The sequence below is a fragment of the Triticum urartu genome, chromosome 1A, assembly GCF_056163025.1.
Source record: "Triticum urartu cultivar PI428250 chromosome 1A, HENAU_Tu73, whole genome shotgun sequence".
NCBI lineage: Eukaryota > Viridiplantae > Streptophyta > Magnoliopsida > Poales > Poaceae > Triticum > Triticum urartu.
Genome location: NC_141873.1, coordinates 323,532,568 through 323,604,656, shown reverse-complemented (window position 1 = coordinate 323,604,656; position 72,089 = coordinate 323,532,568).

Here is a 72,089-nt window from a genome sequence, read left to right as displayed (position 1 = left end):
GCACCATCTGCGTCAAGCACACACATTGTAAGATACTGGCATAAAGCTCCTCTTACCAGATGACGCCCGAAGAATTGCATACCATGAGCCTCATCAAGCCGCTCGTTGACGAGCGCGATGTCGGCATCTGCCACGTCAAGTTGCCGCTTTAGTTCGGCAAAATCATCAGTTTGGCTCGATTCCGGACACTTCGCCACCTGTATACAAAGGCGACATTTTAGACCTGGGATTATGATCCTCTACACGCCGTCAATTTGACAACGCACAGAGTCTCAGGGGCTACTATCTACACAGGGCGCATCTTGTTTATGCGTAACTCACAAAGAAGTACATTATCAAACGTACCTCAAAACCCGTCAGCAAACTTCTGACGGCCTCATGCAATCCGCTTTCCGCGGATGAAATCCTTCCAATCACCGTACCCAGCAATGCACGGTGCTCCTCTGAGATAGAAGCTCGCCCCAGCAGAATCATCAGCTCCTCCGACCGCGCATCGGACGGTGCCGGACTCGTCCTATGACCTCCAACGAAGGCCGGACGCAGAGAACCTTGGGGGGACATATGGCTACCTTCCACTCCTGCCGGATTCGGAGAAGCCCTCCGCGACAAGACCTCAGGGTCACCCGCCTCACCAGGCGGTACGGCAGGGGGAGGCGTTCCACTCTCCATCATCTCCGAAAGAAGATCCCCCGAAGACGAGCTCTGCTGAGAAGGGCTGAGGTCCGAGCTACAAAGTAAAATTTCGGTTAATCTTCTCAGATAAAAAGCAAGGATTTCTCTCATCCCGCTAAAGGAAAATCTTTCTCTACTTACGGTTCGCTGGAGGACTGATCCCTTTGAGGGCGTAGTTCGGCCAAGGATCTCCCCGGCGTCGGACCCTCTGACGAGGACTTTTCCCCCCGCTTTCAGGTCGTGGTCTCCGGGTCGTCAGAGGCGGCCCTCTTCTTCCCCTTAGGAGAGGAATTGTCGGTTCTTCCCTTCAGAGCAGCCTCCTTCGAGGAGGCCATAGTTTCCTTGTCCTCCCCTCACTTCCGTCCAAAGGCACGATCTTCAACATCCTGACTAGCACGAGATCCGGCTTGGTCTCAGGAAGGGGAGCCGGACACCTGATCAGCTTTGCCTTCGCTATCCACTCCTGTTCAAAAGGACAGCTCTTTTAGGGGCGAATTTATGACAATTTTAGGGATAGCAAGTTCGGGCACAAGGTTACTTACTTGAGTATCCGGGCGATTGCAGCTTAAACCTGCATCCTCGGTCAAATCCGGACACATTGCTTGTGATCCGAAGAACATTTTATACATCTCCACGGGCGTTGCGCCCATAAAATGCTGGAGACCTCGTGGTCCCTCCGGATTAAACTCCCACAGACGAAGGGAGCGATGTTTGGGGGGCAGTGTTCGGCAAATCAGCATGACCTGCGTCACCTTGACCAGGTTGAGGTCTCTTTCTAAGAGATCCCTAATGCGGCCCTTCAACAAGGGCACGTCTTTGGATAACCCCCAATCTAATCCTTTGTTGACCCATGAAGCTAGCCGTGGTGGGGGACCCGAGCGAAAGGCAGGAGGCGCCACCCACTTGGCGCTCCTGGGAGCGGTGATATAGAACCACTCTCGTTGCCACAAGCCGAGCTCCTCTTGAAGACAATCTACGCGCCGGACTCGTCAGCATTGAAGCCTGGTTCTGGGGCTACTGAGGGAGTCCTGGATTAGGGGGTGTTCGGGTGGCCGGACTATACCTTCAGCCGGACTCCAGGACTATGAAGATACAAGATTGAAGACTTTGTCCCGTGTCCGGATGGGACTTTCCTTGGCATGGAAGGCAAGCTTGGCGATGCGGATATTCAAGATCTCCTACCATTGTAACCGACTTTGTGTAACCCTAACCCTCTCCGGTGTCTATATAAACCGGAGGGTTTTAGTCCGTAGGACAACTTCATCATACAACAATCATACCATAGGCTAGCTTTTAGGTTTTAGCCTCCTTGATCTCGTGGTAGATCTACTCTTGTACAACCCATATCATCAATATTAATCAAGCGGGACGTAGGGTTTTACCTCCATCAAGAGGGCCCGAACCTGGGTAAAACATCGTGTTCCTTGCCTCCTGTTACCATCCGGCCTAGATGCACAGTTCGGGACCCCCTACCCGAGATCCGCCGGTTTTGACACCGACACCACCCCACCCTCCTCCGTCCGCCGCCGTCCGCCACCCCATCCACCGCCGTCCTCCTCCACCATGCCGAAGCTGATACCCTGACGCCGCCGTCCATTACAAGAGATCGACCTCTGTCATCCACGACTTCGGACCGGGATCCTTGCATCCGGTCCTCTCGCTTCATCCCCGCCGTCATCCACCTTGCCGGCGCCGCTCCTACAACTGTCTCGTCCACCGCGCCTCACCGCCACCGTCTACCCTTCCAGATCTACTTCCACGCCGCCGATAGCCATCGCTACCGCAGCATCATCAAATTCTCAGCAGATGCGTACACGGCGCCGCACCAGAGGCGGTATTCTTTCATATCTGCTCATCTTATTTATCACAGCAAGAAAATAGATCACCACTGCTTTACTCTGATTTCTTGTCTTGGTTGCGAAGTTGCCTTTGTCCGGTTTGCACCTTCAGATCTTCCATGGCACGCTCAACACTATACTCCCAATGCTTATGGTTTTCCCCTTTTATATTCCACACTAGTTAACTCACAGTAGACTAAATTTCAAAATTGGGTCAATCGATTTTTCAGAGCTCGCCGGAGTTCGCCGGTGCGATCGAAGGGGCTTGGGTGCTTGTGGGGCCTCGCCGAACAAAGAAAACTCGACGCGGGTGGGGCTTGGGGCGGGGGTGCGGGGTGGGGGTGGCGGAGGAACACAGGCGATGGGGGCTGGTGGTCTGGCCGGTGGCCCGTGCAGTGTTCTGCATGGGAAGAATCAGAGACGAGGAAGAAGAAGCTTTAGGAGACGTAGGATCTTCATCCAACCGCCTGAAATGGTCGAGAGACAGCTGGGAGTTGCATTCTTAATGTGCTCTAGTTCATCATGTGTGGGCACTGCGCAACCAACATTTTATTATCCAAAATCTGCTTGCTCTTCTTTACCATGTTCCACTTCCGTTCTTATTTAATATGTACTCTCTCCGTTCCTAAATACAAGTCTTTGTATAGATTCCACCATGGACTACATATGGAGCAAAATGAGTGAATCTACACTCTAAAATGTATCTGGATACATCTGTATGTGATCCATAGTGGAAATCTCTACCAATACTTATATTTTGCAACGGAAGGAGTATGATAGTAGTACACTATGTTCCTTGTACTAAAGATGAGCAGGGACATTTGCAGTGTAGAGGTCTATACGGTCGGTTGTGATGGACACTTTGAGCCTCTTTGATTCGTAGGTGTTGGAAATATGCCCTAGAGGCAATAATAAAATGATTATTATTATATTTCCTTGTTCATGATAATTGTCTATAATTCATGCTATAATTGTTTTATCCGGAAATCATAATACATGTGTGAATACATAGACCATAACATGTCCCTAGTGAGCCTCTAGTTAACTAGCTCATTGATCAACAGACAGTCATGGTTTCCTGACTATGGACATTGGATGTCATTGATAACGGGATCACATCATTAGGAGAATGATGTGATGGACAAGACCCAATCCTAAGCATAGCACAAGATCATGTAGTTCGTTTGCTAGAGCTTTTCCAATGTCAAGTATTATTTCCTTAGACCATGAGATCGTGTAACTCCCGGATACCGTAGGAGTGCTTTGGGTGTACCAAACGTCACAACGTAACTGGGTGACTATAAAGGTATACTACAGGTATCCCCGAAAGTATCTGTTGGGTTGACACGGATCGAGACTAGAATTTGTCACTCCGTATGACGGAGAGGTATCTCTGGGCCCACTCGGTAATGCATCATCATAATGAGCTCAATGTGACCAAGTGTTTGGTCACGGGATCATGCATTACGGTACGAGTAAAGTGACTTGCCGGCAACGAGATTGAATGAGGTATTGGGACACCGACGATCGAATCTTGGGCAAGTAACGTACCGATTGACAAATGGAATTGAATACGGGATTGATTGAATCCTCGACATCGTGGTTCATCCGATGAGATCATCATGGAACATGTGGGAGCCAACATGGGTATCCAGATCCCGATGTTGGTTATTGACCGGAGAGTCATCTCGGTCATGTCTGCGTGTCTCCCGAACCCATAGGGTCTACACACTTAAGGTTCGGTGACGCTAGGGTTGTAGAGATATTAGTACGCCGTAACCCCGAAAGTTGTTCGGAGTCCCGGATGAGATCCCGTATGTCACGAGGAGTTCTGGAATGGTCCAAAGGTGAAGATTTATATATAGGAAGTCCAGTTTCGGCCATCGGGAAAGTTTCGGGGGTAATCGGTATTGTACCGGGACCACCGGAAGGGTCCCGGGGGTCCACTGGGTGGGGCCACCTATCCTGGAGGGCCCCATGGGCTGAACTGGGAGGGGAACCAGCCCCTGGTGGTCTGGTGCACCCCCCATGGGCGTCCCCCTGCGCCTAGGGTTGGAAACCCTAGGGGTGGGGGCGCCCCACCTGACTTGGGGGGCAAGTCCCCCTTGGCCGCCGCCCCCCTTGGAGATTGAATCTCCTAGGGCCGGTGCCCCCCTAGGGGCCCTATATATAGTGGGGGGGGGAGGGAGGGCATCCGCACCGTAGTCCCTGGCGCCTCCCTCTCCCTTCGTAACACCTCTTTCTCTCTCTCTCGTTGGAGCTTGGCAAAGCCCTGCCGAGATCACCGCTGCTTCCACCACCACGCCATCGTGCTGCTGGATCTCCATCAACCTCTCCTTCCCCTTGCTGTATCAAGAAGGAGGAGACGTCTTCCCAACCGTACGTGTGTTGAACGAGGAGGTACCGTCCGTTCGGCGCTCGGTCATCGGCGATTTGGATCACGACGAGTACGAGTCCATCAACCCCGTTCTCTTGATTGCTTCCGCTCGCGATCTACTAGTGTATGTAGATGCACTCCCCTCTCCCTCAGTGCTAGATGACTCCATAGATTGATCTTGGTGATGCGTAGAAAATTTTAAAATTCTGCTACGTTCACCAACAGTGGCATCATGAGCTAGGTCTATGCGTAGTTTCTATGCACGAGTAGAACACAAGTTGTTGTGGGCGTCGATTTTGTCAATTTGCTTGCCGTTACTAGTCTTATCTTGATTCGGCGGCATCGTGGGATGAAGCGTCCTGGACCGACCTTACACGTACGCTTATGTGAGACTGGTTCCATCGACTGACATGCACTAGTTGCATAAGGTGGCTAGCGGGTGTCTGTCTCTCCCACTTTAGTCGGATCGGATTCGATGAAAAGGGTCCTTATGAAGGGTAAATAGAAATTGGCATATCACATTGTGGTTTTGGCGTAGGTAAGAAACATTCTTGCTAGAAACCTATAGCAGCCACGTAAAAACTTGCAACAACAATTAGAGGACGTCTAACTTGTTTTTGCAGCATATGCCATGTGATGTGATATGGCCAAAAGGATGTGAAGAACGATATATGTGATGTATGAGATTGATCATGTTCTTGTAATAGGAATCACGACTTGCATGTCGATGAGTATGACAACTGGCAGGAGCCATAGGAGTTGTCTTAATTTATTTATGACCTGCGTGTGAACTTATACGTCATGTAATTACTTTACTTTATCGCTAACCGTTAGCCATAGTAGTAGAAGTAATAGCTGACGAGACAACTTCATGAAGACACGATGATGGAGATCATGGTGTCATGCCGGTGACGGCAATGATCATGGCGCCCCGAAGAAGGAGATCAAAAGGAGCAAAATGATATTGGCCATATCATGTCACTATTTGATTGCATGTGATGTTTATCATGTTTTACATCTTATTTTCTTAGAACGACGGTAGCTTAAATAAGATGATCCCTCACAATAATTTCAAGAAAGTGTTCCCCCTAAATGTGCACCATTGCGAAGGTTCGTTGTTTCGAAGCACCGCGTGATGATCGGGTGTGATAGATTCTAACGTTCGAATACAACGGGTGTAAGCCAGATTTACACACGCAATACACTTAGGTTGCCATGACAAGCCTAGCATGTACAGACATGGCCTCGGAACACGGAAGACCGAAAGGTCGAAGATGAGTCGTATAGAAGATACGATCAACATGAAGATGTGCACCGATGATTACTAGTCCGTCTCACGTAATGATCGGACACGGCCTAGTTGACTCGGATCATGTATCACTTAGATGACAAGAGGGATGTCTGTCTGAGTGGGAGTTCATTAAATAATTTGATTAGATGAACTTAATTATCATGAACTTAGTCTAAAAACCTTTGCAAAATGTCTTGTAGACAAAATGGCCAACGCTCATGTCAACCTCAACTTCAATGCGTTCCTAGAGAAAACCAAGCTGAAAGATGATGGCAGCAACTATACGGACTGGGTCCAGAACCTGAGGATCATCCTCATAGCTACCAGGAAAGCATATGTCCTAGAAGCACCGCTAGGTCATGCTCCCATCCCAGAGAACCAAGATGTTATGAACGCTTGGCAGTCATGTGCTGATGATTACTCCATCGTTTAGTGCGTCATGCTTTACAGCTTAGAACCGGGCTCCAAAAGTTTTTTGAGCAACACGGAGCATATGAGATGTTCGAAGAGCTGAAAATGGTTTTCCAAGCTGATGCCCGGGTCGAGAGATATGAAATCTCCGACAAGTTCTATAGTTGTAAGATGGAGGAAAATAGTTCTGTTAGTGAGCACATACTTAAAATGTATGGGTTGCACAACCGTTTGTCCTAGCTGGACATTAACCTCCCGGACGAGGCGGTCATTCAGTCGCTCCCACCTAGCTACAAGAGCTTTGTGATGAACTACAATATGCAGGGGATGGTGAAAACTATTCCTGAAGTATTTTGAATGCTGAAATCAGCGGAGGTGGAAATCAAAAAGGAACATCAAGTGTTGATGGTCAATAAAACCACTAGTTTCAAGAAAGGCAAGGGTAAGAAGAACTTCAAGAAGGACGGCAAGGGAGTTGCCGCGCCCGGTAAATCAGTTGCCTGTAAGAAGCCAAAGAATGGACCCAAACCTGAGACTAAGTGCTTTTATTGCAAGGGAAAGGGACACTGGAAGCGGAACTGCCCCAAATACTTAGCGGACAAGAAGGCCGACAACACTAAAGGTATATGTGATATACATGTAATTGATGTGTACCTTACCAGTGCTTGTAGTAGCTCCTGCGTATTTGATACCGGTGCGGTTGCTCCTATTTGTAACTCAAAATAGGAGCTGCGGAATAAGCGGAGACTGGCGAAGGACGAGGTGACGATGCGCGTCGGGAATGGTTCCTAGGTCGATGTGATCGTTGTCGGCACGCTGCCTCTACATTTATCTACGGGATTAGTTTTAAACCTCAATAATTGTTATTTAGTGCCAGCTTTGAGCATGAACATTGTATCTGGATCTCGTTTAATACGAGATGGCTACTCATTTAAATCCGAGAATAATGGTTGTTCTATTTATATGAGAGATATGTTTTATGGTCATGCCCCGCTGGTCAATGGTTTATTCTTAATGAATGTCGAACGTGATGTTACACATATTCATAGTGTGAATACCAAAGGATGTAAGATTGATAATGATAGTCCCACATATCCGTGGCACTGCCGCCTTGGTCACATCGGTGTCAAACGCATGAAGAAGCTCCATACAGATGGACTTTTGGAGTCTCTTGATTTCGAATCATTTGACACATGTGAACCATGCCTCATGGGTAAAATGACCAAGACTCCATTCTCCGGAACAACGGAGCGAGCAACCAACTTGTTGGAAATTATACATACTGATGTGTGCAGTCCAATGAGCGTTGAGGCTCGCGGTGGCTATCGTTATGTTCTCACTCTCACTAATGACTTAAGTAGATATGGGTATGTCTATTTGATGAAACACAAGTATGAGACCTTTGAAAAGTTCAAGGAATTTCAGAATGAGGTAGTGAATCAACATGACCGAAAGATAAAATTCTTATGATCAGATCGTGGGGGAGAATATTTAAGTCACGAATTTGGTACGCACTTAAGGAAATGTGGAATTGTTTCACAACTTATGCCGCCTGGAACACCTCAGCGTAACGGTGTGTCTGAACGTCGTATTCGCACTCCATTGGATATGGTGCGATCTATGATGTCACTCACTGATTTACCACTATCATTTTGGGGATACGCTATAGAGACAGCTACATTCACTTTAAATAGGGCACCGTCTAAATCCGTTGAGACGACACCGTATGAATTATGGTTTGGGAAGAAACCTAAGCTGTCGTTTCTAAAAGTTTGGCGATGCGATGCTTATGTCAAGAAACTTCAACCTGAAAAGCTCGAACCCAAGTCGTAAAAATGTGTCTTCATAGGATACCCTAAGGAAACCATTGGGTATACCTTCTACCTCAGATCCGAAGGCAAGATCTTTTTGCCAAGAACGGGTCCTTTCTGGAGAAAGAGTTTCTCTCGAGAGAACTAAGTGGGAGGAAAGTAGAACTCAATGAAGTACTGCCTCTTGAATCGGAAAGTAGCGCAGCTCAGGAAGATGTTCCTGTGGTGCCTGCACCGACTAGAGAGGAAGTTAATGATAATGATCAAGGTACTTCGGATCAAGTTGCTACTGAACTTTGAAGGTCCACAAGGACACGTTTCACACCAGAATGGTATGGCAACCCTGTCCTGGAAATAATGTTGTTAGACAACGGTGAACCTTCGAACTACGAAGAAGCAATGGCAGGCCCAGATTCCAACAAATGGCTTGAAGCCATGCAATCCGAGATAGGATCCATGTATGAAAACAAAGTATGAACTTTGACAGACTTGCCCGATGATCGGCGAGCGATAGAGAATAAATGGATCTTTAAGAAGAAGACGAACGCGGATGGTAATGTTACCATCTATAAGGCTCGACTTGTCGCTAAGGGTTATCGACAAGTTCAAGGGGTTGACTACGATGAGACCTTCTCACCCGTAGCGAAGCTGAAGTCTGTCCAAATCATGTTAGCAATTTCCGCATACTATGATTATGAGATATGGCAAATGGACGTCAAAACGGCATTCCTTAACGGTTTTCTTAAGGAAGAATTGTATATGATGCAGCCGGAAGGTTTTGTCGATCCTAAGAATGCTAACAAGGTATGCAAGCTCTAGCGCTCCATTTATGGGCTGGTGCAAGCATCTCGGAGTTGGAACATTCGCTTTAATGAAATGATCAAAGCTTTTGTGTTTATGCAGACTTATGGAGAAGCCTGCGTTTACAAGAAAGTGAGTGGGAGCTCTGTAGCATTTCTCATATTATATGTGGATGACATACTTTTGATGGGAAATGATATAGAACTTTTGGACGGTATTAAGGCCTACTTGAATAATTGTTTTTCAATGAAGGACCTTGGAGAAGCTGCTTGCATATTAGGCATCAAGATATATAGAGATAGATCGAGACGCCTCATAGGTCTTTCACAAAGCACATACCTTGATAAGATATTGAAGAAGTTCAATATGGATCAGTCCAAGAAGGGGTTCTTGCTTGTGTTGCAAGGTGTGAAATTGAGCTCAGCTCAATGTCCGACCACGCAAGAAGATAGAGAAAAGATGAGTGTCGTCCCCTATGCCTCAGCCATAGTGTCTATCATGTATGCCATTTTGTGTACCAGACCCGATGTAAACCTTGCCGTAAGTTTGGTAGGAAGGTACCAAAGAAATCCCGGCATGGAACACTGGACAACAGTCAAGAACATCCTGAAGTACCTGAAAAGGACTAAGGATATGTTTCTCGTATATCCAGGTGACGAGGAGCTTGTCATAAAGGGTTATGTCGACGCTAGCTTCGACACAGATCTGGATGACTCTAAGTCACAAACCGGATACGTGTATATTTTGAATGGTGGGGCAGTAAGCTGGTGCATTTGCAAGCAAATCGTCGTGGCGGGATCTACATGTGAAGCGGAGTACATGGCAGCCTCGGAGGCAGCGCATGAAGCAATCTGGATGAAGGAGTTCATCACCGACCTAGGAGTCATACCCAATGCGTCGGGGCCAATCACTCTCTTTTGTGACAACACTGGAGCTATTGCCCTTGCCAAGGAGCCCAGGTTTCACAAGAAGACCAGGCACATCAAGCGTCGCTTCAACTCCATTCGTGAAAATATTCAAGATGAAGACATAGATATTTGCAAAGTACATACAGATCTGAATGTCACAGATCCGTTGACTAAACCTCTTCCGTGAGCAAAACATGGTCAACACCAGAACTCTATGGGTGTTCGATTCATCACAATGTAACTAGATTATTGACTCTAGTGCAAGTGGCAGACTGTTGGAAATATGCCCTAGAGGCAATAATAAAATGATCATTATTATATTTCCTTGTTCATGATAATTGTCTAATATTCATGCTATAATTCTGTTATCCGGAAATCATAATACATGTGTGAATACATAGACCATAACATGTACCTAGTGAGCCTCTAGTTAACTAGCTCATTGATCAACAGATAGTCATGGTTTCCTGACTATGGACATTGGATGTCATTGATAACGGGATCGCATCATTAGGAGAATAATGTGATGGACAAGACCCAATCCTAAGCATAGCACAAGATCGTGTAGTTCGTTTGCTAGAGCTTTTCCAATGTCAAGTATCATTTCCTTAGACCATGAGATCGTGTAACTCCCGGATACCGTAGGAGTGCTTTGGGTGTACCAAACGTCACAACGTAACTGGGTGACTATAAAGGTATACTATAGGTATCCCCGAAAGTATCTGTTGGGTTGACACAGATCGAGACTGGAATTTGTCACTCCGTATGACCGAGAGGTATCTCTGGGCCCACTTGGTAATGCATCATCATAATGAGCTCAATGTGACCAAGTGTTTGGTCACGGGATCATGCATTATGGTACGAGTAAAGTGACTTGCCGGTAATGAGATTGAACGAGGTATTGGGATACCGACGATCGAATCTCGGGTAAGTAACGTACAGATTGACAAAGGGAATTGAATACGGGATTGATTGAATCCTCGACATCGTGGTTCATCCGATGACATCATCGTGGAACATATGGGAGCCAACATGGGTATCCAGATACCGCTGTTGGTTAGTGATCGGAGAGTCATCTCGGTCATGTCTGCGTGTCTCCCGAACCCGTAGGGTCTACACACTTAAGGTTCGGTGACGCTAGGGTTGTAGAGATATTAGTATGCGGTAACCCGAAAGTTGTTTGGAGTCCCAGATGAGAACCCGAATGTCACGAGGAGTTTCAGAATGGTCTGGAGGTGAAGATTTATATATAGGAAGTCCAGTTTCGGTCATCGGGAAAGTTTCGAGGGTAATCGGTATTGTGCCGGGACCACCGGAAGTGTCCCGGGGGTCCACCGGGTGGGGCCACCTATCCCGGAGGGCCCCATGGGCTGAAGTGGGAGGGGAACCAGCCCCTTGTGGGCTGGTGCGCCCCCCATGGGCCTTCCCTCTACCGGGTTGCAACCCTAGGGGTGGGGGGCGCCCCACCTGACTTGGGGGGCAAGTCCCCCTTGGCCGCCAGCCCCCCTTGGAGATTGGATCTCCTAGGGCCGGCGCCCCCCCTAGGGGCCCTATATATAGTGGGGGGAGGGAGGGCAGCCGCACCATAGTCCCTGGCGCCTCCCTCTCCCTTCGTAACACCTCTCTCTCTCTCGTTGGAGCTTGGCGAAGCCCTGCCGAGATCACCGCTACTTCCACCACCACGCCATCGTGCTGCTGGATCTCCATCAACCTCTCCTTCCCCTTGCTGGATCAAGAAGGAGGATACATCTTCCCAACCATACGTGTGTTGAACGCGGAGGTGTCGTCCGTTCGGCGCTCGGTCATCGGTGATTTGGATCACGACGAGTACGACTCCATCAACCCCGTTCTCCTGAACGCTTCCGCTCGCGATCTACAAGGGTATGTAGATGCACTCCCCTCTCTCCCTCATTGCTAGATGACTCCATAGATTGATCTTGGTGATGCGTAGAAAATTTTAAAATTCTACTATGTTCCCCAATAGTAGGATCTTGTAAACATAGGAATAGGATTTGTAGTGGCCTGCCCACTTGAATCCTATAAGAATAGCAAGGAAATGCGGGGAGCTGTGTCGCCTTTGAGAGTTACACTGATATTAACAGTACCACACCTTCACTTGAAGAGAGCTGGTATCCGAGGCCTTTCTAGCCGTACCGGCAATACTAGCACATATATTCCAGCAAGTTCCACTTTGCTGATTTTACTCTGATGCTTAAGGTTTTCCCGTTATATCTACACTATGATCTGTGTAGCTGCTTTGTGTCGCACTAGCAGCAGTCCACTCTTGAAGCTAAACACTACAATGACTTAAAAGTTGGCACCCATGCATTGAGTGCCATTCTGGATGCAATGAAACTCATACGCTCCCCACCTGTTGATTCTTGTTCAGAATATGATCCTAATGACTATTCTAACCTCGAGGAGTCAAAGGCAGATGGCCTGTCCTGTTCACCCATAAAGGTGCCTGTTCTAATTTGGCATTGTTTTATTGTTTGCGGGTATCTTGCATATGTTGTCTTGCATTTCTTCTACTTTGTTGCACCACCATCTTCTTAGTTTACTCATCATATATGTCGAGATGCCATGCCCATCCATTATCAATACATATTCCATCTGTCAGCATACCTTGTTTTTCCACTCAAATGTTGTTCTTGTGCATCAGACATCAAAAAGGAAGAGGGTGATTGCCGAACCTGAAGGAGCACCAGCAAAGTCCTTGAAAAACGTGGTGGTGCCGGAGAAATCAGATAGCACCCCACTTATATTGACTGTACAACTTGTGACACAAAACGTAGGACCGACTCCAGCAGACTGTACCCATACTTCACTGGCCACACCACTAGCCCCACCACATAGGACCTGCACTCCAGCAAAAGGTATACCGATTTCATTTGCCATAGCACCAGCTGTACCACAGAAAAATCCCACTCCAGCAAAAAGTACAGCAAGTCCACCGGCCAAAGACCTATCCCAACTGCAGAGATGGCCAATTCCTGCAGATTGGAACCCCATTCCATTTATTCCCAGTTTAAAAGACAATGCTTTCAATGTTGTTAGGGACTATGTGCCTATATTCCCATCATGGGAAGATTATTGTGAAGACAAACACCATTTTCACATCTTCCTGTCCAACTTACGTGTAAGTGCTATTATTCATGGTTTTTATTTTCCTGTTTTCTGCTGATTGAACACATCAATGATTTACATTACATTGTTGTAACTAGGCGAGGGTCAATCTGGATAGTCATGACGAGCAAAGCTTGCTTATGCTTTTCAAGGAAGCATTGCAGCAGTATCGGTGTTACCTGAGGAAATCACACTTTGATGGCAAGTCTATAAAAGAATTTCTGCTAAAGTCTCCTGTGCTAAATTTAGAAGACATTGAATGGAAAAACCTTATTATGCACTGGTCTCATTCCCAGGATGAGGTACTGTCTATGAAATCACATGACAATTTGAACTTCTACTTTTCCGCATGTGCCTTACGGACCTTTTTTGCAGGAAATCTGCTCGAAGAAGAATTCCGGTTTGACAAGAACGACAGGATATCGCAAATATGCTGCCCGCTGCTTTGCTCTTGTTAGTACCTGTTGTCCTGTATCACTGTACTTGCATACATACCTGGTTCATTATGTGACAGCAGTATGCATGATAGCTTGCTTATCAATTGTTCGCTCCAAATTATCTGATCTGTATGAATGGTCACTTTAGTGTAGAATATATCCAATGCCAATGTTTTTTAGCTCTGCATTGTTCTTGTAAGTACATGCTGTCCTTTATCAGTGTACTTATAATGACATGTAATTGTTCATGTACCATCACATTGCAGCTTATTTTCCTTTGCCCTCCGTTTTCTACACATTAGATCTATATTTATTCTTACCATAAGGTTGGTACTGAAGAAGTTTAGCTGTGCATTGCTCTTGGCTGTACCTTTTGCCTGTATCGCTGCACTTACATTTATAGCTACTTGGTTATGTAGCATCACTCTTCATCTTTTCTTAAATATTCTCCATTTTTCATATATTATCACATCTATATTTACTCTTAACAAAATGTAGAATAAAGGCACTGCTTTTGAAGAAGATTATGTGGTAAACTTCTTGAATTGCCCCCCATCAGCATTGACAAGGCCTTTATAGAGCCTGTCTTCACCAATAATGTAAGTTTGTCCATCTCAAGCCTTCAAACTTTGTTGTATATATTTGGTTAGGCATGACTGCAACAACTGTTTATTTTTGGTGTTTGCATCAAATTGCTTGTTTAAAGTTTATTATGTAGTTCATAAACAAAAGTTTGTCCTTTCTCAATTTAAGTTTTCAGTTGTACAACCACGTTCCTTCTTCATACCATGTAAATTAAACTATACAGAGCAAGTGATCTTCTTTTGCATTGCATGTATGCTTCTGTTCTTCATCCGTAATCCAGTGGTGTGGTGAACCTACCCACTACAGCACAATGTCATATTCTGCAATGTCTTAACTATAGACAATGTCATATCATTCTACTATTATTTAAACCATTTCTTTATTTGCCAATCTGAAATGGTATAAATTGACAGAACACTAACCATTGATACTTATGAGTTCTTGATATGTAGTCCAGTGGTGTCGTGAAGTTGCCAACTTCTTCACAATGTCATTTCCTACCATGTCTTGACCTGAACAATACCATATTGTGTTAATGCAATTTTAAATTGTGTCACTTTATTCGTCAGTAAGAAATGTGATGAATTGTCAGCACTGATACTTTTATGTGCAAAACCTGTCATCTGTCTGCTTGTTTATCTTTCAGAGTAAGGATGATATAAGCGTTGAACAAGCGCAGTCTCATCATCTTGCTCAGCTGCTTTCGCTGCAGCTCCCTAGCAGGGCTAACCTTTCTTGAGCTCTATTGAAGTGCTGTCGGTTTTGTATATTATTTTGTCAGCATGTTTATTTGCACTGGTGGCGATCTTTGATGCCCAGTGTATGTAATCTGTTGTCTGCCTGTGCTTTATTATCATAGTGGTGAACTTTGATGCCCAGTGGATGTAATATGCCGTAATTTCTTTATTGTATAGTCTAGGTTTATTCTTATTCACGATGCTGCAGTTATTTTACTGTCTTCGCAGTAAACCGGCCAAACCGTAAAATTACAGTACATAATCGGGTCGTCATGCAATCACAATGTAGGTTGGGCCTGAAACGTGCCGAACAGCTCACGGGCCGGCAGCAGCCCGAAATGAACCCCGGCCGATGATTGTGCGAATCAAATCACGGGCTTTTAACAGGCCAAAATTGTCTCGGTCCTTGTTTGGCCCAATCAGATATCGGCTGCGAGCAGGCCGGATGGAGAGCGGGCCGTAGTTAGGCCCAACTATATAATGGGCTTTTAATAGGCCGAAATTAATATAGGACTGAAATGTTAAACGGGCCCTTAACAGGCCAAAAGTAATATCAGGCCGAATTACTAAGTGGGCCTTTAGCAAGTGGGCCAAAAAGCATAGTGTCCAGTTGATGGGCCGAATCTGATATGGGACATAATTGAGACCAAAGCCTCTTAAAGGGCCGGACCTGATCTGGGCCGTAATTTGGCCCAGAACGTGGTAGGCTTTTAACAGGCTGGATCTCATATGGGCCACTATTAGGCCCGAAGCGTGGCAGGCCATTAATGGACCGGATCAAATATGGGCCGACATTTGGCCCAAAACATGGCAGCCAGTTAATGGGTTGGCCTACTAGGGTCCTCAAAATCTTATGGGCCTACAGCTGGGCCGCCCATTAATGTCGGCGAAATCTCATGGGTCTTTAGCTGGGCCGGCCCATTATGATCCGCAAGAATCTTGTGGGCCTTTACCTGGGCCGACCCAGTATGGCACACAAAAATCTTGTGGGCCTTTACCTGGGCCGGCCCATTATGGCCCGCAAAATCTTGTGGGCCTTTAGCTAGGCCAGCCCATTATGGTCCACAAAATCTCGTGGGCCTTTAGCTGGGCCAGCCCATTATGGTCCGCAAAATCTTGTGGGCCTTCAGTTGGGTCGGCCCATTTATACTTGATGGGCCGGTCCATGTGTCAACATATCATAGGTGCGTCTCGCCCATTGGATGAGTGACACCTGTGCCAACGCGGACCTGACACGTGTCTCCTCCAGACAATGATGATTTTACACGTGGAAAATCCCCATTGGTCGGGGCTGTTAACGGGTTATCGGATCCAAAACCTGACCAGATAGCTTAACGGCGTTCCGTTAGGGTGGATGCCATGTGTCGGTCACCCTTGACGAAAGCACTTCTGTGACGCGCGATTTATCGTCATGGAAGAGGACACTTCTATGATGATAATTTTGGTAATGTCATGGAACACTTCTACGACAGCACAGGTATGACTATCTTGATTCTGTCATAAAATCGTCATGGATGTACATGCATGATAGAAAACGCAACCTACCATGACAAACACATATCATCACGGAAGTGTATTTTTTTGTAGTGCTAGCAGCTCACCAAAAATGAGATTTTTCTGAGCTGTCTAGAATTTCTGGTGATTTTCAGAAGTGTTCTTGATATTTTCTGCATGTGCTTAAAATTATTTTCAGAGGGTGAGGCTTGTCTTGAGGATCACCAGAAGGCTTGTGAACCTCATCTGCACTAAGGCAAGCCACAACAACATTTTCATGGTGTCATTTCAATATTTATGATTTTCTTACTTGAATGGAATGATTAATCCATGCATTTAAATAACTATTATGTTATTTATATTATGTTAACTGTTTGTTAGTTATTATGCTTAATTTACAAAATGTTTGAAACTAGTTTAGTTGGTAACAAAAGCTAAGATCTACTTGTGGTAATGATAAAATGATTTGTTACACATATGAGTAATTACTTAAAGTTATTTTCTTGCACAAATAAAATAGTAAAATTTGCTAGAAAATATGATGTTAAGTGCTTGTTTAACCATTTTACTTGATTTACAGAATGTTTGAACCTAACTTGGTTGGTAAAGAAATTAGGATTTGCTTGTGGTGATGATATTAAAAATTTTGCTATGCATATGAGAAATTAATCGAAGTTATTTTCTTGCATGAGTAAAATAATAAAACTTGCTGCAAAATATCTTGTTAAAGTGAGAGTTACCCTGACCAGGAAAGTAATATAAGTTGTTGATGTTTATGCTTAGTGTGAATATGGTTGACATTGGTCATTTTCGTTAATATGTGATGCATGTGTAGTATTGCATTTCATGGCATGCTATGACACCGGTCATTTTCATTTTAAGTTGAACCTGACTATAACTCAACTTGAATATATCATTGACTGGGTCATGGTTGCGCTAAATTGAGTTTTTCCTAGTGCAACCACATTTGCCTTTGTGGGAAGGCCTTGATTCGGTCCATTGACATGCCTCTGGTCGGTGCCTCCAACTAGAGAAGGTTATGGGCATGCTTACCCTGGCCCGGTAAGCAGGCATAACCTTGTGTGCCCGTTGTTGAGATTATGGTACCGGGTCCCCGAGTGGGATTGTTTTGGCCACGACGGTGGTCGTTGTGTCTTTGGTAGACACGGGGCCACCCAGGACTAGCCCATTGGGGATTGGGTCGGAGTGGCCGGGAGAGTGTCATGGCAATGGAGGGGTTTCGTCGGAATGCCGTTGGTCCACCCAAATGGGAGTACGAGGCCATGGGTTCCGTGGTGTGGGTACAATGTGCTACCTCTGCAGAGTGTATAATCTATCGATAGCCGAGTCCACGGTCACGGACGCCTCAAAGTAGGTCCCACCATGAGTCAATGTTTAATAAATTTGCACACTAAGTTATGAACTTTGCACTGTTGATGATGGCGAAAAGGCCATCGAGATGTTCGAGACCAAATATTGGTTGTGGTTGTGATCGCCATAAGGATCACGAGTTAATCTTGTGAGGGCCACGATGGTGGTTTGTTTGTGATCCGAGAACGATCACCGTTGGTAAGTCGGTCCCGAGGGACGTTTATCACAAGACCATGATCACAGCATGTTGGAACATTATTGCATTATTAATTGGTACCTCAGTTCGAGGATGAGGCACCAGAGCCCGCACCAGCATCACGCAATGCAGTCGATCGACCACCGCGTGGCCGGGATAAAACGGCACCCCGAGCCGAAAAACAGATAGTCCCACCTCGCCGCAAAGGCAGGGATAAGACAGCTCGGGGCTATACATATGACTTTCGTCAAGACCTGAACAGTAGAGCAGGAAATACAAGATCAATCTACGAATCGCGAGGACGTACCTTGATACACAACGACGACTACCTATTCGGACGTGACAAACCTAGTCACGCTCGAGCCGATAACCATAGACGGACTCCATCGGAGCTACGTCGCGACGCGGCTCGATATAGAGGCGCCGAACACCCTCTTTGCTTCACGGATGAAGTAGTGGACCATGAATTCCCCAAAGGGTTCATACCCGTCAACATTGAATCATACGACGGAACAACCGATCCCGCGGTATGGATCGAGGATTCTATTATCCACATTCACATGGCCCGCGGAGATGACCTCCATGCTATCAAATACCTCCCACTAAAACTCAAAGGGCTAGCTCGGCACTGGTTAAATAGCCTGCCTGAAAATTCCATCGGCAGCTGGGAGGATTTGGAAGAAGCCTTTCTCAACAACGTTCAAGGTACATATGTCCGCCCGCCATACGCCGATGATTTAAGTCACATATTTCAACAGCCCGGGGAGTCAGCCAGGAAATTCTGGACAATGTTCCTGATACGTCTCCATCGTATCAATAATTTTTGATTGTTCCGTGCCAATATTATTCAACTTTCATATACTTTTGGCAACTTTTAATACTATTTTTCGGACTAACATATTGATCCAGTGCCCGGTGCCAGTTCCTGTCTGTTGCATGTTTTATGTTTCGTAGAATATCCATATCAAATGGAATACAAACGAGATAAAAACGGACAGAGCTTATTTTTGGAATATTTGGAAAATTCCGGAAGAAAATTCCACGCGAGACGGTGCCCGAGGTGACCACGTGGTAGGGGGCGCGCCTGCCCCCCCTGGGCAGGCCCCTGACCCTCGTGTGCCACCCATAAGGCGGTTGATGCCCTTCTTCGGCCGCAAGAAAGCTAATTTTCAGAAGAAAAAAATCACGGTGAAGGTATCGATCCAATCGGAGTTACGGATCTCCATATATACCCGAATCGGTGAAAGGGCAGCCGAACAGAACGCAGAAACAGAGAGAGACAGAGAGACAGATCCAATCTAGGAGGGGATCTTTCCCCTCCCATGCCATGGAGGCCAAGGATCTGAGGGGAAACCCTTCTCCCATCTAGGGAGGAGGTCAAGGAAGAAGAAGACGAAGGGCCCCCCTCTCCCCTTCTCTTCCGGTGGCGCCGAAACGCTGCCGTGGCCATCATCATCATCACCGCGATCTATACCAACACCTCCACCATCTTCACCAACATCTCCATCACCTTCCCCCCTCTATCTATAGTGGTCCACTCTCCCGCAACCCGATGTACCCTCTACTCGAACATGGTGCTTTATGCTTCAGATTATTATCCAATGATGTGTTGCCATCCTATGATGTCTGAGTAGATTTTCCTTGTCCTATCGGTGGTTGATGAATTGCTATGATTGATTTAATTTTCTTGTGGTTATGTTGCTGTCCTTTGGTGCCCATCATATGATTGCGCGCGTGGATCACACCCTAGGGTTAGTTGTATGTTGATAGGACTATGTATTGGAGGGCAAGAGTGACAGAAGCTTCAACCTAGCATAGAAATTGATGCATACGTGATTGAAGGGGGACAAATATATCTTAATGCTATGGTTGGGTTTTACCTTAATGAACGTTAGTAGTTGCGGATGCTTGCTAATAGTTCCAAACATAAGTGCATAGAATTCCAAGTCAGGGATGACATGCTACCAGTGGCCTCTCCCACATAATACTTGCTATCGGTCTAGTAAAGTAGTCAATTGCTTAGGGGCAATTTCGCAACTCCTACCACCACTTTTCCACACTCGCTATATTTACTTTATTGTTTCTTTACTTAAACACCACCTACTTTTTATTTACTTGCTCTTTATTATCTTGCAAACCTATCCAACAACACGTACAAAGTACTTCTAGTTTCATACTTGTTCTAGGTAAAGCGAACATCAAGCATGCGTAGAGTTGTATCGGTGGTCGATAGAACTTGAGGGAATATTCATTCTGCCTTTAGCTCCTTGTTGGGTTCGACACTCTTACTTATCGAAAATTGTTGTGATCCCCTATACTTGTGGGTTATCAAGACCTTTTTCTGGCGCTGTTGCCGGGGAGCAATAGCATGGGGTGAATACTCTCGTGTGTGCTTGTTTGCTTTATCACTAAGTAATTTTTATTTGTTGTTCTTAGTTGTTCTCTATCTTTAGTTATCAATATGGAACACGAAATACCAAAAAAATTAGGTGTACTTGCTACTCATGGAGATGGGGAACCTCCTAAAACCCTCGATGCTGGTTATGTGAAAAATATTATGTACTACTTTAATAATCCTGAGAAAACCCCATTCAATTATGTAATGGGAGTAACATTGGATCAACGTGAATACTTTAGGGATTACCGCTTGACAGAAAAAGGGAAACTATTATGGGATCAAATTCATATATTGAATTGGTATGCTAGGCAACTATGCTTGAGATATGATTATACTTCTTGCTCTAAAGTTAAGGCTCCACACCGTCCCTTTTCATGTGAATTTAATGATAATGAAACCTTAGCTTCTTATGCTAATTGTATTTATGATTACTATGATGTGGAACAAATAGAAAAACTTGTTGCTTTTAAGGGTGCTTATGAAATTGAATCTTTGTTTGAAAAGCATGAAGCTTATGATGATGATGTTTATAGGAATGAAAATTTAGCTATCTTAAAATATTGCTATGATAATTATGAATATAATTCCTATATTAATGCACTTATTGAGAAAGTCTCCGCTGTCCAAGAAGAGACTAATATTTTGCAGGAGTCTATGGAAGAAGAAATTGATGAAACTGTGAGCTCATTGGATGAAAAAGATGAGGAGGAGAGCGAAGAAAAAAGGAGGAAGATCGGATTAGCTACCTGTGCCTACGTTCTAATGAGAGTAACTCTTCAACTCATACATTGTTTAATTTCCCTTCGTGCTTACCGAAGGATGATTGCTATGATCCAGTTGATTCTTTTGAAATATCCCTTTTTGATGATGCTTGCTATGCTTGTGGCCAAGATGCCAATATGAATTATGCTTATGGAGATGAACTTGCTATATTTCCTTATGTTAAACATGAAAATGTTTCTATTTCACCCACACATGGTAGTCCTATTACCTTTTTGAATTCTCCCAACTACACTATATCGGAGAAGTTTGCTCTTATTAAGGAATATATTGATGGGTTGCCTTTAACCCTTGCACATGATGATTTTGATGAATATAATATGCATGTGCGTTCTTCTCCTACTTGCAATTATTATGAGAGAGGAACTATATCTCCACCTCTCTATGTTTCCAATATGATAAAATTGCAAGAAATTGTTTATACTATGCATTGGCCTTTACTTTGTGTGCATGAATTGTTCTTTTATGACATGCCGATGCATAGCAACAGAGTTAGACTTCGTCATTACATGATATATGTTACCTTGTGATCACCACTAAGTTACAAATCATTGTTAATTAAAATTGGCTTTGATATACCTTGGGATCCGGGTGGATCCATTACTTGAGCACTATATGCCTAGCTTAATGGCTTTAAAGAAAGCGCTGCCAGGGAGACAACCCAGAAGTTTTAGAGAGTCATTTATTTCTGTTGACTGCTTTCATATAGTTTAAAAACAACAAAAATAAAGAGGGGAACCCAAAACTTTTTCAAAAAGGAAAGCGAAAGTGAGAAAGACAAGCATTGTTGAAGTGGGAGCTAGCCTTGAACTTTGTTCATGCTCATGGAAACTTTGTGAATCTTGATTACAGAAAGTTTTCAATAAAAATAATTATCCCCTTGTACAATTCCATTGTATTATAAAAATAATGTGCCAAGGTTTGCCTTTAGGATGTTTAATTTGCTTGATGGTTTGTACGGTGCAGGACAGAAACTTTGGCTGTAGTGTGCGATTTTACATTTTTTGCTGGAACGTCAAATGGTTCTGATTCTTTTTGCACTGCCTTCCTATACAAATTGTTTATTGTTTCTAATTTTGGTAGAATTTTTCAAGTATCAGAAGTATGGTGAATGTTCAGATTATTACAGACTGTTCTGTTTTAGACAGATTCTGTTTTTGATGCATAGTTTGCTTGTTTTGATGAAACTATCGTATCATATCAGTGGATTAAGCCATGAAAAAGTTATATTACAGTAGACACAATGCAAAAACAAAATATGAATTGGTTTGCAACAGTACTTAGAGTAGTGATTTGCTTTATTATACTAACGGATCTTACCGAGTTTTCTGTTGAAGTTTTGTGTGGATGAAGTGTTCGATGATCGAGAAGGTCTTGATGTGAGAACAAGGAAGAGAGGCAAGAGCTCAAGCTTGGGGATTCCTGAGGCACCCCAAGTAAATATTCAAGGAGACTCAAGTGTCTAAGCTTGGGGATGCCCCGGAAGGCATCCCCTCTTTCTTCAACAAGTATTAGTATGTTTTCGGATTCGTTTCGTTCATGCGGTATCTGCAATCTTGGAGCATCTTTTGCAATTAGTTTTCATTTTTATTTTATGCACCATGATGGTATGAGATAGTCCTTTGTTGATTTATAGAATGCTCTGTGCACTTCACTTATATCTTTTGAGTACGGCTTTATAGAATGCTTCATGTGCTTCACTTATATCATTTGAAGTTTGGATTGCCTGTTTCTCTTTACATAGACAACCGCCATTTGTAAAATGCTCTTTTGCTTCACTTATATTTGTTAGAGCGTGGGCATACCTTTTGTAGCAAGAATTAAACTCTCTTGCTTCACTTATATCTGTTTAGAGAGATGATAGGAATTGGTTATTCACATGGTTAGTCATAAAATCCTACATAAAACTTGTGGATCACTGAATATGATATGTTTGATTCCTTGCAGTAGTTTTGCGGTATAAAGATGGTGATATTAGAGTCATGCTAGTGGGTAGTTGTGGATTAGTAGAAATACTTGTGTTGAGGTTTGTGATTCCTGTAGCATGCACGTATGGTGAACTGTTATGTAACGAAGTTGGAGCATGAGGTATTTATTGATTGTCTTCCTTATGAGTGGCGGTCGGGGACGAGCGATGGTCTTTTCCTACCAATCTATCCCCCTAGGGGCATGCGTAGTAGTACTTTGCTTCAAGGGCTAATAAATTTTTGCAATAAGTATGTGAGTTCTTTATGACTAATGTTGAGTCCATGGATTATACGCACTCTCACCCTTCCACCATTGCTAGCCTCTCTAGTATCGCGCAACTTTCGCCAATACCATAAACCCACCATATACCTTCCTCAAAACAGCCACCATAGCTACCTATTATGGCATTTCCATATCCATTCCGAGTATATTTCCATGCAACTTTCATCATTATCATCTACATGACTTGAACATTCATTGTCATATTGCTTTGCATGATCGTAAGATAGCTAGCATGATGTTTTCATGGCTTGTCCGTTTTTTGATGTCATTGCTATGCTAGATCATTGCACATCCCGGTACACCATCGGAGGCATTCATATAGAGTCATATCTTTGTTCTAGATATCGAGTTGTAATATTGAGTTGTAAGTAAATAAAAGTGTGATGATCATCATTATTAGAACATTGTCCCATGTGAGGTAATCAAAATAAAAGTGGCCAAAGAAGCCCCCCAAAAAAAGAGAGAGGCCAAAGAAGCCTAAAAAAGGGAAGAAAAAAAATAAAAAATGAGAGAAAAAGAGAGAAGGGGCAATGTTACTATCCTTTTACCACAGTTGTGCTTCAAAGTAGCACCATGTTCTTCATATAGAGAGTCTCTTGAGTTATCACTTTCATATACTAGTGGGAATTTTAATTATAGAACTTGGCTTGTATATTCCAATGATGGGCTTCCTCAAATGCCCTAGGTCTTCATGAGCAAGCAAGTTGCATGCACACCCACTTAGTTTCAGTTTGATCTTTCATATACTTATAGCTCTAGTGCATCCGTTGCATCGCAATCCCTATTCACTCACATTGATATCTATTGATGGGCATCTCCATAGCCCGTTGATACGAATAGTTGATGTGAGACTATCTTCTCCTTTTTGTCTTCTCCACAACCACCATTCTCTTCCACCTATAGTGCTATGTCCATGGCTCACGCTCATGTATTGCGTGAAGGTTGAAAATGGTGAAGCGCATTAAAAAGTATGAACCAATTGCTCGGCTTTTCATCGGGGTTGTGCATGATGTGAGTATTTTGTGTGGTGAAGATGGAGCATAGCCAGACTATATGATTTTGTGGGGATAACTTTCTTTGGCCATGTTATTTTGAAAAGACATGATTTCTTTATTAGTAGGCTTGAAGTATTATTGTTTTTATGTCAAATGATAGACTATTGCTTTGAATCACTCGTGTCTTAATATTCATGCCATGACTAGACATATAATCAAGATTATGCTAGGTAGCATTCCACATCAAAATTTATCTTTTTTTATCACTTACCTACTTGAGGACGAACAGGAATTAAGCTTGGGGATGTTGATATGTCTCCGTCGTATCTATAATTTTTGATTGTTCGATGCCAATATTATTCAACTTTCATATACTTTTGGCAAATTTTTATACTATTTTTGGGACTAACATATTGATCCAGTGCCCAATGCCAGTTCCTGTCTATTGCATGTCTTATGTTTCGCAGAATATCCATATCAAACGGAATCCAAACGGGATAAAAACGGATGGAGCTTATTTTTGGAATATTTGGAAAATTCCGGAAGAAAAATCCACGGAAGACGGTGCCCGAGGTGGCCACGAGGCAGGGGGGCGCGCCTGCCCCCCTGGGCGCGCCCCTAACCCTCAAGGGCCACTCGTAGGGCGGTTGATGCCCTTCCCCGTCCGCAAGAAAGCTAATTTTCGGGAAAAAAATCACGGCCAAGGTTTCGATCCAATCGGAGTTACGGATCTCCATATATACCCGAAACGGTGAAAGGGCAGGAGAATAGAACCCAGAAACAAAGAGACTGATCCAATCTCGGAGGGGCTCTCGCCCCTCCCATGCCATGGAGGCCAAGGACCAGCAGGGAAACCCTTCTCCCATCTAGGGAGGAGGTCAAGGAAGAAGAAGACGAAGGAGCCCCCTCTCGCCTTCTCTTCCGGTGGCGCCGGAACGCTGTCGTGGCCATCATCATCATCACCGCGATCTACACCAACACCTCCGCCATCTTCACCAACATCTCCATCACCTTCCCCCCTCTATCTACAGCGGTCCACTCTCCTGCAACCCGTTGTACCCTCTACTTGAACATGGTGCTTTATGCTTCATATTATTATCCAACGATGTGTTGCCATCCTATGATGTCTGAGTAGATTTTCGTTGTCCTATCGGTGGCTAATGAATTGCTATGATTGATTTAATTTGCTTGTGGTTATTTTGATGTCCTTTGGTGCCCATCATATGATTGCGCGTGTGGATCACACCCTAGGGTTAGTTGTATGTTGATAGGACTATGTATTGGAGGGCAAGAGTGACAGAAGCTTCAACCTAGCATAGAAAATGATGCATGCGGGATTGAAGGGGGACCAATATATCTTAATGCCATGGTTGGGTTTTACCTTAATGAACGTTAGTAGTTGCGGGTGCTTGCTAATAGTTCCAATCATAAGTGCATAGAATTCCAACTCAGGGATGACATGCTAGCAGTGGCCTCTCCCACATAATACTTGCTATCGGTCTAGTAAATTAGTCAATTGCTTAGGGGCAATTTCGCAACTCCTACCACCACTTTTCCACACTCGCTATATTTACTTTATTGTTTTTTTTACTTAAACAGCACCTACTTTTTATTTACTTGCTCTTTATTATCTTGCAAACCTATCCAACAACACCTACAAAGTACTTCTAGTTTCATACTTTTTCTAGGTAAAGCGAACATCAAGCGTGCGTAGAGTTGTATCGGTGGTCGATAGAACTTGAGGGAATATTTGTTCTGCCTTTAGCTCCTCGTTGGGTTCGCCACTCTTACTTATCAAAAACTGTTGCGATCCCCTATACTTGTGGGTTATCAAGAGTTCCTAACTAAAAAGAACCAGATCTTCAACTGTCCGGAGACAGAAGACCTAGCAGCCTTTAAACACAGCATCCACGACGAATGGCTCACCCGCCACCTCGGCCAAGAAAAGCCAAAATCTATGGCCGCCCTCATGGCCCTCATGACCCGCTTTTGTGCGGGTGAGGACAGCTGGCTGGCTCCTACTAAAAATACGGCCAGCGAGGCAGGCCCCTCCGAGGCCAAAAACAGCAACGGTAAGCTCTAACGCAGCAGACACAACACACAGAAGCTATGGCGATAACACCGATGAAACTGATGTAAACGCCGGATTCAGCGGCTCCATGTCCTATGAGCGGAAAAAGCCGTATCAAAGAAACAATCAGGGACCATCCAGCATGGACCACATACTTCATCGTCCGTGCCAAATCCATGGCACCCCGCACAAACCAGCCAATCATACTAACAGAGATTGCTAGGTTTTTAAGCAAGCCGGCAAGTTAAACGTCGAGAATAAGGAAAAGGGATCGCAGAGCGAGGATGATGATGAGGAGCCCCTGCAGCCAACCACAGAGGGACAGAAGAAGTTTCCCCTCAAGTCAAAACGGTGAACATGATATAGGCTACACACATCCCCAAGAGGGAGCGCAAGCACGCACTAAGGGACGTCTATGCGATAGAGCCAGTCGCCCCAAAATTCAATCCATGGTCATCGTACCTGATCACTTTTGACCATTGAGATCATCCAACCAGTATCCGGCACGGTGGATCAGCTGCACTAGTCCTAGACCCAGTCATCGAAGGATTCCACCTAACGCGAGTCCTCATGGACGGTGGTAGCAGCCTCAATCTCCTCTATCGGGACAAAGTACGCAAAATGGGAATTAACCCATCACGGATCAAACCCACAAGGACTACCTTTAAAGGAGTCACTACCAGGCATAGAGGCCCGCTGTACGGGTTAAATCACACTAGGGGTCGTCCTCGGATTGCCGGATAACTTCCGAAGCGAGGAGTTAATCTTCGATATCGTCCCCTTTCGCAGTGGCTATCACGCACTGCTCGGGCGAACCGCATTCGCTAAATTCATTGCGGTACCTCACTACGCTTATCTCAAGCTCAAGATGCCCGGTCCATGCGGCGTCATAAAAATCAATGGAAATACCGAACGCTCCCTCCATGCCGAGAAGCACACAACGACCTTAGCAGTAGAAATACAGCGCGACCTTTTCTAGCAGAACCTTAGTTCAGCGGTCATGCCCCCGGACAACATTAAACAAGTCCGGACTATTCTGCAGCAAGACAACCCGGCTCGTCAAGAGCTTAACTAGCAACGGCAATAAAGTCCGAACACCTTTTTTAGTGCAGTTCGGCACCCGAACTTATAGCATTATATGCATCGGCTCCGAATCATGTCTTTGGTCAATACATGGGTTGCCCGGCTCCTATGCTTACTACCTTACGTTCCGCTATATCGGCTAGGGTAGTAAAGGGAGAACTACTGCGATTGTGTCCCTGTTCTTCCGGACGAGCACCTTGGTAAAGAAAGCCGAAAACTGACTGTCATGATGCGACGCGAGCTGGTCAGCTTTACGAGAGGTTTTGAATCCTTAGAGATTTTTTCCGCTTTATGTGAGGAATCGGTTTCTTATTCGATCAGGTGCATGTAGCACCCCAAGTTTGGCCTTACGAATACCTATAGTCAAACTCCTATGGCTAAGTGAGGGCGATAAAGGCCGTATAGTATGATTGCCTTGTTCGTTGTGCTAAACACCCCCTTTAAGGACCAGAATAGGGAGTAAAGAGTGTTTAGATTTATCCCGAACACCCTCGTACCATCTACGTGGGGCAGAAGCCGATGACCGGCTAACCCTCAGATTTCATAAACGGCTCACAGGAGGTAAAATTTTAAAATCACAAGCATTATATTACATAAAATCATTGTTCCATATTACAAGACAGGATAATACGAATCTTTTCATGGGAATATAACATCCTTCGTACATTGCTCTGCCACAAGACGGGATCCCTCGAGGACACCATCAAAATATAACTTGGGTCGACGGTGCTCCTTGCCCTCAGGCAGCCCCTCGGTCATTATCTTCTTGGCATCCATCTTCGCCCAGTGCGTCTTGACGCGGGCAAAGGCCATCCGTGCACCTTCGATACAGACTGACCACTTTATAACCTCAAGCCATGGGCAGGCATCAACAAGCCGCTTTACAAGTCCAAAGTAGCTGCTGGGTATCGACTATCAGCTCCTTCATGGCTAGCTCGGCCGCCTTGTGCAGCTCGACCAACTGTTTCAGCTGGTCGCTGAAGGACACCGTATGTTCGAGTCCAAGATATTGAGACCAGAACAGCTTCTCCGTAGAACTCGCTTCTTCGGCTCAATAGAACTCGACAGTGTCTGGTACGCTGTGCGGCAACTCCATAAACGCCCCTGGAGAGCTCCAGATTCGGGTAAGTAAAAGGAACGCTTCCTTCATAGATTTGCTTTGCATAATGAAAGCCTTACCCGCCGCGATCTTCTTGGCCGCTTGGATCTCCTGAAGGGCGCTCTGGTCCTTGGCTCGAGCCTCTTGGGCGCTCCAGTGGGCGTTCGCAAGTTCGAACGCTTGCGTCTTAGAATCATGCTCCAAGGACTCGTACTTCTTGATGGTGTCCTGGAGCTCTTGCTGGACCTCGCCGACCCGGGCCTCGTGCTTCTCGCGCACGGTGTGTTCCTTGGACGCTTTTTCCTCGACCTCGGCCAATGCCATCTTGAGGGCCGCCACCTCGGTCGTGGCCCCTAACAAAGTTCATTACGCTTTAGTCAGCACGAAACATTCACCCTTCCTAAAATATACGCGCAGGTTACTGCATACCTTGGCTGTCCTCCAGCTGCCTCCTTACGAGTCCAAGCTCTTCGTTGGCCCGCTCCAGGCTCTGCTTCAGGCCGGAGACCTCCGTAGTATGAGCGGCAGTAGCCAGTAGCGACACCTGCTTATTCACATAGATATATTATGTTAGACTCCTGCAAAAATTGTTTTGATACTCTGTTCGACTTTTTCTTTCCGAACACCGAAGAGAGCATCAGGGGCTACTGTCCACACTATGATATTATTTCTATAATTATTACCTCAAAGCCTATTAAAAGGCTAGCACAGACCTCGGTCAGTCTGCTTTTGGCGGACTGTACCTTCTCGATCACCGTACCCATAAGGACACGGTGTTCATCCACAATGGAGGCGCCTCACAGCGTTTCCAGCATATTATCCAGTTCCTCTGGGTGGACAGAGGTCACCGGTGGAACAGGCACACCTCCTCCTATTGGGGAAGGCCATTCGCTAGTCTCCAGAGCCGTGACGGTCTCCGGAATGGTGTCCGGCTGACGGCCGAATGGAACTTGGCCCCCATCACCAGTCCCCATGGGGGCTTTTTCCCCCATGTGTCTGGCAGCCGAGGAGTCATCCTGGGGCGCCACCCTGATGATTTCCGGAATCTCCCCCGGTCTGGTAAGGTCCTTTGGGAAATCACCTCGTCATCACCCTTGGGCGAGACAGAGTGAGCGGGGAGCGGAGACATGGTAGCCATCTCCTTTGAGTCTAGCGAACCCTCTGTCGAGGATCGCGGGGAGCCGTCGTGGGCCGGACTGTAATGGCATAATTTGAACATATTAATATCAAAAACTGGAATGGCTAGGTATTGGGAGGTGCATAGGGTTTTTGGTAATTATGAGGCAGCGCGAGGCTTGGTCCGGTGCATTCACTCCGGACTGCTATCAACGTCCCATGTGGAGTTATCCGCAAGGGAGCCCTTCCCCCTCTTGGGCGCCTTCAGCTCCAGATTCATGGAGGCCCCCCTTTTCTTCCTCCCCCCCTCAGGGGGAGCCGCCTTCTTCCTCCTCCTTGCCGTTGTCTTCGGCGGCTGAAGAATCGGTCTCATCTCCGGACGATAGGTTTGAAGCACCCTTTTGGTGAAGGCCACTCCTGGTCCCTTTGGTCGTCTTCTTGGCCTTCTTCTTCGGCACATCATAAGGGACCGGAAGCAACATCTTTGTCAGGAGTGGGGTTTCCTCATATTTGGGTAGCGAAGCTGGACAATTAATCCGCCCCGCTATGTCGGTCCAGGCCTAAAAGAAATTGATAGGAAGGCTTAGACTCCTTTCTCAAAATATGCCAGTAAAAGCTATGCCTTGAAAACATGAAAGAGCTTACCGAATTAGCCTAGCGCTTTAAGATAAGCCCATGGTCCTCGGTTGTAGACGGCGGTGTCTCGTCGGCCTTGAAGAGCACTTTCCAGATGTCTTTGTGCGTCGTGCCAAAGGGCTCTAGTAGCGTCTGATGCTTGGTCGGATCGAACTCCCACAAATAGTAGGTCCAGCATTTGCACAGAAGGATCCGGCAGATGAGCATAACCTGGATCACATTGACAAGCTTGATCTTCTTGGTTATCATGTTCTAGACGCACGTCTGGAGCCCAGTCAGCTCGTTCGAAGATCCCCCGGTCAGGCCCTTCTCTTGCCAGGAGGTGAGCCGCATCGGAACTCCGGATCGGAATTCGGGGACCGCCGCCCAGTTGGTATAGCGCGGCTCAGTGATGTAGAACCACCCCGATTGCCATCCCTTCACCGTCTCCACAAAGGATCCTTCGGGCTAGGTGATATTGGGAATCTTGCCCACCATGGCACTTCCGCACTCTGCTTGTTGGCCACTCACCACCTTCAGCTTCACGTTGATGGTCTTCAGCCATAGGCCGAAGTGAGGCGGGATGCGGAGAAAGGCCTCGCACACAACTATAAGTGCTGTGATGTTGAGGATGAAGTTTGGAGCTAGATCATGAAGTCCAGCCCGTAGTAAAACATTAGTCCGTGGACAAATGGGTGGAGAGGGAATCCCATCCCACAGGCGAAATGCACGAGGAACACAACCCTCTCATGAGGCTCGGGGGTAGGGACAATCTGTCCCTTGGCCGGGAGTCGGTGAACGATCTCCTTGGCCAGGTATCCGGCCTCTCGGAGCTCCTTGATATCCCTCTTCTTAATGGAGGAGGCCATCCACTTGCCCCTAGCTCTGGATTTGGACATGGTTGGAGTGCTTTCTCGGGTGGGGAAAGCTAGAGCTTGGGCGCTGGCGCTCAAGAATGGATGGGCAGAGGAAGGAGAATGCGTGGGTGAATGAGGACGAATCCTTATCCCCTTATAAAGGCCGCGAATGTCAAACACCCCCCACTCGCCCCAAAACTCGCCTATTCCCAAGGGCTATGTAAACGGCACGGTTGGGTTACCCATGCCCGTATTGATGAGAATCCCACAATAAGGGGACACGATCTCTGCTTTGACAAGACGTGTGCTGCCTCTTGAGCACTGCATTGGTTTTTCCCTGAAGAGGAAGGGATGATGCAGCAGAGTAGCGTAAGTATTTCCCTCAGTTTTGAGAACCAAGGTATCAATCTAGTAGGAGGCTACGCGCGAGTCCCTCGTACCTGCACAAAACAAATAAATCCTCGCAACCAACGTGATAAGGGGTTGTCAATCCCTACACGGCTACTTACGAGAGTGACATCTGATCGATATGATAAGACAATATTTTTGGTATTTTTATGATAAAGATGCAAGGAAAAACAAAAGCAAAGTAAAAAGTAAAGGAAATTACTAAGTATTGGAAGATTAATATGATGAAGATAGACTCGGGGGCCATATGTTTCACTAGTGGCTTATCTCAAGAGCATAAGTATTCTACGGTGGGTGAACGAATTACTGTTGAGAAATTGACAGAATTGAGCATAATTATGAGAATATCTAGGCATGATCATGTATATAGGCGTCACGTCCGAGAAAAGTAGACCGACTCCTGCCTGCATCTACTACTATTACTCCACTCATCGACCGCTATCCAGCTTGCATCTAGAGTATTAAGTTAATGAAAACAGAGTAACACCTTAAGCAAGATGACATGATGCAGAGGGATAAACTCATGCAATATGAAGAAAACCCCATCTTGTTATCCTCGATGGCAACAATACAATACGTGCCTTGCTGGCCCTACTGTCACTGGGAAAGGACACCGCAAGATTGAACCCAAAGCTAAGCACTTCTCCCATTGCAAGAAAGATCAATCTAGTAGGCCAAACCAAACTGATAATTCGAAGAGACTTGCAAAGATAACCAGTCATACATAAAAGAATTCAGAGAAGATTCAAATATCATTCATAGATAGACTTGATCATAAACCCACAATTCATCGATCTCAAAAAACACACCGCAAAAAGAAGATTACATCGAATAGATCTCCACAAGAGAGGGGGAAAACATTGTATTGAGATCCAAAAAGAGAGAAGAAGCCATCTAGCTAATAACTATGGACCCGTAGGTCTGAGCTAAACTACTCACACTTCATCGGAGGGGCTATGGTGATGATGTAGAAGCCCTCTGTGATCGATGCCCCCTCCGGCGGAGCTCCGGAACTGGCCCCAAGATGGGATCTCGTGGATACAGAAAGTTGCGGCGGTGGAATTAGGGTTTTGGCTCTGTATCTGATCGTTTGGGGGTACGTAGGTATATATAGGAGGAAGGAGTTCGTCGATGGAGCAATAGGGGGCCCACGAGGGTGGAGGGTGCGGCTGGGGGGGGGGGGTTGGCGCGCCCCCTACCATGTGGCCTCCTCCCTTGTTTCCTGACGTAGGGTCCAAGTCCCCTGGATCATGTTCGGTGAGAAAATCACGTTCCGAAGGTTTCATTCCGTTTGGACTCCATTTGATATTCCTTTTCTTCGAAACCCTGAAATAGGCAAAAAACATCAATTCTAGGCAGGGCCTCCAGTTAATAGGTTAGTACCAAAAATAATATAAAAGTGGATAATAAAGCCCAATAATGTCCAAAACAGTAGATAATATAGCATGGAGCAATCAAAAATTATAGATACGTTGGAGACGTATCAAGCATCCCCAAGCTTAATTCCTGCTCGTCCTCGAGTAGGTAAATGATAAAAATAGAATTTTTGATGCGGAGTGCTACTTGGCATAATTTTAATGTAATTCTTCTTAATTGTGGTATGAATATTCAGATCCGAAAGATTCAAGATAAAAGTTCATATTGACATAAAAACAATAATACTTCAAGCATACTAACTAAGAAATTATGTCCTCTCAAAATAACATGGCCAAATAAAGTTCATCCCTACAAAATCATATAGTTTAGTCATGCTCCATTTTCGTCACACAAGAATGCTCTCATCATGCACAACCCCGATGACAATCCAAGCAATTGTTTCATACTTTAGTAATTTCAAACCTTTAAACTTTCACGCAATATATGAGCGCGAGCCATGGATATAGAACTATGGGTGGAATAGAATATGATGATGGGGGTTATGTGGAGAAGACAAAAAGGAGAAAGTCTCACATCAACGAGGCTAATCAACGGGCTATGGAGATACCCATCGATTGATGTTAATGCAAGGAGTAGGGATTGCCATGCAACAGATGCACTAGAGTTATAAATGTATGAAAGCTCAAAAAAGAAACTAAGTGGGTGTGCATCCAACTTGCTTGCTCATGAAGACCTAGGGCACTTGAGGAGGCCCATTTTTGGAATATACAAGCCAAGTTCTATAATGAAAAATTCCCACTAGTATATGAAAGTGACAAAACAGAAGACTCTCTATAATGAAGATTATGGTGCTACTTTGAATCACAAGAGTGGAAAAAGGATAATAGCATTGTCCCTTCTTTATATTTTTTGTTTGGCCTTTCTCTTTTTTTTATTTGGGACAATGCTCTATTAATGATGATCATCACACTTCTATTTATTTACAACTCAATGTTTACAACTCGATACTTAGAACAAGATATGACTCTATATGAATGCCTCCGGCGGTGTACCGGGATAAGCAATGAACCAAGAGTGACATGTATGAAAGAATTATGAATGGTGGCTTTGCCACAAATACTATGTCAACTACATGATCATGCTAAGCAATATGACAATGATGAATGTGTCATGATGAACGGAATGGTGGAAAGTTGCATGGCAATATATCTCGGAATGGCTATGGAAATGCCATAATAGGTAGGTATGGTGGCTGTTTTGAGGAAGATATAAGGAGGTTTATGTGTGAAAGAGCGTATCATATCACGGGGTTTGGATGCACCGGCGAAGTTTGCACCAACTCTCAATGTGAGAAAGGGCAATGCACGGTACCGAAGAGGCCAGCTATGATGGAAGGGTGAGAGTGCGTATAATCCATGGACTCAACATTAGTCATAAAGAACTCATATACTTATTGCAAAAATCTACAAGTCATCAAAAACCAAAGCACTACGCGCATGCTCCTAGGGGGATATATTGGTAGGAAAAGACCATCGCTCGTCCCCGACCGCCACTCATAAGGAAGACAATCAAATAACACCTCATGTTTCAAATTTGTTACATAACGTTTACCATACGTGCATGCTACGGGACTTGCAAACTTCAACACAAGCATTTCTAAAATTCACAACTACTCAACTAGCATGACTTTGATATTATTACCTCCATATCTCAAAACAATAATCAAGCATCAAACTTCTCATAGTTTTCAAAACACTCATAAGAAAAAAATTATTCATCTTGATCACCTAGCATATTAGGATTATTTAAGAAAATTACCATGCTATTTAAGAATCTCAAAATGATCTAAGTGAAGCATGATATATCAATAGTTTCTATAAAACAAATCCACTACCGTGCTCTAAAAGATATAAGTGAAGTACTAGAGCAAAACTATATAACTCAAATGATATAAGCGAAGCACATAGAGTATTCTAACAAATTCCAAATCATGTATGGCTCTCTCAAAAGGTGTGTACAGCAAGGATGATTGTGGTAAACTAACAAATAAAGACTCAAATAATACAAGACGCTCCAAGCAAAACACATATCATGTGGTGAATAAAAATATAGCTCCAAGTAAAGTTACCGATAGAAGTAGACGAAAAGAGGGGATGCCTTCCGGGGCATCCCCAAGCTTTGGCTTTTAGGTGTCCTTAGATTATCTTGGTGCTGACATGGGCATCCCCAAGCTTAGGCTCTTGCCACTCCTTGTTCCATAATCCATCAAATCTTTGCCCAAAACTTGAAAACTTCACAACACAAAACTTAAAGTAGAAAATCTCGTGAGCTCCGTTAGGGAAAGAAAACAGAAGACCACTTCAAGGTACTATAATGAACTCATTCTTTATTTATATTGGTGTTAAACCTACTGTATTCCAACTTCTCTATGGTTTATAAACTATTTTACTAGCCATAGATTCATCAAAATAAGCATACAACACACGAAAAATAGAATCTGTCAAAAACAGAACAGTCTGTTGTAATCTGTAGCTAGCGCAATATCTGGAACCCCAAAAATTCTAAAATAAATTTCTGGACTTGAGGAATTTATCTATTAATCATCTTAAAAAATAATTAACTAAATAGCACTTTCCAAATAAATATGGCAGCAGTTCTCGTGAGCGCTAAAGTTTCTGTTTTTTACAGCAAGATATCAAGACTTTCCCCAAGTCTTCCCAACGGTTCTACTTGGCACAAACACTAATTAAACACAAAAAACACAACCTAAACAGAGGCTAGATAAATTATTTATTACTAAAAGGAGCAAAAAGCAAGGAATAAAAATAAAATTGGGTTGCCTCCCAACAAGCGCTATCTTTTAACGCCCCTAGCTAGGCATAAAAAGCAAGGATAGATCTAGGTATTACCATCTTTGGTTTTCAACTTTTTAGCGGAATCAAGATCAAATCTGGGAGGTTCTTTACTTCTCCCATCATATTCTGAAATTTTTAGATCTTACGAATCCAACCGCTTATTTCAAGGGGTAATCTACATATTCAGGCGGTGGAGTTTCCCGCTAACGCTTTTAAGAGGTTCAAGAGACTTTTGTAAAATCTTGGTTACTTCGCAAATTTTCTCAAAAACTTGCATTTACTCTTGGGTATGATGAGGCCCCTTTTGTTGAGGTAGAGTTCCTACTATACCTTCTATAATTTCATGCGCAATACTGGTATCAATTTCAACAAAATTGCCTTTGGCAACGCAATCAAAAAGTTGTCTATGAGACATATTTAATCCAACATAGAAGTTGCGAAGAAAAATTATAAAATTCACTTCTAGGGTACAATTACGACAAGATTCCATCATTCTAAACCAAGCATCTTTTAAATTTTCTCCTTGCCTTTCTTTGAAGTGAAGAACCTCAAACTCGGGAGACAAAGGAGCAGATAAGGGACTAGCCATAACGACAAGCAAACGGAAAAGAGGCGAACGGGAAAGAGAGGGAGGATAGAGAGAGAGAGGGCGAATAAAACGGCAAGGGTGAAGTGGGGGAGAGGAAAACGAGAGGGAAATGGCAAATAATATAATGCGGGAGATAGGGATTGTGATGCGTCTTGGTATATTGACTTTTGCGTAGACTCCCTGGCAACGGCGCCAGAAATCCTTCTTGCTACCTCTTGAGCACTGCGCTGGTTTTCCCCGAAGAGGAAGGGATGATGCAGCAGAGTAGCGTAAGTATTTCCCTCAGTTTTGAGAACCAAGGTATCAATCCAGTAGGAGGCTACGCGCGAATCCCTCGTACCTGCACAAAACAAATAAATCCTTGCAACCAATGTGATAAGGGGTTGTCAATCCCTACACGGCCACTTACGAGAGTGAGATCTGATAGATATGATAATATAATATTTTTGGTATTTTTATGATAAAGATGCAAGGTACAATAAAAGCAAAGTAAAAAAGCAAAGGAAATTACTAAGTATTGGAAGATTAATATGATGAAGATAGACCCGGGGGCCATAGGTTTAACTAGTGGCTTCTCTCAAGAGCATAAGTATTCTATGGTGGGTCAACAAATTACTTTTGGGCAATTGACAGAACTGAGCATAATTATGAGAATATCTAGGCATTATCATGTATATAGGCATCACGTCCGAGACAAGTAGACCGACTCCTGCCTGCATCTACTACTATTACTCCACTCATTGACCATTATCCAGCATGCATCTAGAGTATTAAGTTAATGAAAACAGAGTAACGCCTTAAGCAAGATGACATGATGTAGAGGGATAAAGTCATGCAATATGAAGAAAACCCCATCTTGTTATCCTTGATGGCAACAATACAATACGTGCCTTGCTGCCCCTACTGTCACTAGGAAAGGACACCGCAAGATTGAACCCAAAGCTAAGCACTTCTCCCATTGCAAGAAAGATCAATCTAGTAGGCCAACCCAAACTGATAATTCGAAGAGACTTGCAAAGATAACCAATCATACATCGAAGAATTCAGAGAAGATTCAAATATCGTTCATAGATAGACTTGATCATAAACCCACAATTCATCGGTCTCAACAAACACACCATAAAAAGAAGATTACATCAAATAGATCTCCACAAGAGAGGGGGAGAACATTGTATTGAGATCCAGAAAGAGAGAAGCAGCCATCTAGCTAATAACTATGGACCCGTAGGTCTGAGGTAAACAACTCACACTTCATCAGAGGGGCTATGGTGATGATGTAGAAGCCCTCCGTGATCGATGCCCCCTCCGGCGGAGATCCGGAACAGGCCCCAAGATGGGATCTCGTGGATACAGAAAGTTGCGGCGGTGGAATTAGGGTTTTGGCTCCGTATCTGATCGTTTGGGGTACGTGGGTATATATAGGAGGAAGGAGTACGTCGATGGAGCAAAAGGGGGCCCATGAGGGTGGAGGGCGCGCCTTGGGGAGGGTGGGGGGTAGGCGCGCCCCTACCTCGTGGCCTCCTCCCTTGTTTCTTGACGTAGGGTCCAAGTCCCCTGGATCATGATCGGTGAGAAAGTCACGTTCCTGAAGGTTTCATTCCGTTTGGACTCCGTTTGATATTCCTTTTCTTCGAAACACTGAAATAGGCAGAAAACAGCAATTCTGGGTTGTGCCTCTGGTTAATAGGTTAGTCCCAAAAATAATATAAAAGTGGATAATAAAGCCCAATAATGTCCAAAATAGTAGATAATATAGCATGGAGCAATCAAAAATTATAGATACGTTGGAGACGTATCGACGTGCCAATGATAACTGCGTCTCGAAACGTGGACCGGCAGATGGAAAATGATTCGAAATTATGACCGGACAGACGTGATATCATGTTACAAAAAGTTGTCAGCGGATTGGATTCAAGAAGTATTATATTCTCTCTACGGTTGTGTGGGGTGTGTTTGTTATAGATCCGGACACATCGACGCGTCCGAAGACTATTTCGGGTACAGTTCAGAAGGAGGAACCCGACTTGCAATGCCGAAGACAGATCTACGTGCCGGATACTTTGTCATTGAAGCCAGGTTCAGGGGATAGTGAGGGAGTCCTGGACTAAGGGGTCCTCGGGCGTCCGGCCTGTTAGCCATGGGCCGGACTGATGGGCTATGAAGATATGAAGACCAAAGACTGCACTCGTGTCCGGATGGGACTCTCCTTAGCGTGGAAGGCAAGCTTGGCAACCAAATATGTAGATTCCTTTCTTTGTAATCGACCTGGTGTAAGCCTAGATCCTCTTGGTGTCTATATAAACCGGACGTCTTAGTCCGGAAAGGGGAAGACTGATTACCATAGTCAGAAAGGCTAGACTTCTAGGGTTTAGCCATTACGATCTCATCGTAGATCAACTCTTGTAATACTCATATCCATCAAGATCAATCAAGCAGGAAGTAGGGTATTTCCTCCATGGAGAGGGCCCGAACTTGGGTAAACATCGTGTCCCCTGTCTCCTGTTACCATCGACCTTAAACGCACAGTTCGGGACCCCCTACCCGAGATCCGCCGGTTTTGACACCGACACCCCACCGTACCTACGCCTGAAACTCTATTGGCCACCTATGCGAGGCTCAAGGCCGAGTTTGAGGAGATAGTCGCTGTTGAGAAGCAGTATTCCCCTGGCAAGGTGATGGCCCCCATCAAGGTCGAGGAGATGGCCCCCGGAGGGATGGGATTCCCGGTTGAGCTGTACAAGGTAAAAAAGAATGGCTTACCATAGTTGTGGTTTTTGATTATTTGCAATGTGCTGGCTAATATGTTAGGGTTGTGTAGGTGCCGGTGGACGACCTTGGTTATTCCGATGTGGCGGCCCGTCCTGTGGACAACACCCCAGAGATCGTTTTCTATGTCACGGTCCATCCTGTTTACATCGCCCCGGAGATCGACTTTGATGCCACTGTCCATCTTGTGGACATCGCCCCAGGGATCGATTCTGATGTCGCGGTCAGTTCTGTGGACATTGCCCCATGCCGTTGTCCGTGCTGTTGTCATTACCCGAGAGATCGATGACAAGAAACAGTTGGTCGCGCTAATCCTTCAGGGTAGTTTGCATTGCCCTGTGTTTAATTACCATAACGATGCGTGTTATCAAACCATCTTAGGACTAGTGCACTGTCTTGTGTGGGCGGTACTTGCTACCTTTGTTTGATAGTGAATCATGCGAAACCTCTCCGAGTTATGGAAACAGATGTATCCTCACCAGCTTTTGATGCAATATATCGCATGCTTAGATGTAAGTTTGAACTGTTTATCATATCACCAGGGCTTGTTCGATGATTCTGGGTGTTTGTAGGGTAGCTACTGTGCCAGCTATAGTACTTGCAAAACACTCACCGAAGAGAAACGTTGGGGCTGATGAGCTCGTGTTACGCTTATACTTATCTGTCGTCGATCGACCAATAGCCCAAGCTCCTAAAATTGTAGGCTTAGCGATCGATCAAACAATAGTCGACACGGATACATTCAGGCCTCATTTGATTCATAGGGTGGGAAAATCATAGCAAAAGTACAGAGACGTACAACACCAAATCATAGCAGTACAGAGACGTACTCCCTCCATTCCAAAATAGATGACTCAACTTTGCACTACAAACTTTGAAACGGAGGGAGTACAAATCCTAGGTAGGCTAGTTTGGCCTAGTGGGTTTCAGTGATATGACGTGGTACAGTGCCGTCCAGTCTTCGCGTGTGGTAGCAGTATTACGGGTACAGTAAGTTTTCTTGAAGAAGCGGAATTCAACGAAGTCATGATGGTTCCTTCGTCCGACCAACTTACAGCGGGACGGGTTGGGCCTGCGCTATGATCGGGGAGGACCACGATAATTTTGTGCATAGCAGGTGAACCAGGATGGTCGACGTCCCACATGTCGGCGAATGGAAAGTATTTTTTTTCTGATATACAGGATGAGCAACGAGTATTCTTTGTTTATTTTTTGATGAAAGCTATTGTCTCCACTGTTACGACTGAGGAGTGTGAAACACGGCAGCCCAGTGAACTTGGCATGTGCACCACTCCCTCCTTCCTCATGTAATACTACCATAATGTTGACTCTAAGGTTAGCTATAAAGGTTACAACTTTTTCTTACTTTCTCTCTATCTATTTCCTCTCAAATGTTTTTTACCTTTCTTTTTTTAGACACAATTGTTTTTTATGCCTCTTTTTTAGAATTAGTTTTTTATACCTACGAGCACGTGTAGAGACGGGCTCTTGCAGAGTCCACTCCTTGACTTTGTCAATGACTCTCTCTCCTCCACATAAGCGGTCTTATAGGCCAGTATTTTACTGGTACTACTTGCTATGAATGCGGGCAGCTAGCGTCTGAGGGGGGAGGGCTTGGAAGCGGTCCTGACTCCCGCATGGCCCACCTCACATTATCACCATATATTTCTTGGAGTCCATGCGCGGCGGGCGGGCGATCTCTTCTCCCTCCCCCGTCTCTTTCTTCTTAGCCGACGCCCACCGAGCGATTAGATTTTGTCTATCGACGGTTTATTCAATTGCAGTTCCACATGTCAGTGAAATTGCAAGACAACGCATGTCCCTTCTGGTGAGCGGCGTGTGAGCGGACTGTCGAGGGTGCGACGCGTACGAGTCGTAAGTGTGCCACCTTTTCTTTTGAACTTACAAAGCGAAACATTTTCGCGCGATCGATCGATAGATATCCAGAACAAAATGACGAGGGTGGTGCTTTCCCGCGTGTTAGGCGGGCTATTTTGAGTGATATGACGTGCTACAGTGCCGTCCACTTGCTCGATTTTTATGTAAGCAAGAGTTTACACTCTTACGTGGGAGGAGTGCGAAACATGGCAGATCTGATTACCTTTTGACAACTATATGAACTAACTGGACAAAATACATGCAAACAAAGCAAATTTCAAATTAACCGGATGAAATTCATTACATTTCAAAACTTTTCCTACAAACTGGACGAAATTCATTACATATTTTGCACAAACCATATTAAAACCTACTGTAAACCTAATCTAAACGATCGCAAGCGCCCGACCACCATGTTCGACCATGAACCCGAGAAAGCCAGCCATTATCTTTGCCTCCTACTCATCCGCCTCGATAACCTCCTCCTCCGGAACCCAAGTATCTGAATATTTCCGCCTCCACATCGCCGCCAAGCAGCTAATCAGCCGCTGATGTTTATCCCACCAAGCTTGGCGTTGACAGAGTGGAGGAGCGGTGGCCTTCCTGGGACCAGAGCGGCGGCGACCTTCCGCGTACTACACTTCCTCGCTGCCGGCTGCGCCTGGGCACGCGTGCCGGCTTAGTGGTAGTGGCGGTGGAGGGCGACCGGGGGGGGGGGGGGAGCCGGCGATCTCCCTCGTCTGCTCCTGCGACAGTACGTCCAAGAGAGCTTTCGAGCATGCCCGGCGTGGAGCCGCCGATGTCCTTCGTCTTCTCATGCGACAGTACGTCCAAGAGAGCTTTGGAGGGCCAGGAGGCCATGGTTAGAGTGGTGCCGACAGAAGGAAAGGACCGGAGGAGAATGAGTGTGGGTCTTTGGCTATGGCTGGGAGCCAAGGCTGAAGTTAATATAGCGGGCGAATAACAATGAGTCGCGGCAGACGGATGGACGGCTGGAGCCGGAGTAGGTTCGTCGGGCGTGAACGCGGATGCTGCTTCAGTGACTTAACTGCAGGTGCGTTGGGTCACCGACATGTGGGCCAAACAGGCATATGGCCTGCATGTCGGTGACACACCAACTACACCTGCAGTTATTTCTGGTGAATGCGGCATTGACGGTCTGGAGATATGGTTATCGTTTCAGGCGGGAAGCGCGCGCTAGCGATGGAAGGGGTTTCGGTAGGCCAGGGCGGTCAGACACTGGCGTGGTGGTAAAATGTGAACACATGGATGACGAGCCTTTGAAGTGTATGCGACACGTATTGACAACCAGGCATCCATGAAACCGGTCTTGTCGCCAGCTAGCCTTCAACGACCACCATTAGACACCACACAACCATGCATAACTTACGAATAATGCATGAATCGATCAAACACACACTCGTGTGAAGTGGCACTATGATCGGTCGCTCACGATAGTACATAATCTGTACCATAGTGCCCTATCTAGCTAGGCTATTTTATATATTGTCGTTGTGATGGACGATATACATGAGCAAGGTGCCAAGTCCCGAGTATGGCCGTTGGTGTTGAGCCAGGTGAATACATGCTCGGCGCTCGCGGAGGCCTCCATCAAACGTCTAAACAGTAATGTCAGGCACCACCGGGGGCGCACACATGATGGGCTCGCCATTTGCATTGCTCCATGAGAAGGACTTTGATTGAGAGGGCGACTTGCATGCATTAGCATGGTTTGACAGCGTGAGTGTCAGTGTCTGCACGCATACATGCTACTTGCCTCTATGGACGGTGTGCGCTAATGTGTGCATCACATATAATATAATGATCAAAGTGAGCTATCAACACAAGTTCGATGACCGCCAATGCATTTTACTCGGTAATAAATGACCAGGATTGAAGGGGAATCCAAATTTCCTTCGTCTTCTGTCCTTGAGCTCTTGACAAACCAATGCACTATACGGTTGTCCAGCCGCTCCACCCCAGAGCTCTCACCAAGCATCGTTCATGCCACCGCGCCGCACACTAACCTGAAAGTTAGCAATGGTATCCCGTCGCGCCGAGTTCCTCGCCGCCCACGACCGCCCACAAAATGGTAGGGAAGCGATGGCGTCCCGCCATGCCGAGTTCATCGCCGCTCGCGACCTCACACCTACGTGGGCGGAATTTGAAGCTGCCAGGCCGAATGGGCGGTAGAGCAAGAGGCGGCCAAAGCCGCACAATGGAATTGGAGAAGTCAGAAAGCACTCAAGAAAAGAGAGGCCTGCCGCCGCAAGAAAGAAGAGGACGCATGCGCTGCTATGGAGAGGTCGGCGGAGATCCAAGTACGGTGGGGTATCGCCGACAAAGCTGGGAAGGAGAACGACGGCATCGGGCCAGCATGTAAGAAGTAGTAGTACTAGTAGTTAGTGTGTGTGTCTGTGTTTGAGTACGAGCATGTACCAGTACTACTATTTACTACTATAGTTTTTAAAGCAAATTACCAATACATTAGCCTAGACCATGGAAAATTCCTATCCTATGCATCAAATGGCATCTCTTTCTCTATAGAATTTAGATGCATGTCATCTCACTTCCTATGTGTCGGCGTTCTGGGAATGGGGGTCCCCAGACTTGCCTGCCTGCAGCCCACAGCATGGCACCACCAGCGGCCCTGTACGGCCCATCTTCAGCAGCAAACACTCAAGACCCTCGCGAGGGGCCAAGACTCGCGAGGCGGATGACACAAGACCTCCTCGGGGGCGGCCTCACTAGGCTGGCTCGCAAGGTGCGGAGAGATCAAGGCAAGGGGCACCTCGCGAGGTTCCTATGATGCAAGCCATGACTACCAAGGCTAGGTGGGCACCAAGAAGGCGCCAGCGCGCAATGTCCTTGTTTCCTCTGTGGTGCTAAAGGGGCAGGCGCAGGCGAGGAGTCACGAGGCATCAGGAAAAGGTTTCCATATCGGTGCAACAAGACCAAGAGCAGCTGGACGGCAGGACGGAGGTCACCGTGGATCCCAGGACGTCGTCACCACCAGAGCCTTTGGCAAGAGAAGACCACCTTTTGTTAGGATAACTTGTACTAGTTGTCTCCCTTCAAATTTGGCCGTTGTTGGATCCCTTCCCGCTTACATTTGGGAAGAGGACCAGGGCCTCTATAAATAGGACTAGCCACCACAGTAGGAGGCAACTCATCTTGGATCGGATCCATTCCATCCTCAACCACACAATCTCATCGAGCCCAAGAACACCTCTCCTCAGGAGGTTGTTCTTGACTTGTACTTGTTCATCCTTAGCCCAAGAGGCAATCCACCACACCACACTAGAGTAGGGTATTACACCACATCGGTGGCCCAACCAGTATAAACCCTGTGTCCTTTGTTCATCGAGTTCGATGTGACGAGCCTTGGGATCGTGGGAAGTGGTTGAGCTAGGGAAGGGAGAGATCTTTGTGCGCACCGCAGTGTTCGAACCTCGAGGGTTTTGCCGGAACCCAAAATCCGACATTATGATTTTCATATTCCTATAAAATTCCTATCCTATGAACGAAAGGAGGCCTCTGCTGGAGTAACTACTGTAGCTAGCAGTACTAATGGTACAGTAGTTTTCCTCAAGAAGCGTTATTCAACGAATTCATGATGGTTCCTTCTTTCGAGCAACTTCACAGTTGGAAAGGTCGGGCCTGTGATTTGACGGCTCATTAGTCATTATTACCGCGGGATGATGAACGGGATGACTCTCCATTGGAGTTCTACGTGCATGGCAAGTGGACCACGATGGTCGACGTCCCACATGTTGGCGAATGGAAGTATTCTTTCTGATATGGAGGAGCAAGGAAACCACGTGGTATAGTATCACTACTGATTTATATTTTTTTCTGATGAATGCTAGTGTTTCAACTCTTACGATGAAGGAGTGCAAAACACGACACGTGCTGGATGTCCCACACGTCAGCGAAAGGAGTGGGACTTGAACAGCATGGTAGAGCGTCTCCACTTCTTCCTCTTTTGGATTAGAGACCACACGTAGTAGTACTAGTGGTATGAACGATACAAAGTGCGACCCGGAGAGAAATACACGTCTAGTTGGAAGTTCTCGGGGCATACACGTAATCAAATATAAAACCTAATATGTGCCTCCAATTAATATAGTAGTAGTAGAGTACTTAGACACGTACTCCATAACATCACCGTGCATTGCACGTACAACATTTAGTGGTATGTAGTAGACAAATGCCTATATGCCACGCATGTTCATACTATTTGTGCCTTTATACTTCACTTACTGCGCTACATTACTCAGGTTCGTACGTCCACTCCTGGGTACATATCTGTCTCATAGTTCCAGTCCCACGTGTTCTTCATAGATGGAACGATCCATATATCGCAGTTAGTGTGGCTCCCCATGCTGGAGACTCATCCAAACTATGGCCAGCCTTGATGCGGAGCAGTCACATGCACTGGGAAGCGACGCTCTCTCGGCCATCGCGCTGCTTCAAAGCCAGCGCTAGTGAGAGGTCGCCTCCGCTCTGGCCGGGCATTAATGCGGCATTGACACTCCAAGGCGACGCTGACTGTTTCACGCAGGAAGCGCGCGCTGGCAAGGGAGTATTGGTTTTGAACCGTTTCAGGTGTAGTACTGGTAGTTTGCAAAACTACTCAATTATAGCACCCAGTTTCCTAAGAAATTGTGGTAAAAAACGTTACTCCACAGCCCGCTTCCCTTCTCCTTCCTCGTCCACCGCCCGCGCATGTCCGCGGGAAGCGACTGGTCAACCCTTATATAGAAGTGCTAGCACAAAAAGATGCATGCATGACCACTAAAATTTCCAGATTAAAGCGCAGCTCCGGCGGGAGTATGGCGTATGTCGTTACCTTCGGCAGGGCCATGGCTACCGGGCGACGGCGACCAGAGAAGAGGCGGTGGGAGGGGAATGAATGCAGCTACTGTTTGGGTTCGCCGTCCGGCTTAAATAAATGTGCACCATCACGTGTACCCGCAGGTGCACAAATTGTAACATACGTGTCTGCTTAAGTGGGCATCACGTAACTGGTGTGTGTGTGTGTGTGTGATATTCCGAGAGATAGAATGCGTGTGTGTGAATCTACTCTTCGGACATCTACTCAACCTTTTGCATCGGGATATAAGTAAAATGGTATTACATTTTAGCTAGTGATTTACGTGTCCATGTTAATGTGGTTGTGTAAAAAATGCCACTTCCTGCTCGTGATTTGTGTTATATAATTACAAGCAAGATGCTTGTGCATTGCACGGAACATCAATATGCATTTTTTTACAAAACACCTGTTGTGATTGACTCATGCAGGAGTAATCCCATGTGTAAAAACTAATGATATCTCAATAATTTTGTCAGAAAATTGGTATCTTGAGAATTTCATCGAAAAAATGAAAGATGAGAGATAAGGTGAGTAGGAGTGGAGCGTGGTGGTGACTATTGGTCGGACTGGGCGGAGACATGGGGATGGACGGCGCCGACAGGCGGCGGCGGCCACCATGCTAGATTGTTCCATAGACTTCCTTTTTTAATTGCTCAACAATGAGGTTGCGGGAGATAAGGATGTGGAGAGAGGTGTGGGTATCTTTTGTAAAATTATCATAGTTTGCTTTCTATCCGTCAGATATAGATCAGACGGTCTATATTACAAAATGGCAGGCACACCATCATCACCAACTCGGTTTTTAAATAAGAGTAGAGATGATAAGTTTGCTAACTACTAAAGTAAAGAGGAATTTGTCCATGTTATACAAGTAAATTAAGGTGATAGTTTATCATACGGGTTAGGTTGGACAAAGGGTGGTAGGAACAAATGCTCCACCTAGAGCATGTGTGTGTGAGATGGAGTCTTACTGTGTGCGTGTGTGTCTAGGGGGGTGGGTGGGTTGGTGCGTGCATGTGTGTGTGTGTGGGGGGGGGTGGGTGCGTGTGTGTGACGCGGAGTCCTCGGCGGCGGATGTAATTTAAGTGTGCGTAGCTTCATCATAGAGAGGTGATGTGTATGGCAGAGGCCACCAACGATGGGGTGCGAGAGAGAGAAAAGGCCCGTAGAGAGGGAAGAGAAGGTGTGTGCGCGTGAGAGGAGTCGATATCGAGAGAACATGTTTGTTCGAGAGACACCAAGGAAGACTACTATATATCGATGGTGCATGTAGGCGGGAATTAAATGAAGGGATGGTCTTATTAGTTTCGGGGATATAGGGGAAGAGTGAGAGGGGGTAGCTAGAAGGAGATTGTTAAGTGTGAGTGTGTGTTTTACCCATCCAGACGGAAGTTATGTGCACACAAGAACAGAACGATTTGATGTGGCGTTAGGGTTGAGGGTAATTAACTACGTATGGAGACGTAGAGACCTTGAATGTGCATGTGCGATAGGTATGCATGTATACGTGAATGTGTGTGTGTTTGCGCGCGCATGATCGAGATAAAAGAAAGAAGACATAAGTCATAAGATCAATGGCATGGGAGAGACGGATCGGTACGACAATATGCATGCATGCGAGAGTGCAGGGAAGAAGGCCCGACAATTGAGCATGTGTTTTTGTATTTAAGACATAGTGGCGTGGGCTGGAGCATGTATCTATGGCGAGAAGAGGGAGTGAGACACAACGATTGTGCAAAAGAGATCAACCTATAAATGCATGTATGGAGAGACACATACATAGTGTGCACTTGAATGACGGAGATAGAGTGATGGAGGTCGAGGGAGAGAGTACCGTCAGTGTGCTATGAAGATAAAAAATCATTGTCGATATATAGGTAGCACGAGAGATACCCGAGAGACGATGAATGCGTATAGGTCTAGAGAGATACTCCTATATAAGCATGAGTGGTAGCTATATGAGACGAATATCTGGATTAAAGGGGATTCAAATATTTAAACTGGATATCACGACATCGATAATATCATAACGTAAATTGGTGTATCAAACATGCATATTCATTTGAATTTGGGGACACGTGTAATGTTATATAGTTTATCAATATTAGTGATTCATAGATTCTTTAATTAGAGACAATGCATGGTTTATATGCAATTAATGTCTAAACAGGATTACACTATATGTTGCGTGTGTGAAACACATTATACATGTTTGAGAAATAAAAAAAATAAAAACCTGCATGAAACACACATTAATTAGAGACAGTTAGCAAGGAATGCATACATTGGATATGAACAAAAAGTGGTTTCAAATATTTGAAAATCCAAATTAAGATGGATACAGCCTTATGAATCTAAGATCATGCCATTTGTAAACATATTTATGTATAAAGGGTGTTGTGCTTTTGAAAGTATATATATATATAAATGATGTCTATCGAATTTTATTCCAATCAAAAGTGGATCCTGCCCGAACAAAAGTAGAATACAAACTGGATTTGAATTGAGTTGGCACGATACACATCCACTCTTACTCTGCAAAAACTTGAACGAACCAGGGAAAGTTGCAGTAACCGCCCAAAACCAAAATCTGCGAGATGGAAATTACTGTCTATCCCTGCCACGCAAAGCCTATCAGCTCGATTTCTATAGGTTTTGATAGGAGCAGGTTTGTAATTTCACTCAAACGTGACATAACTGCCTCTTATCGGGATTCATACACGGTGGGCACCAAAACACAGTGTCTCCTCGGCCGAAATCGACTCCCTCCCTGATTCATACACCATGGACGCCAAAAACAAACTCTTGTCAGCAATTATTCAGTGTATGCGAGATTACCGTGCTATCCCCAACCGACTAATATTGCTGTGATGTAGGAAATTTTAAATGGGGGATAAGTTTGTAAATTTCCTCGCATTTGAGACAAGCGCGCCTTGAAGACATGGTTCCCCCTTCCTCTCTCCCTCCATTTCCCCATTCGTACTCCGTGGGCGCCAAAACACCCTCTCCACTCCAGCCTCCTCCGTTCGCCACCCCATCCACCGCCGTCCTCCTCCACCATGCCAGAGCTGATACCTCGATGTCGTCGGCCATTATAAGAGATTGACCTCTCTCATCCACGGCTTCGGACCGGGATCCTTGCATCCCGTCCTCTCGCTTGATCCCCGTCGTCGTCCACCTTGCCGGCGGCGCTCCCATGACCGTGTCGTCCACCACACCCCGCCACCACTGTCTACCCTCCTAGATCTGCTTCCACGCCGCCGACAGCCATCGCTACCGCAACACTATCAAATTCTCGGTAGATGCATACACGGCGCCGCACCAGAGGCGATACTCTTTCGTATCTGCTCAACTTATTTATCGCAGCAAGAAAATAGATCACCACTACTTTACTATGATTTCTTGTCCATCACATACTTGTTAGTTGAAAGCAAACATTGGTTGTGAAGTTGCCTTTGTCTGGTTTGCACCTTCAGATCCGCCATGGCACGCTCAACACTATACTCGCAATGCTTATGGTTTTCCCCTTTTATATTCCACACTAGTTAAATGACAGTATACTAAATTTTAAAATTTGGTCAGTTAATTTTTGAGAGCTCACCGGAGTTCGCCGGTGCGAAGGAAGGGGCTCGGGTGGGGACGGTGGTTGTGGGGGCGGTGGTGGGACGCCGCCGAACGAACAAAACTCGACGCGAGTGGGGGCGGGAGTGGGCGTGGGGGTGGAGGAGGAACACAGGCGGTGCGGGCCGGTGGTTCGGCCGGCGGCCCGTGCGGTGCTCTGTATGGGAAGCACAGTATGTTCCTTTTCAGGAAGGGGAGCGGGGACATCTGCAGTCGACACCTCTATTGGGATGGTTCTGCTAAATGATTTCGCACTTCGAGTTGGTCTACCATAATACCCCGAAAATGGTGGGAGCCGCGCGGTCTTTGATAGACTAAACTGATATTTACCGTTGTGCGCCTTTAAATGAATAGTGTTGGCCTGTAGGTGATCGATAGGCTGCATATTAGTAGCGGCAAAACCCTATGTTTTCCAGCCAGTTCCGTTCCCGATTTTTTTTCTGGTGGTTATGGTGTACCCGTATTATCTACACTACGATCTGCCTACCGGCTCTGTGCTCTCGGTATCATGGTTTGGCAATAAACTTTATATACGGTATGTTATGAACCTATCATCTGCCAACTATCCATACATCTGGGGCCCCCTACAGGGAGCCTATTTTTTGGTAGTTGTGCCAGATTATATTAATATACTCACCATATTACAGCACACATGGGCTCTCTCATCAGAATCCAGTGATAGCACACAAGGGTTTACAGGGAGCCTCTATTATATTACAATATCCTCTGCATTACAAAGATAATGTCACTACTATTTGTGTTTTCATGCTTTACAAATATTGTACGTAATCACAATGAATATAAGAATGCACACATCAGAAGAATATTGCAGAACAGTTCAATGGGTAACAAACTTGGCATCAAGGGATTGAGGCCCATCCATTATCAACACCTATTCCATTTGTCGTCATACCATGTTTTTCCATTCAAATGTTGTTCTTGTGTTTCAAACATCCAAAAGGAAGAGGGTGATTGCAGAACCTGAAGGAGTACAAGCAAAGTCCTTGAAAAAGGTGGTGCTACCGGAGAAATCACATAGCACCCGGCGTAGATATCGCAACTATGTTGGTCACTGCTTTGCTCTTGTGAGTACCTATTGTCCTATCGCTGTCCTTACGTTCATAGCTGGTGGATTATGTGACATGATTGTGCATTATAGCTTGCTTATCCACTGTTCGCTCCAAATTATCAGATCTATATTAATGCTTAAATTAATGTAGAATAAACCCAATGCCTATGAATAAATTTAGTTCTGCATTGTTCTTGTAAGTATCTGTTGTCCTTATATTTGTCAGCTAGTTCATCATGTACACTTTGCAGCTTATTTTCCCCTGTCCTCCATTTTTCTACACATCAGATCTACATTTACTCTTGCGAAAATATTGAACAAAACCAATGTTACTGAAGAAGTTTAACTCCGCATTTCTCTTGTCAGTGCCTTCTGCCTATATGCTGTATTTACATTTGTACACTGCATCTTAAGTTAAATAATCGCCATTTGTTCCTATATTTTCACATCTATATTTACTCTTAACAAAATGTAGAAGAAAGGCAATACTCTTGAAGAAGAGTGTGAGGTAAACTTCTTGAATTGCCCCCCCATCAATATGGACAAGGCCTTTACAGAGCATGTCTTCACTACTAATGTAAGTTAGTTCTCCTCGAGGCTTCAAACTTTGTTGTTTATATTTGGATAGCTATGAGTGCAAATGCTGTTTATTTTTGTCGTCTGCATCAAATTGCTCGTTCAAAGTTTATAAAGTAGAAGTACATAAACATAAGTTTGTCGTTCTCAATTTTAGTCTTTAGTTGTACAATCCAGTTCCTTATTCATACCATGTAAATTAAACTAAACATAGCAAGTTATGTTCTTTAGCACTATGTGTACGCTTGTGTTCTTGATCTGTAATCAAGTGGTGTGGTGAGACTACCAACAACAGCACAATGTCATATCCTGCTATGTCTCTACTATGAACAGTGCCATATTATATTAATGTTATTTAAATCGTGTCTCTTTATTTACCAATCTTAAATGGTATAAATTGACAGTACACTCACCATTCATGCTTATACGTTGTTTAGAACTACATCTATGCTTGTGTTCTTGATCTGTAATCCAGTGGTCTGGTGAAGCTGGCCGCTCCTGCACAATGCCATTTCCTACCGTCTTAACTATGAACAATGCCTATTATGATAATGCTAATTTAAACCATGTCTCTTTATTTCTGACAAAGAAATGAGATGAGTTGACAACGTTGATGCTTATACATGTAAAACTTGTTATCTACCTACTTGTTTCTCTTTCAGGGTGACAACACTGTTGCTAGGAAGAACTGCCACAATGATAGTGAGACGAACCCATTGTTTGTCCCTCTAACACATATTCCAGAGGAGAAGGCAAAACATATTGAGGGTAGGGATACAACCACGAAGTGACATCTTGATGTAGTGTCAAACTTACTCAGTGACACAAGCTCGATGAAGTCACCACCTGAATCTGTTCGACTTCTTCTGTCTGAAATTTAAGCAGAAATACATGCTTCCGCTCAAATACGACTGGAACTCCAATATCTATGCAAGATAAACCATAAGTACATGACATTTATTGATTCTATGCAGCTTAAGTTTGTGGATATGAGCGCCAAAAAAGTGTAGTCTCATCAGATTGCTAAGCTTCTTGCACTGCAGCTACTGCGACAGGCTAACCTTTCTTGAACTGTGTTGAAGTGGTGTCGGTTCTGTCTATTATTTTGTCCTCCTTTAACTTCCACTGGTGGCGACCTGCCAAGTTTATGTAATCTGCTATCTGGTTGCCCTTTATTATCACTGGCGGCGAGCTTTGATGCCAAGGGGATGTAATATGCTGTAATTTCTTTGTTGTATAGTCTAGGTTTATTCTTGGTCGGTATGCTGTAATTTAGGCCGGAAGGTTCAGTGGATCTCAGTGTTGTCGGTCTTCAGGTCGGCCCATTACTCATATGGGCCAAAACATGGGCCTATAATCTTCTTGGGCCATTAGCAGGTTTAAACCTTATGGTTGTTTCCCGCCTTTAATAGGCCGAGTATAGTTCTGGCTAGGTGGGCCAGAGAATACAATAGGCTTTTAACAGGCTAAAACCTAGATTGGGCTAGCGTTGAGCCAAAAAATTCACGGGCCAATATAGGCCGAAACTGCCTAAGGCCCATGTTTGGCCCAAATAGGATGAGCAGTTAACAGGTCAAAATATATCTCGGGCCCGTTTGGCCCAATAAAATTATGGGCTTTTAGCATGCCGGTATCTACGCGGGCCATAGGCCTAAAAGTGTCACGGGCCATTATCGGATGGGCTGTAAGCAGGCCGTATTCAATGCGGGTTGTAATTAGGCCCAACTGTTACACGTGCCATTAACAGGCCAGTAGGCTACTTGGGCTGAAATTTATCCACGAAGACTACGGGCTGTTAAGAAGCCTAAAGTTACTTCGAACAAGAAATAGCCCAGTGTCTACATGGGCCGTTAAATGGCCTAAAGTTAAACCGGGCCGACAACGTCCCAGATGCACCACAGGCTGCTAACAGGCCGAAACTATTATCGGGCGAACTGGTAAACGGGCATTTAACAAGCTGAAATATAAACCTCTCTTAGAATGGGCCCAAAAGAACAGTGGCCTGTTAACGGGCTTGATCCGATATGGGCCGTAATTTGGCCTAAAACACGGCAGGCTGTGAACGGGCATGATTTGGTATGGGCCTCAATTTGGCCCAAAACATGGCAGGCTGTTAACGGGCCAGCCCACTAGTGCGTGAAAAAACATGGTGGGCCTTTAGCTGGGCCGACCTTTTCACCGGAATGGGCCTCTATTGGGCCATGCCACGTGTCGACGTATCATATGCGCCTCCTGTCCAATGAGTGGATAACATCTGTCCCATCGCTGAACAAACACGTGTTTCCTCCGACCAATGAGTATTTTACACATGGAAAATCCCCATTGGTCCGGGCTGTTAACGGGTTATCGGATCCAAAACCAGACCCGATAGCTTGACGGTGTTCCGTTACGATGGATGCCACGTGTCGGTCACCCTTGAGGAAAGCACTTATATGATGCGTGATTTATCTTCATGGAAGTGGACATTTCCATGATGATAATTTTGGTAATGTCATGGAACACTTCTATGACAGCACAGGTATGACTATCTTGATTCTATCATAAAATTGTCATGGATGTACATGCATGATAGAAAACGTGACCTACCGTGACAAACACGTATCATCTCGGAAGTGTATTTTTTGTAGTGTCCCCAAGTCGCATGGGCCTATACCTGCTGCGTGTATCCATTTGCATCTTTAGCTTACTCTGTTGGGGGTGCCTCACGGGCCGCATCATCCCTAGGCCGCTCGGGTCCGTCCAAGTGGCATCTATCACTCTTGCATCTAGCTAACCTAACATGCTCCATTGCTTGAGTCATTCCATGACTGTCACCTGCCTTTCCGGTACTTGATGCCTCACCCGCAACTACCCTCGTCACCACAGGAGCCACGCGCTGGTTGTCTTTCTTCAGGATTCTTCGCATGAGTAGGCTAGGCACGGCGTCTATGCTTGGGTCCGTCCCTGGAGCGTTGATAAACCCAACGACTGAGCTTTGTCTGGCGGGCCGGCCCTGTTCACATCACCTCCTAGGGTCGTTGGTGTCTGGCCTTCTCATGTGATTGCCTCAGGGGATTCGTCCGATGCAGGTTGTCTAACCATCTCGCAGGACCGCTGAAGCTATCAAGAATCAAGACCAGGCACAACTCACCTTGAGGTAGGGCTTCATGTGTCCCGCGTTGGCTCACGAGTGCTCAGACACACCTTCTCTAGCCATGTCGTGCAAGCCACGTGTCAGGGCGGGGCTGTACACGCCCCAGGGGCTCCACTCAGAGGGAGCACTCACCCACGTGTCAGTGGAAGCACAAGCTCCGCGCTGGCAATCGACACGGTCGAGGAGCGGCTATGCCCGTGCTATAGCGGAAGCGCTATGCTCCTTTCTGGTGATAAACAACTGAGGGCGGCCCCTTAGCCGCATCAACCTCAGGGAGCCACCCGGCTTAGTGTCTAGCCTCGTCGCAACGCTATCCCCTCGGGAGAGTTGCGCGAGGGGGCTGGACACGGGGGCTACGCTCAGTTCATGCCTAGCGTACACCACCCTACCAGGTCCCTTGGACCTAGTCATCGGGCGCCCCTCCCGAGCGGGACCTCGGCGAGGACAGGTATGAAGGTACGTTTGCGCATCAAGGGGGACTCCTGAGCATCGCGACTCAGGAGCCTAACTGGCCACGTAGCACCTCACCCCTTGCTCCGATCCTGGTGATCCGAACGGTCCAACGGCAGCTGAGGTATGCGCGGGGTCGGGTCCTGCCGACGTAGAACCCTAAGGCCTATCTCTGCATGTCCTTCCCGTAAGTCGTTTGCGCGTCAAGGGGGACTCCTGAGCATCGTGACTCAGGAGCCTAACTAGCCACGTAGCCCCTCACCCCTTGGTTCCGTCCTGGTGATCCGGATGGCCCAACGGCGGCTGAGGTATGCGCGGGGTCGGGCCTTGTCGACGTAGAATATCAAGCAAACGGGAAGGAAATCACGGAACCTAAATAAATTATTGCACAGCATAATGTTCCTTAAACACCAAACATAAGTTTTGATGCCTCCATGAGGAACCTGTCATGTCGCAGGAAAGTTCACAGGAAAGTAAAACGAGAAGGAGTGCCATTCTTCACCATCAAGCCTTTCTTTCAGCCTTGGGCACCATCGTCAGGGAGCGCCTTCCCGTCGGCAGCGTTGCCGTCGGCCATGTCGTTGGCCTTGGTCGCAGGGTCAGCAGCACCACCGGTTGGAGGTGAAGGGTCAACAGTGAGGAACTTCTTCAATAGGGCCTCCATCTGGCCCTTCACGACTGCGGCAGCAGCTGCGCAATGCTCCTCCTCCACGGGCTTGAGCAGCTCGCCGAGATCAGCGGTGGGGTTGCGAAGATGGAGATGGCTGAAGACGTGCATTAGAGCTGAAGAAGAAAGCGTGCGGGCTTCCCCCTCCACCATGGGGCCGATACCGTCGATGACACCCTCAAGCGCCATGACAAGATAAGGGAGCAGCTGGGCAGGCCCTTCGTCGTCTGTCACCAGCGGCTTCTCCAAGCCCTTCTCGTAGAGTTCCCATAGCTCCTCGCGGGATCTCTCCTCAAGAGATTAGAAGGCCGCGTGATCCTCAGCCAGAACCTTCGCCTTTGCTTCCAGCTGGGTCCTCTCCGCCTCCACCCTCTGCTCTAGCTCCTCCAGATGGCGACACTCTATGGCCTGCGCCCTCACCAACTGCTACAACTCGGCGTCACGACCGGTGTCAGCGTATTCTCGGTCCTTCATCTTCTCCTCCTCCTCCTTGCGATTGCGGGCCTCGGATGTGCGCTCATTTCGCATGATCTCCAGCTCTGTCTCCATCGACCGGCAGTGCTCCTTGGTGGATTCGGCATCCTTCAGTGCCACCTTGCGGGCGGCCGCGGCCTGGTTGACAGCCTGCTTACCCTCCTTGGAAGCTTCATGGCCTGACCCCAGGCCGCCCTCACCGAGGTGTCGGATCACAGCCACCTCGAGATCAACTCCAGGCACTCAGGTGCCAGACGGTGGCTAGGACCTTGGAGGTCGTCCCAGAGTTGGGTTAGCGCAGAAAGAGCCTCCCCGGCACATCAGGTGCATCGGAAGAATCATGAGCCAGCGGCATAATGGGAGGAGGACGAGGCAGCGTTACTGTTGGGGACCGCAGTATTTCAAAAAATTCCTACGATCACGGAAGATCTATCTAGGAGATGCATAACAACGAGAGGGGAGAGTGTGTCTACGTAGCCTCATAGACTAAAAGCGGAAGCGTTTAGTAACGCGGTTGATGTAGTCGAACCTCTTCGCGATCCAACCGATCCAAGTACTGAACGCATGGCACCTCTGTGATCTGCACACGTTCAGCTCGGTGACGTCCCTCGTACTCTTGACCTAGTTGAGGCCGAGGGTGAGTTGCGTCAGCATAATGACGTGTTGACGGTGATGATGAAGTTACCGACACAGGGCTTCGCCTAAGCACTACGAGAATATGACCGAGGTGGAAAACTATGGAGGGGGGCACTGCACACGGCTAAAGATCAACTTTTGTGTCTATGGGGTGCCCCCTTTCCCCGTATATAAAGGAGTGGAGGAGGGAAGGGCCGCCCTCTCTATGGCGCGCCCCAAGGGGGATTCCCACTCCTAGTAGGAGTAGGTTTCCGATGTCCGAATATAGCCTTCCAATATATCGAACTTTACATCTCGACCATTTCAAGATTCCTCATCATGTCTATGATCTCATCCGGGACTCCGAACAACCTTCGGTACATCAAATCACATAACTCATAATACAAATCGTCATCGAACGTTAAGCATGCGGACCCTACGGGTTCGAGAACTATGTAGAAATGACCGAGACACATCTCTGGTCAATAACCAATAGCGGAACCTAGATGCTCATATTGGCTCCTACATATTCTACAAAGATCTTTATTGGTCAAACCGTATAAGAACATACATTGTTCCCTTTGTCATCGGTATGTTACTTGCCCGAGATTCGATCGTCGGTATCATCATACCTAGTTCAATCTTGTTACCGGCAAGTCTCTTTACTCGTTCTGTAATGCATCATCCCGCAACTAACTCATTAGTCACATTGCTTGCAAGGCTCATAGTGATGTACATTACCGAGAGGGCCTAGAGATACCTCTCCGATAGACAGAGTGACAAATCCTAATCTCGATCTATGAGAACTCAAGAAACACCATTGGAGACACCTGTAGAGCATATTTATAATCACCCAGTTACGTTGTGACGTTTGATAGCAGACAAGGTGTTCCTCCGGTATTCGGGAGTTGCGTAATATCATAGTCAGAGGAACATGTATAAGTCATGAAGAAAGCAGTAGCAATAAAACTGAACGATCATTATGCTAAGCTAACGGATGGGTCTTGTCCATCACATCATTCTCTAATGATTTGATCCTGTTCATCAAATAACAACACATGTCCATGGCTAGGAAACTTAACCATCTTCGATTAACGAGCTAGTCAAGTAGAGGCATACTAGGGACACTCTGTTTGTCTATGTATTCACACATGTACTAAGTTTCCGGTTAATACAATTGTAGCAAGAATAATAAACATTTATCATGATATAAGGAAATGTAAATAACAACTTTATTATTGCCTCTAGGGCATATTTCCTTCAGTCTCCCACTTGGACTAGAGTCAATAATCTAGTTCACATTGTCATGTGATTTAACACCAATAGTTCACATCTATATGTGATTAGTTCACATCTCCATGTGACTAGCACCCAAAGGGTTGACTAGAGTCAATAATCTAGTTCACATCGCTATGTGATTAACACCCAAAGAGTGATCATGTTTTGCTTGTGAGAGAAATTTAGTCAACGGGTCTGCCACATTCAGAGCCGTATGTATTTTGCAAATTTTCTATGTCTACAATGCTTTGCATGGAGCTACTCTAGCTAATTTCTCCCACTTTCAATATGTATCTAGATCGAGACTTAGAGTCATCCAGATCACTGTCAAAGCTTGCATCGATGTAACTCTTTACGACGAACTCTTTGTCACCTCCATAACCGAGAAGCATTTCCTTATTCCACTAAGGATATTTTTTACCGTTGTCAAGTCACTATTGTACCCTCTTGCCAAACTTATGGTGAGGTACATAATAGGTCTGGTACACAACATAGCATACTTTGTAGAACCTATGACTGATGCATAGGGAATGACTTTTCATTCTCTTTCTATTTTCTGCCGTGGTCGAGTTTTGAGTCTTTAGTCAACTTCACACCTTGCAACACATGCAAGAACTCCTTCGTTGACTGTTCCATTTTGAACTACTTCAAAATCTTGTCAAGGTATGTACTCATTGAAAATATATCAAGCGTCCTGATCTATCTCTAGAGATCTTGATGCTCAATATGTAAGTAGCTTCACCGAGGTCTTTCTTTGAAAAACTCCTTTCAAACATTCCTTTATGATTTTTGAAAATTCTACATTATTTCCGATCAACAATATTTCATTCACATATACTTATCAGAAATGGTGTAGTGCTCCCACTCACTTCCTTGTAAATACAGGCTTCATCGCAATTCAGTATAAAACCATATGCTTTGATCACTTTATCAAAGCATATCTTCCAACTCCAAGATTCTTGCACAAGTCCATAGATGGATCACTGGATCTTGCTCACTTTAATAGCACCTTTAGGATCGACAAAACCTTCTGGTTGCATCATATGCAACTCTTCTTTAAGAAATCCATTAAGGAATGCAGTTTTGACATCCATTTTCCAGATTTTATAAAATGTGCCAACTGCTAACATGATTCGGACAGACTTTTAGGAATCGATACGAGTGAGAAAATCTCATCATAGTCAACACCTTGAACTTGTTGAAAACATTTTTGCGGCAATTCGAGCTTTGTAGATAGTAACACTACTATCAGCGTCCGTCTTCCTCTTGAAGATCCATTTATTCTCAATGACTTGCCGATCATCAAGAAAGTCAATCAAAGTCCATACTTTGTTCTCACACATGGATCGCATCTCAGATATCATGGCCTCCAGCCATTTTGCGGAATCTGGGCTCATCATTGCTTCCTCGTAGTTCATAGGTTCGTCATGGTTTAGTAACATGACTTCCAGAATAGGATTACCGTACCACTCTGGTTGCAGACCGTACTCTGGTTGACATACGAGGTTCGGTAGTAACTTGATCTGAAGTTTCATGATTATCATCATTAGCTTCCTCACTAATTGGTGTAGGAATCATTGGAACTGATTTCTGTGATGAACTACTTTCCAATTCAGAACAAGGTACAATTACCTCATCAAGTTCTACTTTCCACCCACTCACTTCTTTCGAGAGAAACTCCTTCTCTAGAAAGGATCCATTCTTAGCAACAAAATATCTTGCCTTTGGATCTGTGATAGAAGGTGTACCCAACAATTTCTTTTGGGTATCCTATGAAGACGCACTACTCCAATTTGGGTTCGAGCTTATCAGTTTAAAACTTTTTCACATAAGCATCGCAACCCCAAACTTTAAGAAACGACAGCTTAGGTTTCTTGCCAAACCATAGTTCATACCGTGTCATCTCAACGTATTTAGATGGTGCCCTATTTAATAGAAATGCAGCTGTCTCTAATGCATAACCCCAAAACGATAGTGGTAAATAAGTAAGAGACATCATAGATCGCACCATATCCAATAAAGTATGATTACAATGTTCGGACACACCATTTTGCTGTGGTGTTCTAGGTGGCTTGAGTTGTAAAAATATTCAACATAGTTTCAAATGAAGACCAAACTCGTAACTCAAATATTCGCCCCTGCAATCAGATCGTAGAAACTTTATTTTCTTGTTACGATGATTTTCAACTTCACTCTGAAATTCTTTGAACTTTTCAAATGTTTTAGACTTATGTTTCATTAAGTATATATACCTATATCTGCTCAAATCATCTGTGAAGGTCGGGAAATAAGGATACCCGCCGCGAGCCTCAACACTTATCAGATCACATACATCAGTATGTATTATTTCCAAAAAGTCAGTTGCTCGCTCAATTGTTCTGTAGAATGGAGTCTTAGTCATCTTGCCCATGAGGCATGGTTCGCAAGCATCAAGTGATTCCAAAAGTCCATCAACATGGAGTTTCTTCATGCACTTTACACCAATATGACCTAAACGGCAGTGCCACATATAAGTTGCACTATCATTATTAACTTTGCATCTTTTGGCTTCAATATTATGAATATGGGTATTACTACGATCGAGATTCAATAAACCATTTCTATTGAGTGTATGACCATAGAAGGTTTTATTCATGTAAATAGAACAACAATTATTGTTTGACTTAAATGAATAACCGTATTGCAATAAACATGATCCAATCATATTTATGCTCAACACAAACACCAAATAACATTTATTTTTGGTTCAACACTAATCCCGAAGGTAAAGGGAGTGTGCGATGGTGATCTTATCAACCTTGGAATCACTTCCAACTATCATCATCACCTCGTCCTTAACTAGTCTCTATTTATATTGCAACTCCCATTTCGAGTTACTACTCTTAGCAACTGAACCAGTATAAAACACTGATTGGTTGCTATAAACACTAGTAAAGTACACACCAATAACATGTATATCAAATATACCTTTGTTCACTTTGCCATCCTTCTTATGCGCCAAGCATCTAAGGCAGTTCCACTTCCAGTGACCATTTCCTTTGTAGTAGAAGCACTCAATTTCAGGCTTCGGTCTATCTTTGGGATTCTTCATGGGAGTGGCTACTTGCTTGCCATTCTTCTTGAAGTTCCCTTTCTTTCCCTTGCCCTTTTACTTTAAACTAGTGGTTTTGTCAACCATCAACATTTGATGCTTTTATTGATTTCTACCTTCATCGATCACGAAGAGCTCGGGAATCGTTTTTGTCAACCCTAGCATATTATAGTTCATCACTAAGTTCTAGTAACTTGGTTAAAGTGACTAGAGAAGTTTATCAATCACTATCTTATCTTGAAGATTAACTCCCACTTGATTCAAGAGATTGTAGTACTCAGACATTCTGAGCACATGCTCACTGGTTGAGCTATTCTCCACAATCTTGTAGGCAAAGTACTTGTCAGAGGTCTCATACCTCTCGACTCAGGCATGAGTCTGAAATACCATTTTCAGCTCTTGGAACATCTTATATGCTCCGTGGAATTCAAAATGTTTTTGAAGTCCTGGTTCTAAGCCGTAAAGCATCCCGCACTAAACTATCAAGTAGTCATCATACTTAGCTTGCCAAACATTCATAACGTTTGCATCTGCTCCCGCAATAGGTCCGTCACCTAGTGGTGCATGCCGCACTAAACTATACAGCAATGAGGATAATCCTTAGATCACGGTGCTAGTACGCATCATTGCTACTGACATCTTTCGACATAGTTTTCTCTAGGAACATATCATAAATAAAACAGGGAAACTATACGTGAGCAGCTGATCTACAACATAGATATACAAATACTATCAGGACTAAGTTCATGATAAATTTAAGTTCAATTAATCATATTACTTAAGAACTCCCACTTAGATAGACATCTCTCTAATCATCTAAGTGATCATGTGATCCATATCAACTAAACCATGTCCGATCATCACGTGAGATGGAGTAGCTTTCAATGGTGAACATCACTATGTTGATCATATCTACTATATGATCCATGCTCGCCCTTTCGGTCTCAGTGTTCCGTGGCCATATCTGCATATGCTAGGCTCGTCAAGTTTAACCCGAGTATTCTGCATGTGCAAAACTGGCTTGCACCCGTTGTATGTGAACATAGAGCTGATCACCCCCGATCATCACGTGGTGTCTCGGAGGATGAACTGTCGCAATGGTGCATACTCAGGAAGAACACTTATACCTTGAAATTTTAGTAAGGGGTCATCTCATAGTGCTACCGTCGTACTAAGCGAAATAAGATGTTGTAACATCACAAATTTTCAATTTGGAATGTTATACATAGGTCATCATATGCATATCATATTTTATTTGCATTTTGGCTTTGTGATCCTAAAATCCTAAGCAACTGAAGGACCCGTGGAGAGAGTTGGGGATTTTGTTATTTTCATATTTGAGTTTTCTCAAATATTGAAAAGGGGATCAATTTGGTTTTAATAATTTTTCTCTCCAAATAATATTTCCAATATTAAAAATATATGTGAGGAGATAATATGACTTCTCCAAAATAGATGATGTATTGGAGGAAAATGCTAAAATCAAATAAGTATTTTTTTTGGATTTTTATTGCTATTTTATTTGAATTAGAAAAATATGCATTTTTTCAAAATTGCATTTTTAGGCCAAGAAAATGTTCACTAAGTTCTAAATATTTTATTTAGACGGTGACATTTTTTGGCATTTTCAGATTTTTATTTATTTAATCAGGGATTTTTTTCTCAAAGGAATCATCTTTTAAAAAAACAAACTGACCTAACGGGCCGTGCCTGAGCCGGACTCTGTCCGCTCAGGCTTCATAAGCTGGCCAAGGCCGCCGCCCAGCACGCCTGACCGAAACCCTAGCCGCCAACCTAGCGCCGCCGCCGCCGTCGCGCCTCGCCGCTGGAGCCCGCCGCTGCCGCGCCTCGCCACCCACCGCCGCCGCCGACACCGCTTCGCAGCCCGCCGCCGCCGTCCGCCAGAGTTCACCGGAAAAGTCGTCGGTTTTCTTCGGTTTTATTTTTGGTAAAAACCCTAGATCGGTTTTTTTAGATCGGGTTTTATTTCGGTTTTATTCGATTTAGTTTATTTAACGAATGTTCGTTCGTTTAGATCTGTTAGTGAATGATTTTCATTAGATTGGTTCTGTTAGCAAACGTTCACGCCATAGATTGGTTCGTTTAGACCTATCCGCAATTATTTTTATCGGAGATTAGCCCCTGATCTTCAAACCCTCGCCGTTTCTTAACCGTTTGCCCAAATCCAGTGAAACCAACGCAAAAATCTTCGTCTCAAGCCTCTCTTTCTATTTAATCAACTTCAACAAGGTTTTGAAAAATTTAAAATTTGGTTTCAAGCAGATTTGTATTTGAAGTTCTTTTGACTGTAGTTTTAGTTCTGTACCTCCGTTTGGATCGATTCTTTTGCGAGTCAAAGCTCTTCAGTTGAACTTTCAGTTTGGATCTTCCTATTTGAAGTTTTACCCTTGCATCTTTCCTTGAGTGCTTATGTATGCTATTCTTTGTTTGCGATAGAATTCCCGGAGTGCGCAGCGTGCTACTACGAGTCACTAGGTTTTGCGGATCATCAGCAAGGCAAGTAACACTTTGATCATACCCCTTTATTATACAGTTTTTTGTGCATTAGTTACAACCCTCAAACATACCATGAGTAGGATCTCTTAACATGTTGGTTTTGGGAAGTAGATGATGAGGTAGAACCTATTGCCCTTTTATTATCAAACCCATGGGAGTTACTTCTACGTTATGCTTATATCGCCATGCTATGCTCGTAGACGTGGATTGGGTTTGAGTGTATCCATGAAAGATGTGAGATTGTTAATTAATGGTTAACCTGAGGTGGCTACTTAAATACACATCTGGGTGGATTGTTTGCGAGCACCTGGAGAATCCAGTGTTGTCCTAGGATATCCCGGAGTACCCGTGTGATCATCCTATGGTTCGCCACCCAGGCTCAAAGGGATCATAAGATTATTCATGCAAGAAACTTTCATGTGCAGCCATAAGCTATTATGGGCTCTAGCATAGTGGAGTAAGTTGCATGACCTCTTGCAGTGCTAGGCAAGCAGATGTAGGGGATGTAGGTTGGTACGGTCTACCCGGGGTTAGAGTTAATGCTTCTGAAAAACTATGTCTCAGTCATCCGTCTCTCAAACATCATGGAGTGCGAGAAATTCAACGGGGGAGATCGATTCTTGTGGGGAAAAGTTCACAAACCTCTGTAGAATGTACAAATTAATCATGACTAGTCATGTCCCCAGTTATGGACATCTTGAGTATCTGGATCTGGATTATCATGTTGATCTCATCACTCTAAACTAATATGTTGGGATGTTAATTACTTCTTAATTGGGATTGAGTTGGAGGAACCTTCTCAATGTTTAACAACTACCATGATAGCTAAATAAAATATATTCCTTTGTTGTAGGAAAAAATTGGCTTTCCGCAAAAACATTATAACCGTAGAGCCTCCACCAGCCACATATGCATGTGGTGATAGTATTTACTTGTTCTTTGCTCTACTGTGTTATCTTGCCAGCATATTCCATGTGCTGACCCGTTTTCGGGCTGCAACATACCATATTGCGGACTTTTCAGACGAAGAGTAAGGTGTGCTAGGTCGTTGTCGTGCACTCAGCTATGCCGTTGGAGTTGGTGGACTCACTTTATCTTCCAAGCCCTCCGCTATTATCTTATTTAGATGGCCTTAAGATATATTTATTATAATAAGTTATCTATTGAGACGTTCGATATAATAAGTGTATGATGCTACTCTGTTATAAATCCTTCGAAGTACTATGTGTGTCAGCAATCCAGGGAGGACATTTATGCACAGAGATTTGACTGTTTGAGGTCGGATCGCTACAAGATGGTATCAAAGCACACGCTGAATGTAGGACACGACCACTGAGATGAGCCATAGGTCACTCTTCTCTACTCATTTCTAACTTCTCTCCATCTTCTACTCTATAGGATGGCGGACACAAGGAACAAGTCTACACATCCGGATGAAGACACACCTTTTGGACGACACTTGAAGGAAGTCACTAGGTACCTGAACATTGGAATACCAAGCTTCACCGGGACCTACACCGCCACTTTACTAGAAGAGGAGCGTTGGATGATTCGAGTTCAAGTTCCAGGAAGGACATTCACACCAGTAACTTAACCCATAGAGTTTTCCTTTCATGCACCAACCTGGAGTCTAGGTAAGAGCATGCAGCCCACATCGCCATGGGACGCATCGGCGAAGTTTATCACAAGGATCTTAAGGACACTATCTACCAGATATGTGGGCGCCGAGATGAGCAATGGGAGACGATCAGCACCAGGAAGGACAGGTCCATTATTGCAGCTTACATCTAGGAGTTAAACCAGCACATTCGTCGCCAGAAGAACCAAATGTGCGCAAGCATGATAGATATGAAGAAGTTGATGACTATGAACATGGAGCTTGAAGAGGATCTCAAGTCTACACGCGATGGATACAAGGAGGAAATCACCATACTAGTAGAGAAGAATTACGACCTAACAAGGATGCTAGGAGTATTCATGGGAGACCCTGCGCCAGCAGGAGATAACGACCATCCCAAGGACTACATCATCATCGACGACACCGACTCTGACCCCAGTGATGATGATTATGAAGGTGAAGCTGGAGCAGATATCCTGGAGTCTTCTATCGATCAAATTTTTTAGTAGACCACCATATTATAAGTAGTATTCCCCCATGTATATATTAGTAGTTTGACCACTTTAACGATAGTTAGATCGATTTTTTGCCCTTGCATGAAATTGTTTTGGTGTCATATGTTTGTGTTTGTCTCTTGTGCATATGGGTAGTGGTTTCTCACTAGACCTCATTTCTATTCTAAACTCTCCCCTCTAAACCCATCAGATGCCTCCGAGACGTGACCCTGGATTTGTCTTCCCACCGGAGCTCACTCAGTTGATCCAACAGTAGAATACACAGATGTAGTTGCAGTTCAAATCAAGGCAACAACAACAACAACAATAACAATAACAACCCACCGCCACCCCCTCTAGTTGATAACTTAGCCCGTTTTCTGAGGTTACAATCATCGCTGTTTTCAAGTAGCACTAAGCCCATAGTTGCTGATGACTGGGTATGCAGGATTGGAAGGGAGTTGACCACCGCAGGTTGCACAGATGCTAAGAAGCTTTGTTTTGCCGCACACCAATTGGATGGACCTGCAGCCTCATGGTGGGAGAATTACACAACCACTTTCCTATAGCGAACGTTACTTGGGAACAGTTTCAGCATGCTTTCTGCACTGCTCATGTCTCAACTGGAGCTATGAGCATGAATAAGGGTGAGTTTCGCAACTTACGCCAGGGCAACTGTACTATGGGGCAGTACGTGGATGAGTTTAGCAAGTTAGCCCTTTATGCCCTAGATGATGTGGCCATAGATGCCGTGAAACAGGAGAAGTTTATGGAAGGGCTGAATGATGAGATGAGTATGCAGTTAATGGTGGCAACATTTAACAACTACCATGAGTTGGTAGACAAGGCTCTTATGATTGAAAGGAAGCAGCAGCAGATTGAGAGCCGTAAAAGGAAGAATGGACAAGGGAAGTACAATTCAGGAGCTCAGCAGAAACCTCGTTTCACTCCGAAGTTGGGATGATATACCCATTGTCGGCGTTCTGGGAACGGCGGTCCCCAGACTAGCCTGCCTGCGGCCCACGGCTTGGCGCTGCAACCGGGCCTGTATGGCCCATCTTCACCAACAAGCATTCAAGACCTTCGCGAAGGGCCAAACCTCGCGAGGCGGACGACACAAGACCTCCTCAGGAGCGGCCTCACCAGGCTGGCTCGCGAGGGGCGAAGAGATCAAGGCAAGGCAAACCTCGCGAGGTTCCAGTGACGTGAGCCATGACGACCAAGGCCAGGCGGGTGCCAGCGCGCACAATGTCCTTGCTTCCACTTTGGTGTTAAGGAGGCAAGCGCAGACGAAGAGTACCGATGCGTCAAGCAAAGGTTTCCATATCGGTGCAACGAGACCAAGACCAGCAGGACGGCAGGACGGAGGTCATTCTGGAGCCCAAGACGGCGTCACCACCAGAGCCTTTGGCAGGCGAAGACTACTTTTGTAAGATAAGCTGTACTAGCTGTCCCCTTTCAAATTAGCCGTTGTTGGCTCCCTTCCTGTTCAATAGTTGCGAAGAGGACTAGGTCCTTTATAATAGGACTAGCCACCACATTAGGAGGAGCAACTGATCGGAGAGACATCAATCCACACAACCACAAGTTCGCCAAGCACAAGAACACCTCTCCTCAGGAGGCTGTTCTTCCCTTTGTACTGTTCATCATCAGCCCGAGAGGCAATCCACCACCACCACACTGGAGTAGGGTATTACACCACAACGGTGTCCCGACCCAATATAAATCTCGTGTCCCTTGTGTTGCGAGTTCATCGAGTTAGCCTTAGAGATCATGGCGAGGTGGTGGGCATGAGTTGGTAGGGGGAGAGCTTCGCGCGCAGCCCAATGTTTGAACCTTAAGGATTTTGCCGGAACCCGAAATCTGACATTTGGTGCGCCAGGTAGGGGGTGCACCAAAGATTTCCTTCCATCGATTCACGCTCCACCATCATCGCACCCACTCATCATGGCGGGTGCCGGCCTTCCGACCAGATCTACGGGTGCCCACAGTGACGCTCGGGGGCTCCGAGCCCTTGCTCCCGCCCTGCGGCAGGTGTAGTGGCCACCCAAGTTCAAGCCGGAGATGCCGCTGTGCTACGACGGCGCGGCGGACCCGTCGCTTTCCTACTAACGTATGAGGAGGCTGTCTTTCAGGATGGGGAGACAACAAGGTCATGGCCAACTGGCTTCCCATGGCCCTCACTGACGCACCGCGCGACTGGCTGCTCAACCTCCCTGGATCCATGGTGGCGTCCTGGGAGGAGTTGTGCGGCCTCTTTGTTGTGCGCTACGCAATGCCGGCGCACGATGCGGTTGTGTCCCTCCTCGGTGGCTCTCAAGCACCACCCTCGGATCTTCACGTCAAGTCGTTCTTTCGCCAGATCGGCGCCACTTCCAAGCGCCCGAGGGCTCTGCCGGGCTGGGCCGCGCCTGAGGCCGACCTCACACTACTAGGAAAAGGGCTACTAATGGCACACCAGTTTTGCCTACTAATGGCGCATCACTGGTGCGCCATTAGTATCACGCTACTAGTATTTTTTACTAATGGCACACCACTGGTGCGCCATTAGTATAGGCCACGGTGCGCCATTAGTATAGGCCACTGGTGCGCCATTACTATTTTTGAATTTTGAAGGCGGGAAAATAGTAGTGGCGCACCGTCTAACCCCCACCGTGCGCTGCTATTTTTGAATTTTGAATTTGGATCTGGATCGTGATTTTTTTGCCTATTTTTTGCTTGTTTTTTTGCTCGTTTTTTGGCACAATATTATTTCAAATTTTGTTCCTGTTTTTGGATCTTGTACGTTCTTTTGCCGCGTTCTTTTGCCAGAGAGGAGTTCGCCGGAGAGGAGGAGGAGGAGGTCCCCGAAGAGGAGTTCACCGGAGCATCGGAGAGGAGGAAGGAGAAACCATGAGGGGATGGGAGGAGAGGAGGGAGGAGGAGCTCACCGGAGAGGAGGGAGGAGAAACCGTGAGGGGAGGGGAGGGGAGGAGGGAGGAGGGAGGAGGGAGGAGGAGCTCACCGGAGAGGAGGGAGGAGGAGCTCACCGGAGAGGAGGGAGGAGAAACCGTGAGGGGAGGGGAGGGGAGGAGAGGAGGAGGTCGCCGGAGAGGAGGAGGAGGTCGCCGGAGAGGAGGAGGGTAGTATGGTGGAGGAGAGAAGGGAAGATGGAGTGGAGGAGTGGAGGAGATGGAGTGGAGGAGGGGTGGAGTGGAGGAGAAGAATGAAGAGGTAAGGAGGAGAGGTCCACGCCCAGCCATATATACGGCATAGTAATGGCGCACCGCGGGCAGGTGCGCCATTACTAACTTTTTTTTGAATTTTAAAGGCGGGAAGATACTAATGGCGCACCATGGGCAGGTGCGCCATTAGTAACTTTTTTTATTATTTTTTTGACTTATTTTGAATTTTGAAGGCGGCAAGATACTAATGGCGCACCATGGGCAGGTGCGCCATTAGTAAGTTTGAATTTTTTTTGAATTTTTTTGCCTCTCCAGATCTTAAAAGCCCCGTATCTTTTTTCTGTTAGGTTTTTGAGGATTTTGAAAGTGTTTAACGGGGTACCCCCGATTAAATTCGGATGTAACTTTTCGAGTAGATGATTTTTCATATAAAAAACTTTTTCATCCAAGTTCGTACGCAAAAGTTATGCCCATTTTACAAATTCTCGAGAGATTTCGCAAATAAAGTCGGAATTCATATTTGTAAATTTTCACAACAACTAGACCACATATCACATGGGAAACTTATTTTCTTTTATTTTTTTGACATTTCCATCATTTATTTTTATTTTTTTTAAAACTGAAAAGGCGGTCCACAGGGGGGGGGAGGGGGGGGTGCATTCGGTGGAAGTGGTGGCCAAGTTACTAATGGCGCACCGTGGGAGTGGTGCACCATTACTAGTTCAACTAGTGATGGCGCACCACTCCCACGGTGCGCCATTAGTAGTTTTGAAAAAAAATTAAATTTTTTTTACTAATGGCACATCGTGGGAGTGGTGCGCCGTTACTAGTTCAACTAGTAACGGCGCACCACTCCCACGGTGCACCATTAGTAGTTTTGAAAAAATTTAAATTTTATTTTTACTAATAGCGCACCGTGGATGTGGTGCGCCATTAGTATTTGGACACTAATGGCGCACCAACACATGGTGCGCCATTAGTATATAGTAATGGCGCACCACATGTCTGGTGCGCCATTAGTGTCAATTCTATCTATAGCCCTTTTCCTAGTAGTGTCACCTTCGACTCTGGGGATCATCCCGTCTCCACCGACGGCTCGGGCATGCTTCCAATGCTTTGCACGCCCACCATGTGCCACGTGTCCATCACCAAGATGCTCATCGACGGCGGCGCCGGCCTCAACGTGCTCTCCTTCGGGGCCTTCCGCCTCCTTCACGTACCGCTCGAGCAGCTCCGCCCTAGTAAGCCTTTCTCAAGGGTTGGTGGAGCTCCACCCGCTCCCTGGGGCAGATGCGCCTCCTCGTGACCTTTGGCACGGGCGACAACTACCGCACCGAGCGGGTCGACTTTGACATCGCCCACATCGGCCTCCCGTACAACGCCATCCTCGGGTACCCGGCTCTGGCGTAGTTCATGGCGGCGACCCATTCGGTGTACAACCTCATGAAGATGCCCGGGAGCAAGAGTGTCCTCGCAGTAGTTGGGGACACCAAGGAAGCCTTGATGACGCTCAAGCTCGCCCTCAAGACCGCCGCGACAGTGCAGCCCGCCAACGCAGATACCTCCAAGGCCAAGGGAGCCGCACCAACCAAGAAGAAGCATTTTTTCACTCAAGACAAGGCAGAAACCAAGCAAGTGCCAGTCGAGGAGGACGGGTCCTCGGGGGCAACCTTTACCATAGGTGCCAACCTTGAGCCTGATCAGGTGGAGGCGCTGGGGATGTTCTTGCGTGCAAACAAGGAAGTGTTCGCTTGGGAACCCGATCAGCTGGTAGGGGTCCCAAGAGGGGTGATAGAGCACCACCTGAAGGTGTGCCCCAATGTACGCCCCGTGAAGCAGAAGGTGAGGCGGCAGTCCACGGAGAAGCAAGCTTTCATCGTCCAAGAGACCCGCAAGTTGGAGACGGAGGGTGTCATTCGCGAGGTTCGGTACCACGAGTGGCTGGCAAACCCCATCGTCATCCCCAAGAAAGGCGGGAAGGAGTGAATGTGCCTTGCCCCCAAGATCCGTTCCCGCTTTCGTGCATCGACCAGATCGTCGACTCCACTGCCAAGTGCGACTTGCTGTGCTTCCTGGATGCGTTCTCAGGGTATCACCAGATCAGGATGGCGGTAGAAGATGTGGAGAAGACAGCCTTCCTGACCCCGTGTGGGGTGTACTACTACACTTGCATGCCTTCCGGGCTGCGCAACGCAGGCGCAACCTTCTAGCGGCTCATTCACATCGCCTTGGGTCGACAACTTGGGAGGAAGACGGAAGCCTACGTCGACGACATCTTGGTAAAGTCTCGGGAGGCGAGGACCTCGATCCAAGACCTGGAGGAGACCTTTGAAAGCCTCCTCCAGGTGGACTTGCGACTCAACCAAGAGAAGTGTGTGTTTGGCGTCCCTTATGGCAAGCTGCTGGGCTTCCTGGTGTCCCACAGGGGGATCAAGGCCAACCCGGAGAAGGTCAAGGCCATTGAAGACATGAGTCCACCATAGACCCTCAAGGAAATGCAGAAGCTTGCTGGACGGGTGACTACGTTGGGACGCTTCATTTCCAAGCTGGGAGAGCGCGCCCTACCCTTCTTCAAGCTGATGAAGAAGAATGGTCCATTCGAGTGGACCCCGAAGGCCGGCCGAGCATTTCAAGACCTCAAGAGATACCTGACCAGCCCTCCAGTGATGGTGGTGCTGCGACCTCTCGATCCCCTAGTGCTTTACCTTTCCGCCACTCCCCACTTAGCCAGCGCAACTCTAGTGGTAGTTCGGGAAGAACACCAAGTCAAAGGGCGCATCACGCCAAGCTACGCCCCAGCAGAGTTGACACAAGACCAGGAGGGCGCCACAAGTGCCACAGCAACAACAACAGAGGGTCAAGCTTAGCAGGACGACGCTCCCGAACCCGCAAAGGCCCCGACAAGCGGTCAAGCGTTGGGGGCTCCACCACCTCAGGAGGCACCCCAGCTCCCGGAAGACGCAAACCTCATCAGCGCGCCTACCCTCGTGGAGCACCCGGTATACTTCGTCAGCACGGTGTTGCGGGATGCAAGAGCAAGGTACCCCATGCCACAGAAGCTCCTACTCGCGCTCCTAGTGGCCTCACGAAAGCTGCAACACTACTTTCAAGGCTAGCCCATCAAAGTCGTCTCAGCCTAGCCACTAGAGAGGGTGATCAGGAGCCCCAACTCCGTCGGGAGGGTCACCGAGTGGAACATCGAGCTGCAGGTGTTCCAGTTGGAGTTCAGCACCACAAGGGTAATCAAGGGAGCC